At 36.5% G+C, this 72,089-nt stretch overlaps 4 protein-coding genes across 5 annotated transcripts; 3 read left to right on the top strand and 1 right to left on the bottom strand.

Moving 5' to 3' along the window:
- The first annotated feature begins 19,678 nt into the window (after positions 1 to 19,678).
- On the top strand, positions 19,679 to 23,905 carry LOC116174209 (sodium-coupled monocarboxylate transporter 2-like). Its single transcript, XM_031492092.1, has 8 exons — positions 19,679 to 21,916; positions 21,958 to 22,235; positions 22,287 to 22,509; positions 22,553 to 22,693; positions 22,740 to 22,958; positions 23,010 to 23,271; positions 23,320 to 23,468; positions 23,518 to 23,905. Exons 1-8 carry the CDS (start codon positions 21,744 to 21,746, stop codon positions 23,783 to 23,785), a joined length of 1,713 nt encoding a protein of 570 aa, XP_031347952.1. The 5' UTR covers positions 19,679 to 21,743; the 3' UTR covers positions 23,786 to 23,905.
- Positions 23,906 to 25,904: 1,999 nt separating this feature from the next.
- On the top strand, positions 25,905 to 28,606 carry LOC116175073 (sodium-coupled monocarboxylate transporter 2-like). Of its 2 annotated transcripts, none has more exons than XM_031493144.1 (7): positions 25,905 to 26,125; positions 26,167 to 26,444; positions 26,492 to 26,714; positions 26,757 to 26,897; positions 26,941 to 27,430; positions 27,477 to 27,625; positions 27,668 to 28,606. In XM_031493144.1, the coding sequence occupies exons 1-7, from the start codon at positions 25,953 to 25,955 to the stop codon at positions 27,897 to 27,899; spliced, it is 1,686 nt and encodes a 561-aa protein (XP_031349004.1). In that variant the 5' UTR covers positions 25,905 to 25,952; the 3' UTR covers positions 27,900 to 28,606. The 2 variants fall into 2 exon arrangements, with proteins under 2 accessions (XP_031349004.1, XP_031349005.1); XM_031493145.1 differs by having other exon boundaries at positions 27,681 to 27,871.
- Positions 28,607 to 41,878: 13,272 nt separating this feature from the next.
- LOC116174113 (putative sodium-dependent multivitamin transporter) lies at positions 41,879 to 44,576 on the top strand. Its single transcript, XM_031491929.1, has 7 exons — positions 41,879 to 42,113; positions 42,155 to 42,432; positions 42,633 to 42,855; positions 42,898 to 43,038; positions 43,083 to 43,572; positions 43,616 to 43,764; positions 43,807 to 44,576. The coding sequence occupies exons 1-7, from the start codon at positions 41,941 to 41,943 to the stop codon at positions 44,111 to 44,113; spliced, it is 1,761 nt and encodes a 586-aa protein (XP_031347789.1). The 5' UTR covers positions 41,879 to 41,940; the 3' UTR covers positions 44,114 to 44,576.
- Positions 44,577 to 49,044: 4,468 nt separating this feature from the next.
- LOC116174510 (carboxylesterase 5A-like) lies at positions 49,045 to 70,587 on the bottom strand. Its single transcript, XM_031492444.1, has 11 exons — positions 70,546 to 70,587; positions 55,725 to 55,868; positions 55,548 to 55,679; positions 50,645 to 50,798; positions 50,409 to 50,594; positions 50,113 to 50,309; positions 49,891 to 50,065; positions 49,666 to 49,841; positions 49,480 to 49,609; positions 49,303 to 49,429; positions 49,045 to 49,237 (listed from the first exon to the last, which is right to left on the bottom strand). The coding sequence occupies exons 1-11, from the start codon at positions 70,582 to 70,584 to the stop codon at positions 49,045 to 49,047; spliced, it is 1,653 nt and encodes a 550-aa protein (XP_031348304.1). The 5' UTR covers positions 70,585 to 70,587.
- Positions 70,588 to 72,089: the final 1,502 nt, after the last annotated feature.

Raw genomic sequence — 72,089 nt, 5'->3', positions numbered from 1 at the left:
TTTTTAAATTCTATTGATTCGTTTCGGAGATATTTGCATTTGAAATGGTTTTTTCTAAAAAAAACCAAAACAAATGCGATCTAAGTCACCTTGTATTAAAAAAGGTTTAAATTGTGCAAAAAATAACAAATAACTTTAAACAGACAACATTTATTTCAATAAATGCTCGAATTGCCTTCCGCCTGCTTCCATGCAATAATAAAGATTTGCTTCAAAACGCTGCCGTAGATGTTGCAAGATTTCAGGGGTAATCGCTCGAAATTGTTGAGTTATACCATAGTGTATTCTATTCTTACACTATGGTTATACGTGCTCGCAACCCTTGTAATGTTCCGGGCGGAGTAGTATAAACTTTATTCTTTAAATATCCCCACAAGAAGTAATCTAAAGGACTTAAATCAGGGGAAAAAAACCATTTCAAATGCGAATATCTCCGAAACCAATCAATAGAATTTAAAAAGCAAAGGAGATTAGTAATCACGATTAAATTGGCTGTCAAATAATGTGCCATTTGCCATAGGATTCCATTTAAAATTTTAGGGGTTAAGCTCCCTACGTAGAGGGGTGAAGACTTGGGTTCGTGATTTGTATTCCAAAAGTTGTCCCCCTCAAATACAAAATTGACGTGTTCGAGGATTACGAGAGGGCTTTTTTATTTGGTGATGGTTGTGGTGCGCGATTTTTGTTACCTACGCAATTATTGCGGCTATATTTCTTTGGTTGGAAAAGTTGAAGAAATTTGCTGTGGGTAGCAAAGGTACCACTCGTACACCTGTGCATGCGCATTCTGTCCAAAGGCGTTTAAATCCTTTCTTTTATGTCTAAGAATATGTGTACCAAATTTAGTTCAAATCGTTTCAGCTGTTTAGCCGGAAATGAGGGTACAGGCGGACCGACAGACAGACCAATAGCATCCAGATTTTGTTTGATTCTGATTTACAGTGCTTCAGAACGTGTATTTCCGTAAAAAAAAATAGGGGGGTCATTTTTTACTAACGTGCGGGTGGTAAAAAACACTAAAAGCGGCAAATTCAAACTATTTGCAGTCCTTTTTGCATCACCCGGTGTATTATAGGAAAATCTCAGTTTAACCCAAAAGACCTTGTGTTTCAGGGCTTCTCTAGTTTCTTTCTGTAAAGAATGACGGATGTGATATTATTAATAAGAAACGGGAGAAAAAAGTGCCTGTGCAATGAGAAGTATTCAAGGAAAAGGCTGTATTTAAAGAATTTGGAGGAATGGAAGACTTTTAATAATCGTGTGAATGTAATATTCTTTAATTCTTTAATTTGAAGAATCTAAAGAATTTAAAGAATATTAAGAGACTGACGGATGACTCCGAAGAAAATAAACGGCAAAATTTGGAAAGGAAGAATCTAAGAGATGTGAAGAATTTAAAGAGGAAGGAGATATCGAAGAAAGGGAAGGTTAAAAAAGTAATGTCAATATTATTGCTTTTAGTTAATTTGCTTTTCTCTAACACGTAAAATTCTATTGTCTATTATACTGTAGCGAACATTCCAGAAATTTCCATAGACATGGATGCGCCATGAAGGATTAGTCATCGGCGATAAAGAACGAAGGTGGATGTGACGTAATCTTTCCGAGAAGTATGACGTGTTTGTTCCATAACCTTCCAGAATAGTCAGAATAGTTCGGAAAAGAGGGGTCGTTTGCTATATAAGCGGTCGAATTTTGCGTTTCAGTTGAGTTCCAGTAATGACGCCGAAGTGGCGTGATGAATTCGTAAGTGATAAATAATATTTTACTGATATAAATCTATTCACTGATGAAGGTATCCGATGTGCCTGAAAATTCTGAAAGCGCAAAAATCTGTAGATTCAAAAATTTATTGAAAAATCCTCAAAATAAATAAATCATTTTGGAAAATCCGAAGGGTCTGAAGTTCGAATAGTCGAATGAACACAATAACTCGAATCTGAACACTCCAAAGAAATGGAATAATAAGAAGGCATTCTTATAAGGCACTCAAAAAATTTGAAGAACCCGAAGGATCTGAAAAATTCAAGGAACTTGATGAGTGGAAAAGTTTGATGGAATTAGAGAATTTGACAAATCTAAAGATTGTGAACGATCTGTTGGAAGTGAAGAATAGGAGGAAATTGATAATTCGGAGAAGCGAAAAATTAAGAAATGCCCAAAAGAGCGAGAGAATCCAAAGAACCTGAGGGATATCAAGAGCCTGAAGAATCAGAAGAAATTTAATGTTTTGAAATTTTAGAAAAAGAGGGGCCTAAATCCTATATCGAATCGACGATTTTCTACTTATACCGTGCACTATCAGGAAAATTTTGTTTACGGTCTCACGACAAAAACAGTTCCAGAAAATATTAACTTTAAGAAGAGAAACTGTCTGCATTTATACAAGGTTCCATTCCCTTACGTCGATCTATTTTCGTAGGTTTATTAAATATTATTATTATAGACCAATTACTTTGGTCTTTTAAACATGTTAATGCATGTAACCATTTCTAACACAACATCCTTGTCCACGCAACAGTAATGAACTGGATATCTCAAACTAAATATACTTTTTATCTCTGTCTATGTAAAATATTTCGCTTCCATTTTTCTGAATGCTGAAAAAAGCGTTTAACAATTCGTGTGTATCATTCTGTTTTGATTCCTCAAACCTAGAAGGATACGCACACTAATCGTATTACACCGTCTACATTTCGCCCATCAAATTTTTTATAAGGCGTCGTTTTTTAACGTGACGCTGAAGTTTTTCGTGCATATATCATCCGTTACGATCTCTAATTTCCAAGTTAAATGTACATGCATACAAAAAAAAATTATACAAGAATAAATTTGGAAACTCTAAGTAATTTACGTTGGATTTTATGGGCGTTTGTATAAAGTTTTTCATTACGTTTATATTCCGTACCGTATACGTTGAAGAAAAAAGTAATAATACCGCAACAGTTACATATGAGAAACATTAATTCCTACGGTCTGATTTCGCAGTGACCATTCCCGGTTCCGGTCCCGTAGCGACGCTGGGCGACAAGGGACGGATCCCGCCCGCAGCTGCAGCCATTTGTTTTAATTACGAAAACAGCAACAAGAATCTGCGGTATTCCTCTCCACGGCGCCCCAAAGCTATTTATCATTTTGCAATGGTTTTTTACGAGTTGCCGCCGTCTGCCGCTCGATATATGACATATTGCAACCTACAAACTATACCTAATAAATAACTCCGAAAGTACAATATGGGGAAGACTGCAGCCGTATAAATCTCGACGTCATTTCTCCTAATTAAATTTTCTTCTCATCCCCTTCGTAATTACCGAGGATAATTCGTCAGATTCCTTTTAATTCTTATAGTAAATTAGATTGCAAGATAAGCCGACCAAAAATGTTTCATTAAAGTCCTTGTTCATTATTCTGAATCTTTTGTAATACTTCTATGTTGGTGAGCGAGCAATGTTTCTTTTCCTAATTTTCTAATTGATGGAGTTGCGAGTATACTAAGCCTTCAAAATGTACATCCGTTCTGCTTGTGGTTTTAAGGTAGGTTGCAGACCCGAATACCAAGTATCGTCGAAATCGGGCCAGTTTAAGGGTGCGCTAAGCATTTTTATAAAATCGGAAACGACATACCCAATATCTTATAACCTTGGAGTTTTGAAGGTCTTATCGTTATTGTAGTGAGCATCTCACACATCGGGGCGCCAGCAGTTGCCATCGAGGCGCCACACACTGGCGATAAGAAACGAAAGCGAGAAATGCGACACGCAGATTAATTTTGACCTAATTTACCGACCACTATTAATGATCTCCTAACCGAATGAGACCGTTTTGATAACATTCGGAATGATATTGCGCGTTGTGAGCCTGTTCCGAGTGTTCATGCTGTTGGAATTGCAGAGTTGGAAGTTAAATTCCGTTACCCTCACAGATGCGTACCCGTTGCCTTGTGTCCACTATCTTACAACAACTCAGAGATGTCCGTTATTTGAATTCGCTCGATATCAAGTCTGCCTATTGGTGAGGGGAGTGTCAGAATACTCTCGTGCCTATACTGCATTTACAGTGCCCTGGCGAGGCCTATATCAATTTTGTCGAATCAGCACCTCAGCCACTTGGAAACGAATAATCGGCTACATCCTTGGAACTGTCATTTATGCCATGCCGAACTCATGTATTTGGGGTACGTAGTCGATTCCTTCGGGTGGCATCCCGATCCTTCCAAAGTCCAGGCAATTCTCGATAATACCATACTCTTCTATCGAAAATGCACACATTGTCATCACTTTTATTCTAGACATACTTTTGTGCACGTTCTCTATGAAGCAGTATGTGTAAATGTTCCCATGTTGAAAAAAATTCAAATTTGAAAATAACTTTTCAAATTCTAAAGCTGTTTCAACAAAATTTTGGTTATTTTCAATTTGTCAATAGTTTCCGAATAAATTTGGCGATTTTGATTCTACGGGTCACTGGTTTCCGGATTCCTCATGACCGGTTAATCTCCTGGGAAAGTTGCCAGCGCTAGTCTGACGGGGAGTAACAAGATCTTAATATCTAAATGGATTGAAAGTGCAGGGGAAAAGTGAAATAGGTTTTCCTAAACTCATCGTTCGTTTTTTTCACTTACCTTATCTTCCACTTACATCATAAATACCCAGAAAAGTTTCTTTAGTGGTTGCAACTTTATAACAAGGACAGAATTATTATTATATTGATCTTTTACAGAAAGGGAAAGTTTCGTTTGTTCCTTCACAAAAACAATGCGTATATTTTTGGTCTGTGGTTCAGAAATTGTGCACATTACTTGATACGCGATCTTCGTTAAATTATTTGCTTGATTATGATACGAATTTAATCAAACTTTTTTGAAAAAGGTGAAACCTTTAGTTAGATATTCAGCGTAATATTTCTTGCACTTCCACTAAACAAACACTGACATTCTTCAATATTCATGATTAACATATAATACAGGCCTAGAACATCCGTAAATTTTGGGGATTACGATTCCTGGTCGAAACCATTTAACTTTTTTGAAAAAAGATCTTAAAATGTTGATCATTTCTGACAGCACGTCAATAATCGAGTCACCCCAACGACGAAAACGTTGATGTCTCTAGAAGACCGTACTGGTTGTGTCGAAATTCAAAACGCGAATCCTCTCAAATTCTCCAAAACCAATCCCCCCCTCCCCCTTAATTACTTGGTAAAATTTTGAACGCCCCATTTCGATCACGGTATTTGCGGGATCGCCTACACGTTAACCCCGAGGAATCCCGCAAAATTTTAATTATATTGGGAAATAAGCAATTTTGTAGGGTAATCAAATGATGAATGCGTCACATCCACCTTGCCGAAAACTAATCTTTTATGGCGCCTCCATGTCTATCTGGATTTGTGGAATATTCGCTATAATATTTCCCCTCTTTATAAACAATCGAAGAATTGGGCGTATTGTCTATAAGAACGCGGTACCAGCGCACTCACTACCTAGCTGTTTAACAAACTTCAAGGCACATACAATTTATCGCGTAATTATTGCATGAACTGTACCAACAGAAAAGTGCGAAATAATCAATTTATGAAAAAACGGGAAGCCAATGCAATGCAAATACGATTTGCGTGTAAGTCTTTGCACTTCCTCGTTACACGTTTTATTAACAATTAACTCGTGTCGGGCCCGTGGTAAACTTCGTCGACAAATTCCGCAACCTCGCAAATCCAGCGGGACCCCGCTCTATTTACGTACGGGATTCGTCCCGAAAAATGCTGCGGGATCCCGGTATTTCGGGACGCAAATAGTGTTTGTTTTTTTTTCAGTGAACAACTTTCGCTATTGGATTACATAGTACCATGTGTGTAAAACTGCGAAATCAGCGAGGACCTAATTCCGAATCCACCGTTGCTGTTTTTTATATCCCGTTGGAGGTGATCCATGATTCCCTGATTGAACGAAACTAAGGGTAAGTGCTATGTAAATAAGGTATAGTCTTTCTTCTCATTATTGGGAATAATATTGCTCTGTGCGCAATGGCCCGACCAAAATTAATCATACATCTAACTAGCTCTCTTATTAAAATTCTCCCAGGACACACCCGGCACAACGAAAAATTTCAATTTCGATTTCAAATTCAATATTCTAGGACGCGGATCAAATCCTTAAATACCAAAAGGTTTACTTACACTCATTTGAAGGCATCTGAAAGAAGCTTTGGGTATGGATCAACAAAATTAATCATAATTGAGCATGAGACATTTATCTGGATAGTGAAAGGGTTCGAATAAATACTCGATTTACATTAATTGACACAAACAATATTTATTGTAAATACACTCCCACATAAGCGTTCTATTACACTTAAACAAAATAATGAAATCTTAAAACTACTTACAGTTTTGCCCATATTTGACCAGTCAGCTTGAGTACATTTATCAAATATCACATCTCGGTTGTTCTTCTTCCAACTACTAACAGATGTTTGTGTTTTTTAAAACAGGACCGCTATATGTCCGGCCAATTAAAGAATCTGAAAAAGCAGAATTCTCTCTTCCATTCGAAACAGAAAATTGTGTTATAGGCAGAGCAAGTTCTGAAGTGGATGCAAGAACAAGGGTTGGAAAGTCAGGTGGAAGTAAAATATTAGCAATGATTCATGAATAATAAAAGAAGAGCCCAGTGACATACGTCACTAACAAGAGATTGCATAAGATGACCGACAGTTTCAATTTCAGCTGAATCGCAAACAAGTTTATCCCCGCGTAATAGAATATTGTAGACTTGTAGAATATTCCGTAAAATTGCCTCTGCAGAAATTGAAATTTACGATTATGGATATTTTATAGCGACAATATTTTAAGTGAGAAAGCAATTCTGTCGTGTTTTAAATCAGTTTGATCGCAGATTTCGAAAAATATCGGCGAAATGCAACCGGCCTGGGTACCCCCGTAATTACATTCAGCTTGCATACGCCATTATTTAGGGAATATTTATTACGGCCGTGCTTGCCAAATTTGGTAATTATATTGTCTATTTAAAACGATACGCCGCCGCCACCTCCATTATAGTATATTTCCAATATATTAAAATAAAGCTCGCCCGCTCCGAGCCATAATGAAGTGCCCGAAATGATTTCAACGCGACAAGCGGTTTAAAAAACGAAATCCCGGTGAACATTAATTCCTATTAGATTGACGTTAATATAAATTACTTTTTTTTTGTTTACGCGTCGGTTGATTTTGCGTTAGGGACGATCAGATTTTTTTACTTCCCTGTCCATTAATGAAAGCTAATGGTCGCGGGGACGTAAAGAGGCGCTTTACATCGATTGAATTCGACGTAATGGCCCCAACTTATTATTTAATGACCGAAAGGAAACTAACGCAATAACGGCGGAGAAACAATCTCAGAAAGACTTGATTTAGATCTTCCAGTCCCTAGGAAACTTATTGCTTCGTATCCGGGTATCGGCGGTGAAATCTGGGAAAGCTGTATTGGCGGAGCGTGCGACAACAATGGTCTTAAATCTCGTCAACAAAATTGCGGAATGTTCGGTTTTGGGGGGTTTCTACGTCCGGCTTAAACAATAATTATTTCAGGCGAGATACAAAATGACAACCGTTCAAGCTAAATCTCAACATGGAATAAGCGTAAATAATTGGCTATTACTTTGCTGTCTGATGGAGAGGTATTCCTACGACTGTTTATTATTTTTCTCAGCAAAGTCCTTACATAATAATTCCAAGCAGTTCCTAATGTTCAGTTATAGAAAGACCGAAGCACTCACATTTAGAAAAAGAATGCAACCATTTCAAAATTTTAATTTTTCGAAATATCATCGTGAAGTTAGATAGTTTTGGAGGTTCTGGGGATTGAGTATTGAGTATCATCGAAATTGTCAGGTTGTAAATTAAAAGTTAGAGGATCGAAATTACTTCCCAGATAAATAGTGTTCTTGGTGGAATTTCGAAGAATAAATTTGTCAACCTCGGTGCAAATGTTATGCCCCTTTATTCCACATATGTATATATAGAAAAAAACTGATGAAAAATGATGCAGTATTCTCGATCTCAGTAAATTTTGCGTCTGGGCCGTGGAAACCAGTGCGCCATTCCTGTATAAAATTTGAAATAGATTAGCGTTTCTAAAAGAATAGCGTTGTTCTTAGTGCAAGATCTTTGATAAAAGTTAAACAATATTCTATTCAGGGACATCCGTCGCGACTATCATTAGCGTTTGGGACGCGAAATATAATAATGCATTTCTAGTATAGCTGTTATTGTTATTACGGGTTGAAATTTTCTCCTATTTCGTAATAAGTTTAAATAAATATTCCCCATTGTTGGTCAAACCAATTAATTTTCAAATACAAGGATCCGCCTGAAAACATCTTTTGGTATTTGTGATTTGTCGAAATTTAAACGAAGACAAATTTTCCGCCGGACAGAAAGATCACATTTCCATTTCCTAAGGGTAGCGTTCAGAGTTAGTTTTCGCTGTAAGGAAGATTGTAATATACCAATTTCTGTATCAACATGGTCAACCAGAAGCAGAAGGGGCGTAGCCTATAAGGTGCTATCCAATTTGTTTGGCTCCAATTAATATATTTTGTAATGTATATTGCAATGGCATGCGGTCACTACACCACCTATAAAACACCTGTCCAGCTAGCTCAAAATAAAACAAAATTGAAACTTATAATTTTAGTATCACTCCTCGTACACATGCGGCTATACAAAAAATGGTAATACTTACTTCAAACTTCTGAATTGGAGGGACTCGGTGGCTTCGATTAACTCCCGAAAATTCTAAAGACTCTATTACACAAATTGATTCGCACCTGAAATAAATCTTGAGCACGAATAGAAAAATCTGACAAGAAGACTCCATCTGGATCGCACAAAGGATTCGAATAAACACACAATTAATTAAGTGAGAATAACAAACATTTATTCCCAAACACATGGAACAATTAAAACAAAATTCCTGCAAGACAGAAAAGCTTACAAAGCTATTTGGACATAATACCCCGTTGGCAGACGGTCGATAAATTAAAAACAATCTTAAATTACAGTTTCGCGATTTGCAAAAACACCGCCAATCACAATTAGACTTGATAACGCTAGCTTCGAAGAAACGCGTCCCCACTTACGCCCAAATAGCGATAAAACACGTGCGTTAATTAAATTTCTCCTGACAATATAACACCTTATCGCAAATAATCGGATGTGTCCTTTTTTAAATACCACAAATTCGACAAAAATTTAAGCAAGAAAACATTACACAATTACAAACAATTCTAAAAGGAAAAATAGACACTGAGACAACAAATTCAAATAAAATAATCCAACTCCGGATGTTATTATATTCTCATGTATAGGGTGTCCCGTCGTTAATTTGGTGTTTAGACCGAAATAGCGTCTAAATTACGTTGCTAACACAGCAGTATTTAATAGGGTCGTATTTAGCTACTAGATGTGATATCAAAGTTTAATGAGTTTCAAAAAAGAATGTGACCACAACATTGATATCAATAGATCTTATAATATTTGTGTTGTAAAGTACTACTAGTTCAAAACGCAGCCTAATTTTGAACTCGAGCCCAAGACAGCCATTTAACCAATAAACATTCGTAGGAATAGTGGCGCTTCACTGACTTAATAACCGAATTGCGACCTACCCAAACATAACAACAGGAACCCTACGACCACATCTTTTTTTTTAAATTATTTAAAAATAAAGTGCATGAACTGAAAATCGAACTCGATATGGCCCTAGGAATTTTCCTTTCAATTTTAAACCAGTACCGAATTGCGTCCTTTTTCCTTTCGTATTGTCGCGCATCCTTTCTTCTTTTGTTATAATTTTTCCTGTTTTCTGTGTCAGTTAACTCCCTGATTTGCCAATCTTCTTTATACCGCATCTAGAGACCCCTACGAGCATGGAATGGCCGAGTAGCCGGCAGAATGTTCGAAACTGATAAAGGAAATTCCCATATCTGTCACAGATGAAAAATTCTTACCTCAGCTCAGGTTCGAACACCCGGAACCCTGGGAGTGCAAAGATCTGCCCTCAAAATTTCCCGGGGATACTCAGGGGTGGTGCTACGAGGGTGCAGGGGGGTGAAAAATTAACCGTTCCGAGAAATTGCTAGAGGGCAATTGACATTTTTTACTGAAAAGTCACTTCCGCCTACCCCGATCTCCTCTCCTGGGCATCCCCGGGAAATTTCGAGAGTAAATCTAGAGCGCGAAAATCCCCGAGTAACCATTTCTAAGCGATTTTTCCGGCTTTTCATATGTTGATAAAATTTGTTCAATAATGAATGCATTCTTGCATCACTTACGCAATTTTCAAAAAATGGTTTAACCAGTATTGTACCACAACCTTCCAAAACTTTTATATCTTCATACATTATTCAGATTTTTACAAACTTTTTTCATAACTTCTATCTGCACGATCCCTACGCCTGCAGAGTGCAAATTATTCGACAGAAAAAACCTTCACCAAGCTTTAACGCTATTCAGTGTTACGAATTTTCAGGAGGTAGTACATTTTTTGAACTATTTACACGTTCCAAAACGAGTCCAGGCACTAAAATTTTCAGAACGTTCCGAGCGTTAAAAAAGACCAGCGCCTCCAACGCTTCGGCACTTTTATGACACAACACTTGGGAATTTTGAAGCCATTGGAATCTTCAGAACACCAAGAACAATTAGAATTTTGATTTTCTTTAAAACTACTATACGCTGTTCATTTTAAGAAGGTAGCCGTAGAAATCATAGGGACAGTTTGACCTTCACTGTGATTGGTTACAACACGAGTCAGTATTACACTGAAAAATAAAACGCGTGACGATTTCTGTCTGTTAGAAGTTTCAATTACGAACTAAGCTGTCGAACTGTTATTAGCTGTCAATTTCAAAGATCCAAGCGTGATATCGTTTGATTTATATTTATATTTTTCAAATTTTGTGCCGTTTTATATTTTTCCTGTGTATGTCGATCTTCAAACACAGCGCCATCTACTACCTTCTTATAATGAATGCAGTATAGATCCTTTTGAACCTTGAGAATCCTGAATAAGACTCTTCAAACATTTCAGGTGGGCTATTCGGTTTCACATAATCTTTCTCTTGGGGGGAAGATCTTTCAGTGATCTTTAGCCACCTTTAAAGCCTTTTGGGAGAATACTGGGAGAATCGTAAACGAATCTCGAAAACCTAGAGAGACCTACTTTTAGGCGCATCTCGAGGTTGTCGTAAAAACGCTGCAAAACGCTTTCAAAGAATTTTAGGAGAATCTTGCGAGGAAATGCTGGGAAAAATTTAATATTGGGAAAATGATAATTTCCGAATACCTTTATGCAACTCCGCGATAAAATATTTTAATGGCAATGCATTTTGAGATCATTTTTTGAAAGAATCTAGAGGGAGTGCTGGGATCCTAAACGAATATTGGGAAAATTATGAAGGGTTGTTAAGAAATGACCTTTTGTAGAAAATATTCAGTGCATCATAGTATGCCATCTTAGATGAATCTTGAAGGAGTCCAGAGGCGATTTTGATTAGACCTCGAGAGAATTCGACAGAGACCTTAGAAGGATATTAAGGTAATATGGAGGTCACACTGGAAACATCTCGAGAAAATCTTCAAAAAACATGGTTTATAAAAGATCTTTGAGTTAAATTCAAGTGAATGAGGAGTGTTCTGGGGTTGCTTATTAAATGAGATAGAAAATCAAGTAAAACTATCAATTTTTTGCATATCTTATCTGATCAATCTTTTTGTAGTGACAAAGGACAAAAGGAATATTGGAATAATAATGGGAAATCGTTCGTCAGTTTATGATGAGAGGAAGCCAATCGAGGTAACGTATTTGACGTAATCTTGTTGTGAACGTTGGGGGAGTAAAGTTGTAGTGACAGAATGGCTGTAGTATTCATGTTTTCGTCTCCTGACATTTTTGCAAAGAAAGTTTCTAATTCCTACATAAATGAGCATTATATTTCTCTTGGATTTATTTACTTAATGGGGTGCATTCAGTAAATGACGCCAGTTTTAGTGAAGTAAGTGGTTGTTGAAACTCATTCGAAATTGGTTAATGTCGACGGAGTAACGAGATCAACTTTTTAGTGTTTGGGCAGCTTAGCGTCCTGAATTTTATTAGTTTTAGAGGCATATAAAAAAGCAATATCATAAAAGGAATCTGAAGCACACAAAAAATATTGTTCGCAGGCTATAAAATATAAAACTTACAGCGCAGCAAAAGTTAATGCTCTGTAAAGTGAAATTTGAATATGAATGTCGGACAACGGTATTTTAGGAAAGGTTTTTTTGATGCAATTTCTTTTTTGTTGTCCCTTCGTCTTGACGTTTGTTTAAAATACTAGAAATGCTCGGTGTAATTTGCGAGAGGCATTATAAATTCTGGCTGTGTAGCCGTAATCAATAAGGTGTTGGTCACGTTCTTCTTTAAGAGTTAGTTTAATGAGCATTTTGGGAGCGCTTCTTTTCTACAACCTCGGGTGCGACAAAAGGGGTTGAACGAATGATTATTTTATGTGACTACACTATCGAAGAGCGTTACTCTCGCGTGAAGCCAAGATGCATTTTTAAAGATCATTAATTCTCAAACTAATTTACGTCAAATTCCCTAAATTGAAATGTAAATTAGATTTACATATCCACAATAAACTAACGTTAATTACAATCATAACAGTATTGTTATGATTGTAATTAACTAACTAATTTCATGAGCATATGAGTATTCATATGCTCATGAAATTAGTTACGATTAGCTGAAGTTGCGGTTCTGGAAATTTAACCAACTGCAGGTTTTTGTCGGCGAGTTGTCCTACACGCCATCCCTTAGGACCGACATTTCGCTGAAATACGTCGGTACGTAATTATTTGCCATTACAACTATCTAACTTTGGTTCACATACGTTTGTGTCTTTATTTTTAAAGGATAGGTACATTTTATTTTCGAATTACGAATGTTCAACGAACTACAAAAATTCTATACATGACTGGAATGAGAAAAATTTAACGTCGGTATAAACGTTAGCGTATTTTGTTACGTGTTATATTGGAAAATGATACACAAAGCGGTCCATTTGTACAGAATGAATTCCTTTTTGGCGTTATTCTGTACAATTCGGAAACTGTAACGAGTGCAGACGGAAAAGTTTTCAATTTTAAAGACGGTCAAGGTGTCAGTAATATTCCACCACACAACTATTCATTATGTCACATTCAAGTTTTATTTAGTCGATTGGATTCCGACGAGATTTATTTGTCATGTAAGCTTAAATCAGTCAGATAAAGACACTGTCCATACTTATAATCAACGTGCTATTCAGCAAATTCCACTTTACCACGCTCTACGCAGTGCCACAAATTATGAAAAAGCTATTTTAATATCCAGTGTAAAAGTGAAATTGCGATAAAGAAAACTGTCAGCAAAGTCAAATAATATTTACGTTCATTTTCGTGCCGCCGTAGCTGTAAGAACTCCAGGTTGTCACATCCAGGAAGAATTACCGAGAAAAGGTTCGTTTTTAAAAATTTGTTTTACGATTTTATAAATTTAGATCGACGACATTAACATCCATTGAATAAAGAAAATCGAACTATTACTATTACCATTAAACTATAAATGAGAGATCATAAAGTTGTTTAAACCAAGTAAAATTATTGGTTTGTATATTTATATTTTTGTCTAAAGAAACCCCTGAATTTGTGACCAGTCTGATCAGACTTCTTAATCTTACGGAATTCAAAATCGGGTTCCATTTGAAGTTCAGAATATGGGAATCAAATTCAGCGATATTTTACACTTTATTTTGTCAAAGTAAAATAACTCTGTAATTTGGTAACAATCCTAGTTCACATTATTGAACGAATTAATATTAATCATAATCAAAGAGATAACTAATCTTACATGTTCTATAATAATTTATTGTGAGGTGAAACTTTCCATGTACCATTTGATTCTGGAAGGTTAGCATTTGATAAGTTTATCGGAAATTTCTGTGTCCAAGTATGAAATTAAATAAGCTTGAGGAAAAAAATGCTTAATAGATCAATAGGGGAAGGGGAGGGGGGGAGGTTATCCCCTTTAGGTAGGTTGAAGTAATGCCGAAAATAAGGGTATGCCTTCCTGGGTTGGTAAATAATGCGCTGAAGTAACGTAATTTTGGGTGAAAGTTACAGAAATGGTAAGCGGGACATCCTGTATTTAACATAAGCATTATGAGGTCACTCTGTAATTGGGCGCAAGCCTGTTGAGGGCACAGAACAAGAGAGGGATAAATAAATAAATAAATAAACATTATTCAAAGTTTGATCAGGAAATCTAGTTGAATTCTATTTCCAATAGGCACATAATCGATCAATTTTATTTAATTTTATTTGTGGGTTTACTTTTGCTGTAAATTTGGGTCAATAATTTAATTGCTTTTATGATTTAAGATGAAAAGTTAAGAAACATGTGGGTAAAAAATTCTTATGTCTAAATGAATTATTATTGAGCAGATGGTGATAAGGGGACTTAATTGATTTCGATAAACAACTGCGCATGTGCAAAGTTGTAGACTGGGTGACGTTGATAAGTTCTCGCATTTTGTCGGACGTTACCGATACGAAAAATTATACCAGAAGGGGTCTTCACTGCCATTTATCGGGTCTGTCTCGGTTCAATTGACTTAGTGTACGTAACAGTACGTTACGTTTAAATTTCAAATACGCATTTTTTCCGGTAGTCAGCCGGTGTGTCGCCGTTCAATTAAGAAGAAATGGTACAGGAATACTTTCCGATTGCTGTCCAAAGTCAGTGTTTACGCCATTAATTTCAGATTATAGACGAGGTGACGATTTTTCAATTTTATGTCTTGGTTAAAATTAATGTTTGTATCCGAGCTGCCAGTTTAATAATGTCAATCGTCGTGGAACCAGTGTTGGTAATTTAAAAAAGAAAGTTGTACCGTTAATCGCATCTGTACAGACGGGATCGAACAATTGGATAATTACAACAAAGTAGTGAGTACATTTGAAACTTTATTTCTTGTATTCGACCGTTTGTAGTGGGGTGAAATGTGCAATAAGGCACTGTTAGCCTTCAGATAACTTGATTTTCTTTTTAGCATTCTTTAATTCATATTTTGTATGTCATTGTGTTGCCATCATGAGTTTTAACGTTTTGTTTGTGATATGAGAAAATTCCCATAAAAGTAAAAAAATGAAAATCCAAATATAGTTCTCTTGTTTCGGGTTAACCGGTGGTCATTTCCAGAAAATGTCAAAATTCAATAGTGTTGTTTCATTTAAATTACTTTCAGTGACAATCAATCAGGCGACGGATCGTGCCCATTGAAATCTTGCCGACTGTAAACGAAGCCTCTTTGAATTTCCAGATGATGTCGAATTTCTCGGAACGCAGTCTTTTCGGGGGTATCCTTGCATTTAAAGGTTGCGAGCAAACCACACTTCTATTAATATAACTGGAGACATTTTGTTAAATTGTTACAAGTAGCAGAAATCTGTACTATGTAAAAATTTGCACTTCGATGTTTATTATTGGATTTCTTTTGTTCTTATGCGCCAATTAGAATGACTTTATTACTACTAACAAAGTCCAATCCCTTCTTCAGCTTATTTACACAGCAGTTTTAACTGGGCATGCAGGAACTCATGTTAAATTTCCCAGTTTTGAAAATGTGAAAACTTGTTTGAAGTATAAATCTTCTTTTTTCTCTTCTCCGTTGGATTTTACAGTGAAAAATGAGGGCAGTTTGTATTTACATCCCCCTACCTAAATTACAGTTACAAATCTTTTTAGAGGGTTCGGTAAGTGTTTCAAAACTTATCTAATTACACACAGTTAGAATACATAAGCTCTTACACCATGTGAACACGTTTGGTTTACCTTTCTAATTGCCAGTATCACTGATAGTCGTACTGAAAAAAATTATCTGAAACAGCCATATGTACCATTTATTCGCAATATAATATAATATGTATACAGGGTGTAGAAACGGTTTACGCACCATATGGATTTCAATGGTAACTCTTTTATATTGAAATATTTTCTCCCCTAATAATTTTGCAGCAAAGTTGTAAATAAATTTTTTGTAGATTGTAAAATTCTGCCCATTTTTAATTTTTGGTTGTGGGAAATCGGAGAAATGAAGGAAAGTGTCAATTAAAATGATTTGTGATTTTAGTAAAAATCACACTTGCCGTGAAGTTATTGAAACAAAAATTCGATTTTTAGGCAAATACTAAATTATTATTTATTTTTTCCGGTATCCCAAATTGAAAAATAATAAATGAGGACATGTGCAGATGTAGAAATTTTTAAGTTACAAGAAACCTATTTACAACTTTGCTCTAAATTAATTAGGGGAGAAAATATTTCCCTATATGGTGCGTAACCCGTTTCTACACCCTGTATAGTAATATATGTAAAAATTAATCAGAGGATGCAGGTTTATCCAATACAATAAGAATCTCATTAGTCCATAGTCCATAGTGGCCGAATAAAGAGACGACAAATGCAAGGTATAGGTAATGGAAACCTATAAATTTCGTCGTGTCTTTAAAAAAATTTGGTTTATTTCGCAATCTAAATTAGGCAACTACATAATCCGTTCAAGAATTTGATTTGTTTTGAGTATGTGGTAGCTTTTCTTGTGCCACCGGTAACAGTTGTTTGCAAGACACGGTTACTATTACGATTAATGGTAACATTAGCAATTAGCGCGGCTTGATTAATGTAAATGATTTAATTTTCAAAATCTAATGGACCAGTTGCTTTCAATCCAGTTCACTAAGTTCATTCGTTATTAATTCACACGATAAGCGAAAACCGTGCCCTTTATTTACCTTCCAGATAAAATCCCTCGTTTCCCTTGGACGAAGTGCGTATAAACCAAAAATCAAGTAGAATAGACAGCCATCAAAGAGGTATTTTCATTATAATCGAGTTACTGTGCTTTATTTACACTCGCAACAGTAAATTTGTCATTCGTAACCAATTTGCTGGTTCAATACCTTCAAAACAATCGATTCACCTCGAAATTGCGTAAACAACGTGGGACTCGTTTTCAGCAATCGGTCGCAATAATGAAATTCCTTAATTGCACCTTTTAGTAATTAGCGCCGCGCTTATTAGCAGGGACAATTCATCGAATGCATCGCGGAACTGGGGGTCGCCCGAATATCCTTTGTAGTACAGTTTAAAAGTACCCCAGGCAACGTCAAATTGAATTCAAAGATCAATAGAATAATTCTCGAAAGGTCAAAACATCGTATAAATAAAATCTGCTTTGAAATGGTTTATTGGACTAGAAGTTTTCTATTGCCTGCTGTCAAAGCGATCGCATACTCTGCAATTAGGATGAGTATATATGCATGGAAATGAAGGTAATTCATTATTCATGAGCACAGTTCTTCTTTTATTATTTATTCAAGCAACAATGTAGCTAAAATGCTAAAATTTGACGTTTAGGTGTGAAAGATGTTTCAACATTTTAGAACCCCCATTAAGTGTTTTAAGATGGAATTTCTTAGTGATCTTAGAAAAGACAGCGAAGTAGAATTTCTCAAATGTTTGAAATTTGCAAACATTCGCCTCAATTCGGGAAGTGTGTAATTTTTGAGAATTTAAAGCGTTCAGTTATTGGAATTTCGCCTTGCAAGTATCTCAAGGCCCTCATTTTCTAAAGATTTGTAAATTTTTAAAAGTTTGAGAAACAAATCTTAATTATCTTTCAAAGATTCTAAAGTATAAGAGCCGAAATAGTTCATATATTTTTGGCATTAAAACCCTTGCCTTATGAGGAATATTTGGAATGGTGGCCAACAGCTGAAAATGTCAACCTCTCACCATCCACCACTTTATGCATTTAATACAGTTTCTTTATTATTATTTAACAATTATATACGACGTTCACATCTCCTCAAATTTCCCCTCAACTGTACATAAGATTCTTCCCAAATTCCCTTCAAGTTCCTATTTAATTTGTTCTCATTTTGTATTCTTCAATTTTCCATTCCATTTGAAAAACAAAAGTTGCATCGATTTCCGGTTAAACCGGAAGTGATACCGGACGTTTCATTATGCGATCGGATAGATCGTACTGTCACATATAAGTTACATATAAGCTTATAATTGACAAATTCAGAAGATCCATTTAGTAACAGTAAACATTAAAAAGGCAATATTTTACATTGTTCGTATCTCTTCAGGATCTCTCATTTAAACTTTTACTCGTAATGATGCGATAGGTGTTACGACGGATCGTAAAAATGTCGATTGAAATTCACAAAATACCGAAATATGACTGATCTTTCTATATTCTATATTCAACTTGGAAGGTCTGGAATTCTTACGGATAACTTTTGTAGAGTGATCAAAATGGGGTAGTTATCAGGTGTTTTCAATAATGGCTTTTTGGATTGGATTTTTTGATGATTGATATAGGCTGCCTCCGGATGTTAGTTCTTCTGTTGACCACTCAATTTAACTAGGTAGTTAACACTTGATTTGAGATTTAAAAAATCTGTAGGAAATCTCTTAGGTAAACTTTTACATTGATAGTCTCTTTCTTAGCGGCACGAATAATGAACTCGAATATTATTTGATTTTTTCTAACAGTTTTCTTTGTTGTAATTTCGATTTACACATGAACGTAAATTCACCTCCCTTTTACTTTACTACACTGCCAATACGTGGTAAAGTTTTTGAGGAATTTGCTGATGAACGTGTTTGTGTATAAGGACGGGCGGTGTTCTTTACTAACTGAATCAACACGATTGGCGTAAATACTCTTTGATATCGGTTTCTAAGAATTTAATCACTCCTGAACTGGCACTCGTTTGTAAACTATTCGTCGCGATTTATGCACGTAATTTAGGCTGAGTGTTGCGAAACACGTAATTTTTTCACTGGAGCAAATGATGATTTTTCAAAAAAACCAACTGATTAAAAATTAGACACCAGAGTCACCTTGAAAACTACTTCGAACTGTTTTTTATAAGCTCGGTTATTTCCGAACGGTAATTTTACTAGAGTTTTGGCTGCAAACTCCAATAACTCCCCAAATGCGAATCTTTAACCTATAACTAGCACCACTGTCGCTAATCGAATGCCTAACTTCGTGCAAAATAATCCCCTCTCTCAATTCTTGGCGCAAGAATTATTATCGGTGGCGCATGTGAGCGCATAACGAGCGCATTACTTTATAATAATACGACCATCATCTCTTTAGGTGGGGAAGGGGGGGAGAGGCTAGGTTAACGGTTAATTTCAGTCCAGACTTACTATTATTTGTGCCAACTCTATCGATTTATGGTGGAGGTTGGTGCGCGGCTGCGATGGTAGTTCCCGCTCCTTCTGAAGCGGGTTGAATATTTAATGATCGTAGTTGTAATCGAGCATACTACAGGTAAGCGATGCCCTTCTGGCAATGTCATTTCAGGGTATACCGAGCTCTGCGCCTTGGGAGTTTTCTTTTGTTTTCAGATTTATGGGAGAATCCGGGATCTGAGCTCACATCTCTGGATGGAGTCAATTTAAAGCAAGGTAAGTGTTGCCTTTTTTATGTTTGCTTGTATTTGGCATACACGTGTGAATTGTTGCCCGAATTTAATTTCTTTGTGGAAATTGTTCTGAAGTCAGTAGTCAGTAGAAACCATCATCCTTGATTAGAGATTTGTTAAATTGATGATTCACATTGTCCATTCAAGTTATTAAGCTTTGTATGTGTAATGTATCTTATATTTTAGGAATATTTGAATATTTACCTGTTACTACACCCCCTTGGGGAGTTTATTTTTGATTTCATATTTAATTACAGTAAACTCGTCTTTATTTTCCAACTTAAATTGATTTGTACTCTTTTTCATCCCCTCGTATGTTCTCAATGTCATACGGGGAGAGGTAAGCTAGAAATTGAGGCTCTCAACCTGGGTAAGTGCAACGAAGAGTCCGAAGATTATTTTAGCCAGAACGAACAACCGCTGTTGTGTGTTTTTCAAGCTCTTATTTTGTGTTTAACCCTGAGCTAGTTAGCCGTTTATGCTACGGATTTGAGGGAACGCTGCGCCAACTCAACACCCGTTATATACTTTTAATTTTTTGTAAGTGCCAGTTTAAATTCAGGATACGCTCTTGGCGTTGACATCTATCTTTATTCCAAGGTAAGCGTGCCTTGTAGGTTTTACTTGTACTTGGTTCCTATACGTGCGAATTTTTGTCCTGAATATGAATTAATTTGCGGAATGCTCTTATATGATTCTGTAATTAGTTGTTTAGTCGGTCATTCTTGATTGGAGGTTTATTAAACTGGGGAATCTCAATTGTATATACTTGTAGTGAAGTTAATAAGATTTGTAAGTAACGTAAGTTATAATTTTGAGTATATTAGGAGGAGTATTTTGTATTTTGTGTGATACGCTATCCAATTGTGGATTTCAACCTCTTAAGTAAGAGGGCTAATCGTAGATGAAGCAGCCATTTTATTCCCGATGGAAAAATTGTGGTCCACAAATATCAGCCGAAAGATAAGAAAGAAAAACATTTGCTGTGGCAAGCACAGCTCGTAGCACCCGCATACCTGCGCATGCGCGATTCTGCCCTTTTATGTCTAAGAATATGGGTACCATGGCTTCAATCGGTTCAGCCGTTTAACAGGAAACGAGAGTACAGACGGACCGACATACCGACCGACAGACGGAAATCATCGAGATTTTGTTTGATTCGGATTCCTGGTGCTTTAAAACGTGTTTTTCGTCAAAAAAAGATGGAGGGTCACTTTTTACTCCAATGCAATACCTCCTTTACTGGATTGCGGGTTGTAAAAATGCAATTAAAATCCTCACTATTGGAGTGTATAGATAAATCTGTCCTAATTACTGCGGAATCCCCAATTTAATGAATTCAATCGCCAGAGATTAGTAAATATGGATGATGGCAATTAAAATTCCATGCATTCTAAATTACGTTGTCGGTAGTTTTATTAAATCCGGTCCATGAAAGTTGCCACCGATGACACAATTGGTGCCTGAACCTGATCTCGGCATCAGCAGCGAGCACTATGGAGTGGCAAGATCAAAGTTAACATTGCCTTTTATACTGAGACGGCGCGGCGTACAGATGAAGTGAAGAATCTTGTCGGTCTGTTGGAACTATTTAAAACGAGCTTATATACTAAGTGAGAACGGGCAGCTGGTACAGATCTTCTGTATAGAGGGAATATCGCTAAGGGTTTTCCATCAACAACAACAACTGAATTGGATGACCTTGAACTTGGCGCATTCGCATAACTCAAGGTCAAAGTGAAACCGGCCGTACTAATCTACTAATGCCATCTAAGAATATGCAATATTAAACTGTTTTAAACAATTCCTCATACGGTCTCCGAGGTTATCCATTCCTTCAGTGGTCCTCCATTGTACCACTTATAGTTTATTGTGTTTGTGTTGAACTAATGTATGGCCGAGTCTAAGCCTGATGAACTTTCCAAGGAAGACAGCATGCCTTGGAATATTTTGGAAATGTATCAATGATGCTTCCAGTTGAAGGTTAGATATCGACTTAAATCTTTGAATTTTAAGTTATCTGGGCTATTGCACTTGAGATACTAATACTAAACTATCTTATCTGAGTTACTATCAAATCATCCCATGCAATTTCGAGACACTCATACGTTTCGGAGACAATTCTGTCCAAATCCACCTTCCTTAGAATAATGGTCGACTTACGACTTACTTGGTTAGACTTCGTAATATTTGGCGGTCAACTGACGATCAGCGTATTGATCGGTGTTTATTTCGGATTTCGCAAGAAAAAAAAGGACCAGGATGATTATTTGGTGGGAGGCAAGACCAATATTTACGCCGTGGCCGCTTCTTTAGTCGCAAGGTAACTGCAAATCAAACCGCACGATTTAACTCAAATTTCAGCAACGTGGCGGGAGCTACTCTGGTAAGCATTCCATCTGACATCTACCAGTTTGGAGCAATGTATCTTTGGGCACCAGTGGCCCACGGGATTGTAATTATCTGCACACTATTCGTAACGATGCCCGTTTTTACTAATCTCGATTGCAGTAGCGTTTTTTACTATTTGGAGTTGAGGTTTAATCGAAAAGTTCGACTCATGGCGTCAGCACTCTACGTTCCGCAGCTGATCTTATTCTGCCCCACTGTTATTTATGTACCTAGCGTAATTTTAACACAGAGTAAGTTTCGGGCGCAAGTGTTCCACTAGTTTTAGTGATGGTTTATTTTAGTGACCGGTTATTCGACCACCCTCATAGCGGTCCTTGTATGTGTGATTTGTATTGGTTACACCAGCTTGGGGGGTTTCAATGCTGTCGTATGGACGGATACCCTACAAACAGTTCTGATTAATGCATGCCTAATTGTAGTTCTGATCTTCGGTTTCAACACCAGTGGTGGATTAGGCGCGGTTTGGTCCGAGGCGGTCAAAGGTGGTCGTTTGGATGTGCTACAGTAAGTGTAAATAGTTCGCCAAAGTCATACAAAAGTTTTTTAGATTTGATTTTGATTTTACTACTCGTGACTCAAGTTACATCATCCTGTTCGGGCAGACCCTAATTTACTTGGTGGCCGTCGGAGTTGGACAGCCAACACTTCAACGGTTAAAGTCTCTTCAAACAAAAGGTGAATCTCGAAGGTACCTAAGTCGCACCTCTTTACCTTCTCTCAAATATGCATTTTAGGGTTATGGCTTTGGTGTATCTTGGATTGGTCACAATAAATACGCTCGTTGTATTAATAGGTCTGGCTCTATACGCCCGTTATTCCACTTGCGACCCACTTTTAGACAACAAAATTCAAAATTACGACCAAATTGTTTCATACTTCGTCATGGATGTTGGAGGGCACATTCCAGGTTTGCCTGGATTATTTGTTGCCGGTATTTTTAGCGCAGGTCTAAGGTAATCGTCCTTACTAATCAGTAGTGCTTTTTGCAATGTTTCCATTTGTAGTAGTTTGTCAACAGGCCTAAATTCAGTTGCGGCTATAATTTATACCGATTTTCTGGAAGGCTTCGACTCAATCGCCAAGCACCGAAATGTTGCTCTGAAGTTAATTGTACTTTTATGTGGAGGTCTGTGCGTGGTGCTCACGTGTATTATTCCCTACTTCGGAGGTGTTCTTCCAGCGATCATTAGCTTTCTCGGTGTATTTGGGGGACCAATTCTCGGTATATTCATGCTAGGATTAGCGTTTCCTAAATCAAACACGACGGTATCACTTATAATTGTACCACATGATTCAAATATAGTTACATTTTAGGGCACTTTGGTGGGCGGCGGCGCAGCTTTTGTATTTGTAACGTGGCTGTCCATAGGTCACTACTACTACAAAAATAAGGGGTGGATTCGAGATATCACAAAGCCAATATCAATAGAAGAATGTGACTCCATTAGTAATCTCACTGCCAAGTAAAGGCCTTCGGGCAGACATGCGTTTGATTTACTCCCGTATTTTTAGGGTCGAGACATCATTTGTGCCGCACGAAGACGTATTTATATTATACAAAATTAGCTATTGGTATTACACGTCCATCAGCTTCCTCGCAACAGTGTGTGTAGGATTCGTCATCAGTTTACTTACTCGTAAAAAAAGTGACATGGTTTCGCCCGAATTAATTTCTCCATGGTTCAGATTTTTACTACCTGAAGACAAGAAGAATCGAAAGTCGCATCGTTACTCTACGATAATCAAATCTTCAGACATAAAACTGCAGACACTTCAATAAGTGTCAGCTACTACGATTGCGCGTCATTGAGCAACAGGTTTGCATATTGAAATACAATATTGACTTTTCAAAAATGAACTTTTTTTCCAAATGACTCACGACTATCCCTAAACATAAATATTACGGTACTGAAGAGTTCTTATTAAATTATATTTTAAGAATTTTTTCCTAAGTATAAAAAACGTTTAAATTTACATAAATAAAATAACTGAAACTTTATGTGAAAAAATGTCCTACAATGACTAGATTGATACAAAACAGGCTCTTAAAGTCACTAAATATAGAAAGTACCGCAATGAACGCATGATTTTTGCCCTAAAATGGCGAAAGTTACCAGATTCTAGTAACTTTAATGTTAGGGATTGTTCCACCTGTTTGGAGATATCTGTATACATTTTTACAAAACATGACAGTACTATGAAGTTAGGTTATAAAAAATTACAGCTATTCAGATTTTATTTGTCAATTTTTTTAAGTTGGCAGCAAATTTGCCCAAAAATGGCGGATGATTGCGGTACTTTCTACATCTAGTGACTTTAGGAGTGGTTATTCCAAGTGCGAACGAATTTTTTTGTTGCGTGAAACAACTGATCTCTACCACACCGTGGCTGCGCGATTGGTATGGAAACGAATCTATTAGAAAAATCTTTCTTTCGGATTTCAACTGCTTGCTATTATGCTAACCCATACCCGGATTAATATTGTGTCTTTGCACCCGAAAACAATTAACATCTGGGACCAGTTGCGTAACGATCTCGTAGTCCAAGAACGAATGCCTGCAAATCTCTCGGGATGATTCCTACCTCCCTTTACCTCAATAGTTAACGCCTACAAAGTGTCCTCATGAGAGTTCAACTACAGTTCTCACTTAACTTACATTTGGTTGGATAGGTTGTTGAAAAAATTATTGACATGCATATAATGAGAAACGGAAAACTTTTAGTGGACACACTGGATCCTGGTGAAAAAGTCCGAATTGTTTTGGATTCTATGCCCCAAAATTAATAAGAAAAAGTGTTTTCCCGAGAAATTTTGGTAAAAAAGGAAGGTTATACACTGCCTTAAAAATGGTCTCAGATCGACCGGGAAAAAAAATTTTCTTATAGAATGTACCCCGTAGAATCCATAATTTCAAACAGTTCGAAGATTGGGCTACTAGTTCAAAAATTATAGCCCTTTGAATTTTCTTTCGAAATTGGTTTCTAGTCTATAACTTTTGATTAAGAAGTCTAATCGAAAAAGTACGAATTGTATTGGATTCTACGCCCCAAAATTAATAAGAAAAAGTGTTTTCCCGAGAAACTTTGGTGTAGTCGATTTTTAGTAAAAAAAAGGAAGGTTATACACTGCCTTTTTTTTCGGAAGAAAAAAAAATTGTCTCAGATCGACCGGGAAAAAAATTTTTCTTATAGAATGTGCCCTGTAGAATCCATAATTTCAAACAGTTCGAAGATTGGGCTACTAGTTCAAAAGTTACAGGCCTTTGAATTTTCTTTCGAAACTGGTTTCTAGTCTATAACGTTTGATTGAGAAGTCTAATCGAAAAAGTACGAATTGTTTTGGATTCTACGCCCCAAAATTAATAAGAAAAAGTGTTTTCCCGAGAAACTTTGGTGTAGTCGATTTTTAGTACTGCCTTTTTTTGAGCCCAGAAAAAAAAATTTGTCTCAGATCGACCCGGAAAAAACATTTTCTTATCGAATGTGCCCTGTAGAATCCATAATTTCAAACAGTTCGAAGATTGGGCTACTAGTTCCAAAGTTACAGTCCTTTGAATTTTCTTTCGAAATTGGTATAACTTTTGATTGATACCGTTAAAAAACCGCAAAGGACCAGATAAAGCTTTGCTGCTGCAATGTGATCGTTAAATGAATGTGTTAGTTGCAGTGTTTCTTGGATCCTTTTTTCCCATCACACATAAGTTGTCAATCATTATGTGATAATTAAATGGTCAATGAATTTGCATTTCATTTTGGCAATGAAAAGAGATTGTGTTATCAATCAATTAGCGTGTTGTAAAATGAAAAAAAACGGTGATAAACTTAGTTCTTGTGTAATCAATTAAAAAATAATGAGCCTCGCATTTTGTTTAGACTCATTTTGGGATATTCATTATTGCTACGTATAAAACTAAACCAGCCGGCAATTATTGCTGATACAAGCAGTAATGGTCGGTTACTCCTTTACTTGGCTGGACTACGCAATTTTGTGCAGCCTGTTGGGATGTAGCTTAATGATCGGCGTATATTTTGGATTTCGTAAAAAAAGGAAGGAGCGTGATGACTACATTTTGGGCGGAAAAACGAATATTCTTGCGGTGGTCGCTTCGTTGATCGCCAGGTAAGTGAGTAGCGAAAGGGCGAAGTTAATGCAATTTTTAGCAACGTGTCTGGAGTCCTCTTGGTAGGATTTCCGTCCGACATATACCAGTTTGGAGCAATGTATATCTGGTCGCCCGTCTCTTATACCGTTGCCATTTTCTGTGCGATGTTTATAACGATGCCAGTTTTAGTCAATTTGGAAACGGCTAGTATCTTTTATTATTTGGAAGTAAGGTTCACTCGAAAAGTGCGGTTGATTGCGTCAATGCTTTGGGTCATCCGAGCAGTGTTGTTCTGCCCGATTACTTTATACGTACCCAGTATTCTACTAGAGCAAAGTAAGTAAGCAAAGATTGAGGATTTTCAAAACCAACTCTTATCTTAGTGACTGGCTTTTCCGGCAAGATCATATCAATCGTCACATGTCTGATTTGCGTTTTTTACACTACTCTGGGAGGTTTCAACGCGGTCGTGTGGACTGATGCCTTGCAGACCATTGTCATGAATGTCTGCTTAATTGTTGTGTTGATAATTGGATTCAACGCAAACGGTGGGCTAGGTACTGTGTGGTCCGAGTCGGTTAAAGGTGGACGTTTGGACATACTAAGGTAAAGCATTAAAGTTATTTTATGAGCATAACACCCTTTTAGGTTCAATTTGGACCTCACAACGCGAGAGTCTATTTATACCATTGTCTTTTCCTATTCGCTAATGCTTATGATGCCCATTACATTGGGTCAACCGACGCTACAACGATTGAAGTCACTTCGATCATACGAGGACGCGCATAAGTAAGCATATATTCTCACTTCTTGCCAGAGAGTTCTATTTTAGGGCGATGGGTTTGCTACTGCTGGGTCTTATCGCAATGACGGTTTTTGTCGTGCTAATCGGACTTACCATCTACTCCCGTTACTCTCATTGTGATCCCCTGCTGAGCTACAAAATTAAGAACTACGATCAAATCGTTGCATACTTTGTGATGGATACCGCAGGACAAGTGTTTGGATTACCGGGTTTATTTATTGCGGGAATATTTAGCGGAGCATTGAGTAGTTTATCAACATCTTTTAACTCGTTACAGGCCATACTTTACTGCGATTTTTTGGAACCGGTCCTTTCGCCACAAATGAATGAAAAACATCGAGATACAATTTTGAAAATAATTGTCCTTCTTGCTGGAGGCGTGTGCGTTATACTTACATACCTCATTCAGAATCTTGGAGGAATACTTCCAACAATGACCAGCTTCTTTGGCATCTTTGGAGGACCCGTGGTCGCACTGTACACGCTAGGATTGGTTTTTCCTAAATCAAATGCTGCGGTGATTCTTATTCCTGTGTCAAGAAGTTACTCACACTTTATTTAAGGGCGCTTTGGTAGGAAGTGCTACAGCTGTGGTGTTCGTGGTATGGTTATTCGTCGGTCACCAGTACTTCAAATATAAAGGACTCATTAAAGATCACTTAAAACCAATGTCGATAGAAAATTGTGAATCCATAATTAATTCCACGATCACGTAAGCGTTTACCCCAATGCTCAGTCTCATACTAATTTTTAGATTGCTGAAACAGGAGGAGGAGGAGGTATTTGTGCTATACCGAATCAACTATTGGTATTACACTTTAATTAGCTTCCTTATAACAATTACAGTGGGATACATAGCCAGTCTACTTACTCGTAAAGATGGTGATATACCACGATCTGAGTTGATCTCTCCGTGGTTTAGACGTTTTGTCCCTCAGGAGAACCGAATGCCCCAACGTTTAATGGACCCTGCTGCCATTGATTAAATAAAAGAAGCTCTTCCTTTATTCTGATTACTAATCAATTGAGTAGTTTTCAAACAAATTGCTCAATTTACCATCCCGGGAGGAAATATGAAATGTTTATTGCAAGTACTTTGCAATACCTTCCCCCATATAATGTTGTTATACTCCTCCTCCTGGAATCGTTATAGAATTTTTTTACAATTTTATTAGTCTTTATAATCTACTTCTAAAATTCGTAAAAATCTCCCGAAAATGTCCTGTTTGAATCGCTAGGTAGCTCGGTAGGTAGGTAGTTAGAAACTTTAAGCTTAAGGCTGGTCGTCCACTGGAAGCGAAAACAAGCGGCTTCGAGCTTACGCGATACGAGCGTCAACAAGCGGCTATAAGATAAGCGATCTTGTGCGACAGGGGTCGTCCATTGCAAGCTGTTTCACTGACAGTAGTAGCGACGCGCGACGTTGAATAGTAGTTGTTGCTTTTTGCGATTAAATATTGAAATGGATGCAGAAGACGGGTATTTTTTAGAAACTCCTTACAAAAGGCGGAAAAGAGTTCAAAAAAGAAGATTGTATTGGGTAAACCCTATACTGGAAAAGAGGGCGCGTCTCGGTGAATTCAATCATCTCCATCGCGAATTAGAAAACGACCATCCGAAGTTTTTTGATTACTACCGAATGGGTAGACGTATTTTATAAATTTTGAATTCTATAAAAACAATTATCTGGAAAGAGTCTAATTTCAGAGAAACTATTATCACCTGAAGAACGTCTCAGTGTAACACTAAGGGAAGAAAAACTCATTTTCATTATATATATTTAGGAATTTTATTATTGCAACGTAACAAAAGGGTACTGTAGTAGATCATCATGACGGTTTGAACCATCGACTTTTTCCAGGATCATTCAAATTTTGCAAAGTAAACAAAGATTGTGGTTGTTGTGGTAGGCTGCTCCGGCGGAACGATAGTGGAGTAGCATCTAATGTCTCTTCTGAATAAGAAGAAGGTCTAGTTCTCTGACCTGACATTCAAGACGAATAAGATGACGGGTAGGCGACGTTAGATGGGGATGTTCTTCTTCGTCGATCAGCACTTGTTGAATTTTGTTCCGTACACTTAGCTGTCGGTTTTCTGGAATCTTTTCCAAATGCGGTAGTACGCTTCAAAAACCCATCGCTTCATCGCTGTACTCTCGGAAAACAACTGCAATTTTTCTCTTTCTATTTCCAAGAATTCTTCATCACAATAATCAGCCTTTCCGCTCGATTTTTTATTAGATGTTATTTTTTTGCGTTTTCCGCTGGTGGCTGTAGACGAGAGAGGGCCCATTCCGACCGGTACAACAGGTGCAGTGTTCAAATAAGCTTTATCAGCTTCCTTGCTCTTCCCCTGATTTGTTTTTGAGGCATCACCATGATTCATTGCATTGTTCACCTTCTTCTCAGAAGATTTCTTCGTTTCAACCCCTTTCTTGGCACTTTCTTTTTCGGCAATTTTTTTTGCAGACAGATGCGTCAAGCGGCTACGAGCGTAAATCCCATTCTGCTCGGAATTGTAGCCCGCGCACGTTTACGCTCATAGCCGCCCGTTCAAACTTTCTTTCAGTGGACGAGGTTACATTAAAATACAATATTTAGGATCTGCCGCGCGTAGTCGCGTGTTGACGCTCGTGTCGCGTAAGCTCGAAGCCGCTTGTTTTCGCTTCCAGTGGACGACCAGCCTTAATCCTTGTAAAGTACTAGAATGCTTAAAAGACATCACAAAGCCAATATCAATTGAAGAATGTGGCTCCATTAGTAATCTCACTGGCGCGTAAAAGCCTGCTGACAGACATGCCTTTGTATTACATACTAATTTTAGGGTGGAAACATCATTTGTGCCACACGAAGACGTATTTATATTATACCGAATTAGCTACTGGTAATATACGTTCATCAGCTTCCTCGAAACACTTTGTATAGGTTTCGTCATCAGTTTACTTAGGCCCAATTCTACAATGAAGGTATATGCCGAGAATAAGCTATACTTACCTAGAATAAATGTCGACGGTTGCGTTGGTTACCATTGTGTCAACCAATGGCATACATGTTGCTATGGCAGTTATTCCAGGAATATCTTATTCTCCGTAAAAGTGTAATTGTAAAACCGGCCCTTACTCGTAAAGAAAGTGACATGGTTTCGCTCGAATTAGTTTCTCCATGGTTCAGATTTTTACTACCTGAAGACAAGAAGAATCGAAAGTCGCATCGTTACTCTACGATAACCCAATCTTCAGTGATAAAACTGCAAATACTTGAATCTTCAGTCTCAGCTCCCTACTTCGAATAAACTAATTGCGATGCCACCGGTATTTTTGAATTTCCTTTGAAATAGTTCTCTAAAAAACCGTTCTATAATGGACATTCTGAAAAAGAACTTAGGATTCAAGTGTGTTGTGTTCAACCAGACAAAATTACGCCATCTCAAAGAATATTATTAGGAGGCACTTGCAGATCACAGGGTCAGTTATACTTTTTAAAATAAAAAAAATTTGCTACAGTTTGAACCGCAACCCACTCGGCGGACCCAAGACATCCCGAGTTACGCCCCATACAAAATTGGTCATTCGCTTGGTATGAACTACAACACCATCAACCCCTTTATACACGTCTTTATAACACGCTGCACGCCAGTGAAATTCCGGGAATGTACTCAGTGCGCATGATCGGTATTCTACAGATGGCTATATCTCGTACATATGTTAGCACAGATTTAGTGGCTGTAGACTATGTCTATCTATGGAATATACTGGGATGGAAAGAAATTATTGACTTAAAATAAGCTAGAAGGAAACCCAATAAGCATTTTATGAGTGTAAGAGAAACATAACTTACAGTAGCAATTGAATGTCACTCCACACTCATTTGATGCTTTTATCTTCCTTCGACCCGGAAAACATCCACTTTCTCACCGTGGTACACAAAGTACTATTTTTATAATCGCATCAGAATTGCTGTTTAGAACACGCCTGAACATGCGAAAAAAGGTGATTAAAGCACGCCTAGCTTTAAAGGCTGCTGAGTAACGTTACTTCAAATATGACATATGAAACTATGATTTGGGACTGAAATAATAAATCTTATTAGATCACTTTTTGAGTACAAAAGATGTCTTTGATTCGTAGCCTTTGTTAGAAGCTTTCACAAACGTGGTTTGGCGAAGATATGCTGCCAAATCTGTTCCATATTTTAATCGCAGTATTGATTGTGTTTTTAATGAATTCGCCACAGGGTAGAAGATTTGACATTTCCTTCATATTATACCAGCTATAATGATTCATTTAAGACTATGTTGAAAGATGCGTCCTATTCACGCACGCTAACTGTAGCATTTCATATTCTTAATAAGACTCGTGCATTTGGATTTTGCAGATATCAACTGCTTCTGCAACAAGCCTTCTTCTTCAACCGAAACCTTCTACAAGATTTTATCAAAAAAATACCCAAAAACGAAATCTTTGTTCGCGTGTGGTTTAATAAAATGATGGTATTCTTAGGGGTTGGTTACGATTGAAAAGTGACATCGACTCACCGCTCCTACCACAAAGTCATATTCCAAGGAGGTAGATAAAGATCTGATTCCTAAATTCTATTGCTAACTGAATACGATCACAATTCTATGGCAATGGAGGTGCTATTACTAACGCCGGTGAATTTCCTTAGTACATATCATTTGGTTTGAAGGTTCTTAGAAGAAAATCTCTAAAAAACCTTTTTGGAATACACGAATATGTGAAATCCCATAGATTCTACTGTGACGAATTTTCCCAAAAGTTTTTTTGGGAGTTCCGCTAGGAAGTTGATGGAAATTCATACGAACTCTTTCCAGTATACTTCCTAGACAAGAAAGGGCCATTACTAGTAATACTAGGGGACCTTTTAAAATGATTTAGAATTCAAATCCTTGTTTCTGCGGATGAATGAATGAATTCTAAACGCCAAGTTCAATCTAAAGGAAATTAGAATTCGAATCCTTTTTTTATATGCGGGAGTTAAATGAATCTTTTTAAATCTCACGATCAGATTTAACCGTCTTAAAGGGTCGCAATTTAATGGGATTATTAAAACCTGGTTTTTAACTGACTGCCTTTTTTTCTTGTCGGCAGGAATATGAACTTGAATATTATTTGGTTTTACTAACAGTTTTCCTTGTTGTAATTTTGTTTTTTAAGGAATTACGGACGAGCGCTTTTATTTATACACACGGAACTGTGTTCTTTACTAACGGAATTACACACGAATACGAGTTGCTTTTTCTTCCACGCCGGAATGCGTAAATACCTCTTGGTTTAATTTTCTAAAAATTTAATCCCTTGTGAGTTGTGACTGGCACCTATGACTTTTCTGCATTCAAGCACGCAATTTACCCGGAGTCGCTTTCAATTCTCCAAATGAACTTGAACTTTATCACCACGTAAATTTTCCACTGGGGCCAAATAACGAGCTTTCAGGAAAACGTGTAATTCAACACTAAAATCCGACAATACAATTTAGAACAATTCACTCATTTATAAAGGTGTGAGAAAAGGACGAAAGCTCACTGTATTACAATCGACAAAATAAAAACTTGAACTTATGAGTGCTATTTGTTTGGTTGAATGTTCCTGGAATCTTGACACTTTTTGAATTTAGTAATTCTGCAATGGCATTCACCTAATGCATCTGTAGAATCCCGTTAATTTGGCAAGTAATCTAACCCAATCATATTATTACTGGATGGATGCAATAAACGAAAGACAAAAGAAACACGTCACCTTAGTATTGACTAACTCGACTCGCACTGAGTCGTCAGATCGATGTGGATCATTAACTTCCCTCGTATAACGTTATGTTTGGGACTTTTATTGTAAATTATGGCCCATTTGAATGTAGGACAAAGAAGAAAAAAAATCACGTGTTCCACGGAGACGAAACAAAACTTAATTCCTTTCATTTCTTTCGGTTTGGAATTCGGATTGCTCCTTATTTCTTTTTAGAAAATACGAACCGCGAATATTCAAATCGAATTTTAGCGGGGAAATTCGGTCCTATTGCAATACAGTCCATTTAATGTAAGTAGTGTAGGAAAAAATGGTAACAAACGACTTCGTTCCTACTTCCAACCAACTACCCCGGCTTGGTTTGCTGGATTGAACAAGGGTGGAATCCTTATTTTCAAATATTAGGCATCTTAGCAGATCACTGTGGTTTTTCAAGATTGGGTTAGCATTACAATTTATAAATTCAATGGTAATATTACCGTAAGCAGCCCTGGAATAATTGTATAGCAATACACAATGGACACAGATTAAATACAATCTGTGCTATGGGCGACGAGCAACTCATGAGTAAACGCGCGATATATTTAAGTAATCTGGTGATGTATGTGGTAGGGGGATTTCATCAACGAAATAAACCTTGTACATTGTAGTAAAGTCTCATTTCAGTCTTTAAAACAACAGTCAACCCTTCTTAGAAAAGAAATACGGAAGACATTTTTCCCATGAACCTTCCTCATGTATTATTCATGGTTCCTAAAAAATTATGGACGGTGTTTCTTGAATGAATATTAAAATATCAAACATAAGTTGTCAATCATTATGTGATAATTAAATGATCGTTGCCTTTTCGAGCCTGTTAAAACCAAAGACTTTGATAACATGATATGATTTAATAATTATTTTGGCAAGGATATTACAAGAAATGGTGTTAGTAATTAATTAGCGTGTTATTAAATGAAAAAAAATGTGATAAATTTGGTTTTTGTGTAATCAATTAAAAAATAATGAGCCTCGCATTTTGTTTAGGGTAATGTTGAGGAATTCATTATTGCTACGTATAAAACCACAGATTTAAACACTCCAGATAGCTCATGGCATAGGAAAAATAGTTGCGCGGTAAAGTATTCAAGCAGGTATTGCCACGACCCGAGTACTTAAACCGTTTTGTTTATCTGCGCTAATAAGAAAGTTACTCATTTAATCCCATCGAAATTGGACCACACTGTACATCTAACTTGCGTCTTGTTTGCCAGATGCATTTTTATCAAATCACTTGCAAAGCATGTGTAACTGTAACCAAAGAGGAAAGAGCTGTAACGTAGATGTGCAATACCAGAAGACAAAAAGATTTCGGTGAGATTGCAGCGATTGCGATAAGACTGCGGGGATTGCGGCGTGATTTCAGCAGGATTGCATCAGGGAATTCGGTCTGATTGCGGAGAATTTCGACGAGAATAAGGAAAAAAACGTACATTGAAATTGGCAGGATTGCGGGGATTTCAGCGAGATTTCGGTGAGATTTCTAGGAATTTGGGGTGACTTCCTTGAATTCGGCAGGATTGCGAGGGGCTAGATTTCGGAGGATTTCGGGGGATTGCGGTGAGATTTCTGGACATATGTATAGTAATTTCGAGAGTGGTTACCTCCCTGTAATCTATCTATACCGAACTAGTGATACGCCAAAGCGTTTTTTTTTTTAAATTATAGTGCAAACGGTGAGACGGACGATCAGACTGACGGTAATGATAAAGTAGTTGCTCCCATGAATCTGGTGCTAATTAATAATGATGGTTTCTGAGTTAATTTTGTGGTCGATGTCGCGCGGAAAAAATATTACACACATTTTTTTGTCGCAGAGGCACCTCATTTAATAACTCTTTCACCAAATTTCCTTGAGAATAAAAAGATATGCCAAACGCACTTCCGCGTTGAAGATTTTACTAAACCGGGTAAAAACCATTTGTGCCAGGGTACAGTTCCTTATTATTAAATGTGAAGTTCATTATACGACTAGGAGGGTAGGTAATAAATTCAACAAAAACCTACTCCAATGAGAACAAAGTAGAAACGTGTACTATCCAGCCATTGAATAATATCAGATTTATTATTCAATGATCCAGCCAAGCACTTCTAACGCTGGAGAAGAAGCAGACATCAGTTCAAAAGCTTCTAGGTGGTTGGCACAAATAAATGAAAACGAATACTGGATTGTATGGATACTCCAAAAGAAAAAAAATGTGCCAAATTGTTGACAGAAAAGCTTCCTAGCTCAGACCAAAAAGCGGTCTTCATCGTTTAACATCTTTGCACGCTTTTTTTTACTTTTGTTTGTGTTTATTACTAACACATTACTAATAATTATCTAAAGTCAGTAAACACAAAGTTCCTTATTCAATTCAATCGGCACGTAAGAATAAGAATGAGATTTTACAACTTATCCCTTAAGAGCGTACGACACCCTCATTAAGTTATCAACGACCTTCTCTTTTGTCGGCGGCTTGGTGTAGTGTTCTACCTTTTTTTACAGTATTAATATTAAAACAGATTTTAGTATTTAAATTTGTGATATTAATTATTCATTATATTAACTGCAGTATACTATATAGGTACATGTACACTGATATTTTAACATAGGTGTTGATAATTCATCATAAGTTCTCTGCATTAAAACCAAAAAGAATGCAACGACCGAACTTCTGCAATCGCTCATCCTAAATATTAACCGTGCACTAAGCTGCTAGATAGTTTTTAATTTGGGCATTTTTTTCTTCCCTTTTTTATAATAAAACATAGCATAATTGCGTTGTACTCAAAAAAGAAAGCCTTTCGAATATCTTGAATACAAATATTGCCTTGTTATTTGAAAAAAAAGTTGTATGAACGTCACGGCGAAAATCTCAGATATTAAAAAAAAGTTTTTGACAGTTTTACATCCTTTATAATGCCTAATGTACATTCGCAAAGTTTTAACGAAATCATAGTACCTAACCGTTTTGGCGAAAAACATTTTTTCGTTTCTTAACTTTGACATTTTTTTTCTCAATTTTTTTGTAATAAAACCTGGCACATTTCTGTACACAGAAAAATAAGGTATTTCGATTAACTTAATAAAAATGCTATTTGAAAAAAAGTAAATGTTGCTCCAAAAATTAAAAAAAAAATTGTTATGTTTTTATAAAAGTATGGCCTACCTAAAAATGGATCGTATACAAATATTTAAAAAAATTATTTAAACCCTTTAATAAATAAAAAAGTTAGCTTTACACATGCGTTAAACAAAACTTATAGCATTCCGCATGCACAATACCTACCAAAAATATTGGCACGCATGGGATCCTTGTAGCAAACCCTTTCAAATGAGTCCCATATCGCCCAAAACGGTTCAGTCGTGTAGACGTGATACGTGTAACGGACGGACGACAAGAGTCGTGTTTTTGTATTCCAAAAGAGAGCGGTTTGCATTATATTTGAACTGGATTACCGCGAGCCATATCGTCCAATATTTATCACAACCAACGCAACATAGGGATTTCAATGTAAAATTCATAACATGCGATTATTGGTTCCCCAAATTATTTTAGAGTAAAAATGTAATTTTTGTAAAAAAAAATTTTTTACGCAATTCAACCGTATTAGTTTTCAATTTTTTTCATATAAAGACGGAAAATTGGAAAAATAAAACCCGCATCTTTTTCAATAATCTGCGATGCCATGGAATTTTCTAAAACAAAAAGATATCCAGTTATCAATTAGCAGCAGTTCGAAATGGATTTTATGATCGACTTGGTTACTGTCTTGCAGTTAATGGTGACTTATTCCAACATTTTTGTAAATTGTTATATTCGGAAACCGTTTTTAGTAATTTGGTCTTTCTTTATGTTGAATTCGCTGTTCTAAATGTAGTACTTTTTGATAGAATTTGATTTGTTTTATAGCAGACATTCCATGGCATGACGGATATTGGCGTAGTTTTTGTATTATAAAATTCCATGGCATCACAGATTATTGAAAAAGATGGGGGTTTTATTTTTCCAATTTTCCATCTTTATTATGCAAAAACTTTAAAACTAATACGGTTGATTGACGTAAAAATTTTATTTGTACAAAAAACCTTAATACATTTTTGCTCTAAAATAATTTGGGGAGCCAATAATCGCATGTTATGAATTTTACATTGAAATCCCTATGATGCGTTACGCAAGTCACCACCCTGTATATGGAATGTTAGTGTTTGTTAAAAATACCTTAAAAAACCTCATCGCACAAAACATCTCTCATCAATAATTTAGTACCTACTCGTTATGGAACTAAACTAACTTACAATATAAAACAAGATACGAATAATTGCATACGATTTTCAGTAGGGAAATTTTTTGCCACTCAGCTCGTATTGGGAAACCAGACCTTTGATCCGGCTCATATTCAATAGCACTGATCCTTGAACTCGTAGAAATCGATTGGCGAAGGTTTGACATCGCTGTCTGTTTTCGTTCTCGAGTTAGATGGGGAACAGACAAACAGACGGACAGATAGACAAAACCATCACTTAAGGGAAATTTTTTTAGTTTCCAAAAATTCCCCTAAAAACGCATAATCTCGAAGTGTATAAAACAAGTTGGAAAGTACCTACTCGATGAGTCGAGCCACTTGAGCGCGTTTTTGTGTGACGGATCGAGGTTTTATTACCGCTGACATATAATCTGCCTGCAAAGAATTGTGACACAAAGCTAATTCTTCAAACCCTAGCATTCTTAAGATGGTTCCTTCGAGCAGCCGATTGACCGACGGACCGAACAGCCAAAGTGAATTTATAAGCGCCAAAAATCCAGTGTACCTATGCCGGTGCTATAATCATTGTATTTATTCGTTATAAATACATTGCTGTAATGTTGTTACAGTTCAAATTTCAATTTCTATAGCATTTTAGTACCTGGCTTTATACAAAATTTGTTAGATGTCGTTTAAGGTTTTAAAGTAAAATTTAAGGCGATAAATGATAACGCCGATCGCTATTATTTGAAAAATTGGGATTGTTGCTTCGCACTTGGTCGTTGTTGCATCCATTTTGATATTAATCGAGTGCGAAAATAAAAGTAATTTGAGTTATCCTTAGTAAAGGTAGTTAGAAGTTATCTACTTAGCATTGTCTTAGAAGACTTAGAAGATAACTCAAGAAATAATGGATATAAACAGCAACGTATATCTGCAGGCCTCCCGATATCTCAGGTATTATTTCCATTGTATTTCGCGGTTTTATCACTTATAATTGCACAAGAGGTTTGTATTTTACCGAGTAAATTTGGGTTGTTTAGGTAATGAAAATCTGTTGCCTAGCAATTAGACGAGAAAAACTGTCAACTAATAAAAATGCGACACCGCAGGTGGAGCATTTTTAGGTTGACAGTTTTTCGAGTTCAATTGCTAAAAGGAAACAGATTTGAATTGCAACAACCCAAATTTACTCGGTTTAAATACAAACCTCGAGTGTAATTCGGCAGGACAATTTAACGAACAAGAAATTCACCAAACTAGTCAATTATTGACAGACGTCAAGCTAATCATATGGGAAAGGATAATGCGATAATTGTTCCAAAATGAATAAGTGAAAAAACCACTAGTGCATTTGTCGCTGGAAAAGTTGCAGGTAACTTTTGCCGCTGTCAAAGTGACAATTACACTGCGGCTTATGCGATTTTTTATACATGAGTTGAATTGTCGTTAATAATTATTTTAGGCCTTTTATTTTTTCGTTTTCTTTTCCCATTCTGGATTTCGTCTATTTTTGATTTGGAATCGTATATAAAGGAGTTCGTCCGGAAATTAGACGTATCGCCGTTTCTACTTGAAGATAATTGCCGAGGAAGCGCCGCCCTCCAAGAAGATTACCACCTTTACCAATTTATCGAACTGGCCGCTGTCGTCCCAAAGAGAAGCTAAACTTCAGTTAAGGTCAGCTCTCTTTTATATTTATTATCATCAACTATTGGAGTCGCCGAATTTCCGTTTGCTATCGAACATCGAATAACAACTTTAACTTTCGTATATCGAAGGAAAACATTTTTATTAAGTTATTATCACTAATTAGAGTCAAATTTTGAAGTAATATTCTGTCAGGGAATCTACGAGGTCGCTCCAAAAGTTACTTAAACGCGTTATAAAGTTGCGTGTATATTTAGGGTGTTCCCTTAGGCGGTATCGTCAAACCAAGTTAGCATTATAGTTTATTAAATTTAAAGCTTGGTTTGGGGAACCGAGTTGTGAGCGCTCCCGACTCACACCCAGTGGCGTATTTACGGGAGGGGGATGAAGGGGATATCCCCCCCCAGAAGAATTGAGTTATCATCATAGCTATTAGGTATTTAGGTAATACTCCGCTATCCGCTCCGCCCACTTTAAAATAAAGGCAATAATATATAGGTATATATAGAGAGCAATTTTGGTTTTGGTTAAAGTCTAAAGTCACTAAAATCTAAATATTCTGTAGTATTCAGTATTCACTATTCAGTGAGTGATCAGTGTTGGCAGTCAACGATTTGGCTATTCGGCATCGATCGGCAATTCGCTACATTGATGCCCAAAATAACAAATAGGTATCAGGTACTTAGTACTGCTACTGAGGTGAGGTACCTGCGTCCTGCCTTTCACGAAATGACGAAAATAAGAATTTTAAAAACAGGAATTTTTTTGCCCATAACTTTTGATGGAGACGTCTAATCGAAAAAGTACGAATCGTTTTGGATTCTACGCACCCAAATTAATAAGAAAAAGTTTTTTTCCGAGAAATTTTGGTGCAGTCGATTTTTGGTAAAAAAGGGGGGTAATAACTGCCTTTTTTTTGCCCAGAAAAAAAAATTGTCTCAGATCGACCGGAAAATATTTTCTTATAGAATGTGGCCTGTAGAATCCATAATTCCAAACAGTTCCAAGATCGGGCTACTAGATCAAAAGTTACAGCCCTTTGAATTTTTTGTCGAAATTGGTTTTTTGCCCATAAATATACCTACCCACAGTATAGTTTTTTGTTTGAGAATTCGTAGATTTTCATTTGCGTCAAATTGTTAAACCAAATATTCAACTCAATTCATATACAGGGTGACAATTTGAAAACTTACCACCCCCCATATCTTATTAAATAAACGAGATATTTAAAAAAATCAAAATCCGTTTCGGTAATTCGGAGGGGGAATCACAATGACATAGTTGGCGACGCACCCCCTCCAACCCCCTGCGCCCCAGCCACCCCAACATTTAAATCTTAAATAGTGACCCCCCATGTGTGATACGTCGTTGGAAAGCTCTGAAAAAATGCTTTCCAACCATACCAAACAGCATTACATTTAGGTTAGTAATTATCGTGCAAATCAAAAAATAAACATGGAAAATCGTATTTAACTTGAACTTCCAAAGCCGACTCGACAGCAACTCATTTTTGATCGCCAGTTATAATCTATTCTCAAACTCTTGTCGAACCTTTTCAAATGTTGGTTTTGCAATATTTCGACATTCTTGAATTATTCTCTGTCTTAGTTCGTCTATGTTCGCCGGTTTTTAATACGACAGATTTCAAATGTATCATATTAGTTTATTTTTTGATTTGCACGATAATTACTAACCTAAATGTAATGCTATTTGGTATGGTTGGAAAGCATTTTTTCAGACCTTTCCAACGACGTATCACACATGGGGGGTCACTATTTAAGATTTAAAAGTTGGGGTGGCTGGGGCGCAGGGGGTTGGAGGGGGTGCGTCGCCAACTATGTCATTGTGATTCTCCCTCCGAATTACCGAAACGGATTTTGATTTTTTTAAATATCTCGTTTATTTAATAAGATATGGGGGGTGGTAAGTTTTCAAATTGTCACCCTGTATACTTAATATTTTAATTTAATTCTGTATTCGAACCGAATCGACCTTAATTTAATAGATTATAATGCTATCTTAGCACCGCGTAGTTTTTTTTTATTTATTACTAGAGATTTTAATGAACTTATCCTGGGTCAGGTAAGCAGTACTGAATTGGTGACAGTGATTAAAGACCCTGGCGCCCTTATCTCATACTTATCTATGCTAAGAACCTACGCCCTAGCGGCCGTGCATACTGTTCCAATAGAATTTGTTAGCATCCTCTGGAAATATATTATTTATTTTTTTCACTACTAGCGTCTGATGACATGATTATTAACCTTTTTTCCACTTGTAAAGTAGGCTTTCTCGGCATTTGTTCAAAGTGGTTAATAATTTTTTATTATTAACTAGTAGTCAATAATGAGAACTGTCACGCTGTCACTTTTAGAAAACACAACCTGAAATTTCGCTCAATGAACGTTTAGACAAGTTCTCTAAAACGAATAATTGCCACCATTCGCAATTTCCAGAGAAATTTACATACCTAAAATTATCACATTTTGAAAAAATTCGAACGAAATTACTCTTTGAAAAATCTCAATGACAGAACAAAATACGGCCTGTTTGACTTGTGCTTCCACGTACTTGACTGACATGTTAAATTAAGAAACAAACAATTCTGTCCAACCGTTAACTCTCTTATCAATATAATATGTTAATTTAGAGGATTTCAAGTGCTAGTAGTGAAAAAAAATAGTATATATACCACGGTAGAGAAGTCTATTATTGCCTTCGCACCTTACACCCCTCGGCGCAAACGCCTCGAGATGTAATCTTGGTGCTCAGGCAATAATAGTGGACTTCTCTACCTTGATATATAATGTACTATTAAATTGCGGTAGCAATGTACAATATTATGCTTAGTGCATACAATGAATAAAAACCACTTTATTCAATGGTGCAGATATAAAAACCATATCCGATTTATTCCCTTTAAGTAAGGCTTATTACTTAGTGGACGAATTTATGTTGCAGTACCCTAATTATAATTGTATTGTATGACTTGTCTTATACCTATGGTACCTATTTTATGATCTTTTGGACGAATTATTATTAAACGAAAAAATTGAAATTAATTCATTTAATTTGCGGTTTGGGTATGTAGGTATTAGTACATTATAAAATATGAGAAAATGAATTCCTCTTTTTGAAATCAATAGGTAGAGGGACCGTATAATAAATACATAATGGTAGAGGTTGCCCGGGTACATCACAATCGCTGATATGATACGAGCATTGTATGATACGAGTGTGATAACACGGGTACAAAATACCACAGATCTTAAAGTATGATATATCAAGGGTGTTTAAATCTGTGATAAAACTAATCCAGCCGGCAATTTTTGCTGATACAAGCAGTAATGGTCGGTTACACCTTTACTTGGTTGGACTACACAATTTTGTGCAGCCTGTTGGGATGTAGCGTAATGATCGGCCTATATTTTGGATTTCGTAAAAAACGAAAGGAGCGCGATGACTACATTTTGGGCGGAAAAACGAATATTCTTGCGGTGGTCGCTTCGTTGATCGCCAGGTAAGTGAGTAGCAAAAGGGCGAAGTTAATGCAATTTTTAGCAACGTGTCTGGAGTCATCTTGGTAGGATTTCCGTCCGACATATACCAGTTTGGAGCAATGTATCTCTGGTCGCCCGTCTCTTATATCGTTGCCATTTTCTGTGCAATGTTTATAACGATGCCAGTCTTAGTCAATTTGGAAACCGCAAGTATCTTTTATTATTTGGAAGTAAGATTCACTCGAAAAGTGCGGTTAATTGCGTCAACGCTTTGTGTCATCCAAACAGTGTTGTTCTGCCCGATTACTTTGTACGTACCCAGTATTCTACTAGAGCAAAGTAAGTAAGCAAAGACTGAGGATTTTCAAAACCAACCCTTATTGTTGAAAATAGCTGTCAGGAAGATTTAGGCTTCTGATTTTCTTAAGAATTTTATTATTAAAAATATGATTGACTGACAGACTTTTTTTATTACTTTTACTCACTTGATAATTATTAAAAAATACATAATCATGAACCATTTACAACACTTATCTTAGTGACTGGCTTTTCCGGTACGATCATATCAATCGTCACATGTCTGTTTTGCGTTTTTTACACTACTCTGGGAGGTTTCAACGCGGTCGTGTGGACTGATGTCTTGCAGACCATTGTCATGAATGTCTGCTTAATTGTTGTGTTGATAATTGGATTCAACGCAAGCGGTGGGCTGGGTACTGTGTGGTCCGAGTCGGTTAAAGGTGGACGTTTGGACATACTAAGGTAAAGCATTGAAGTTATTTTATGAGCATAACACCCTTTTAGGTTCAATTTGGACCTCACAACGCGAGAATCTATTTATACCATTGTCTTTTCCTATTCGCTAATGCTTATGATGCCCATTACATTGGGTCAACCGACGCTACAACGATTGAAGTCACTTCGATCATACGGGGAAGCGCATAAGTAAGCACATATTGCCACTTCTTGCTAAAGACGTTCCATTTTAGGGCGATGGTTTTGCTACTGCTGGGTCTTGTCGCAATGAACGTTTTTGTCGTACTAGTCGGACTTACGATCTACTCCCGTTACTCTCACTGTGATCCCCTGCTGAGCAACAAAATTAAGAACTACGATCAAATCGTTGCATACTTTGTAATGGATACCGGAGGACAAGTGTTTGGATTACCGGGTTTATTTATTACGGGAATATTTAGCGGAGGATTGAGTACTTTATCAACAGCTTTTAACTCGTTACCGGCCATACTTTACTGCGATTTTTTGGAACCAGTCCTTTCGACACAATTCAATGAAAAACATCGAGATACAATTTTGAAAATAATTGTCCTTCTTGCTGGAGGCGTGTGCGTTATACTTACATACCTCATTCAGTATCTTGGAGGAATACTTCCAACAATGACCAGCTTCTTTGGCATCTTTGGAGGACCCGTGGTCGCACTGTACACGCTAGGATTGGTTTTTCCTAAATCAAATGCTGCGGTAATACTTATTCATGTGTCAAGTTACTCACACTTTATTTCAGGGCGCTTTGGTAGGAAGTGCTACAGCTGTGGTGTTCGTGGTATGGTTATTCGTCGGTCACCAGTACTTCAAATATAAAGGACTCATTAAAGATCACTTAAAACCAATGTCGATAGAAAATTGTGAATCCATAATTAACTCCACGATCACGTAAGTGTTTACTCCAATGCTCAGTCTCATACTAATTTTTAGAGTGGAGAAACAAGAGGAGGAGGTATTTGTGCTATACCGAATCAACTATTGGTATTACACTTTGATTAGCTTCCTTATAACAATTACAGTGGGATACATAGCCAGTCTACTTACTCGTAAAGATGGTGATATACCACGATCTGAATTGATCTCTCCATGGTTTAGACGTTTTGTCCCTCAAGAGAACCCAATGCCCCAACGTTTAATGGACCCTGCTTTAGAACCATTAGAATGCTTAAAATCTTCTCAGAATATTCCTCTAGAATCCTTCGAATTGAGTCAGGATAAATGTAGGTTTGGTGCGTAGTGTACAATTCAACATCCGTGACTCTACGGAACAAACAGCAAATACAAACTGTTGGTAGAAAAAACACCAGCACTGGAACGGTACTTACTTAATGGGGCCCCTTACAGAATAATTTTAAAATTATACATACATGCAATAAAGGTTGTAACAGGAACATATTAAATGGGGTTTAATTTTTGATTCGTTACATCCATTATAGAGTTGGTCATTCCAAAATTTTAGTGTTGATTTCTGTATACGTCGTGTCCTGTTAATGAGTTTCGGAAGTTTTTGGGTCAGTATGCCCGGCACTTATAGTAGAGAATATTATCTTAATGAGGTGTACGTGATCAAAATTGCGTGACATTTAAGGTTCCTGGGAAATGCAGGATTGGAAAAGCAAAAGAGCGTGGGATGATGAAGAATGACCCTAGCGCTTGTAATCGCCTACAGTTTCTAAAAAAATTGTATTATTTTTACCTTCTACAGTTGGGTAGAATTTAAATCTGACAGTGTAACTTAAAGATTACATTTCATTGACAGTGTATGTATTAAAGTAAGTATGTAATATTATTTCAGTATAGTAAGTAAAGGATTCAGAATTATGTCGCGGCAATTACGACTCATGAAGTGGGTAGGTAATGTACAGAAAACATTACGAGCATTCACTCTCTGAAAGCGGCTACGTACGTTTATAGCGGGTTGGTCCTATAGTTAGGGGATAAGTGAATTATAAAAGTGAGTACAAGAAAATGACTTCCGTTTTGATTGCGAAATACGAGTGAGCTAAATTAACCCATCTATTTGTAGGCGAACGTTTATTAGATTTAAATTTGTTCATTTAAAATTTGTTTATTAGATTTAAATATTTATGACCAATAGGGTTTAAGTTTATTTCAATTACAATTAGGGAACCGCTTTATTAGAGTGGCTATTTCAACATTTAGTAATAAAAAATGTCCTTAAATTTTTATTATTTTTTTAGAATTATTGCTATCCTACAAAGGAATGTAAAAAGAGTTTGGTCAAAGAGAGGGCTGATTGCGAATTACATAAATTCACCAAAACATATCTAAATATGTATTTTTCCAAATTTTAAATGACAATTTATTGACCACTAGCAGTCACGGCGGACTTTGTACCGTTTTTGGGAAATCCCTATCATGATAATATTTTCTTTCGATAGATCATGGACAACTATGTTGGCATGCAAATTTTCAGAATTAAATTATCAATGAGGGCCGGAATACTTTTAGGTAATGGTTTACGTGAAACAGCCTGTATAGTATGTAGTAGTAGCCATCGATATTATAATACGAACATTCACTTGAAATGAAACAGGCACTCTTGCCCTATTCTCTAAAGCTACTTCCACTCTACTCGCTGGATAGTATTTCTTTTCTTACGCCGATTTAAATCACAGAGGGAATCTCGCTCACCGACACCTTTCGAAGTTCTGGCAAGTTTAACATTCCCCCGAGATAGCATGTTATGTTGTATGTATGCGGCGTCAGCATCCCGAAACGAGCGTTAGGATTACAATATGTTTCCGGGAGACCACTTCACCTGTCACTTGCAGAATGCGCCGATACTTTGTTACCTATTGTATTGTCACGTCCCGTATTAAGTGCCTAAATCCCACGCCGAATCCAAAGCGGTGGCGCGCGTTCCGCCATCCTTAAGATAAATTATGTGCATATTATTACATCAACGTAATGATACGACCTTAGTTCCGCACTAATGTGATTCTATCCCGCTGAAATTCAATTAGCATTACAAAACTGTACAAACTTCCAAGATGGAAACATCCATTTATCGTCCGAACTTAGAATTGCAGATATACGAGTGAATCGTTTCCAATTGGAAACTATGAGATGCGGCCTGCATGCGAAAACTTATCAAACGTCTAATTAAATGCGACTGCATGATCGTAAATTTTGCAATGGGGACCACTTTTATGGCGGTTTCCGAAGATTAGTTTTTCAATCTGGACTACAGATTTATCTATCCCCCAGTTTCGATCCAGCATCGAATCTCCATGTGCTTTTCTTGGTTTACGCGGAAAATTTTAATTCATTGATCGTTTTCGTATTTCCCATGTTTTTGGAGGTAATGGAGAGGCCGTACGATGATGTGAAAAAATATATGAGATTTTTAATGTGGGGAGTACTTTAATTTCCGAGGCAACTAACATTTTACTGACGAGTTTTGTATTAAATTTTACCCGAAATCGTGTTTTAATATAACATTTCAATTTTTATATAGAACTTTTGATTAATGTCAATCTGTCAGTGATGACAGTAGTCATTATAGACATTTAGCAATGTCACAGATGCGTCATGCGGCCGATAAAGTGACGGTGCGGCCGGTAAAGTGACAAGCGCCAGGAAAAGTAGTCTGTTCTGCCTCTGTCATAGAAACCAAAATTTCCTGACAGAAAGTTGACTTGAAAATGAAGGTTTCAGGCCTGGTTTCAGGACGATTTTGGGTAAAAAAACGTACACACAAAGGTTTTTGGCCGTTAACTGGGTACTTTTTTAAAATGGTGGCAGTTTTGTTACACTTGCGTTTATACCTACTTCCTTATTTTAAATGGGAACCCCATATTTTATTCCTCATTTAGATTCCTTTTTGAAAATTAAGGTCAGTTTATTAAACAATATCTACGAACATCTTTGACTTTTGGAGAAAAAATTTCATGGGTACTTTGACGCCTTGTATATCAATGACTATTAGACGTAAAACAATAGTATATTGAAAGACAAGTGTTACAATGCGACCTATTGTAATACGACTATCTTGTGGCACGAGTGTCCGCAAGATAGGAGTATTACAATAAAGCATTGTAACACGCGTTTTTCATACTATTTTTTCTATTTCGGTGCTTTAATTTAATTAAAAAAATCATTACAGTGGCACCACGCTCAGAAAGTCCCTGACAGGACGTGTCCGAGGGCGCTAGAAATTTAGACCGTACATTCTGATGCAAAATTTAAAAACACTTTAAGGGAATTACATACCTACCTTATCAGATCGTAGATCAAAGGTATATGAGCCTTGAAAAAGACGAGTGTGTATAAAACTGGAGACGGAAAACGTAAAATAAAGCAAATACAAGAAGCAAAGTGTAAATTAAAATAACGTGAAGCGTCAACTGTCAAAACGGAATAATTAATAATTATGGCGCGGAATGTATCGCGTCGTTTTGTAGGCTTTCTATTGGCCAGGCTGAATTATTTCAAAATTAGTTCGCATATTTTCCGGGGCTTTTCTGAGCATGGTGGCACTGTATCAGAAACTATAGGGAACATTAGAACTAACATGTTTTATGTTGGGAACACTTTTTATGCCGTTAAGTTTTAGGTTGGCAGCGTAGTAAGACTGACATTTTGAAGTTCAAACATGGAAGTACCCAACGAAGTACCTACTTGTACTAACTAGTAACTGCCAACTTAAGAGATGAGTTACCAAGAAAAAACGACTATAATCACTGTCTTTGTACAACTGTTTTCGGCCGAAAACAGTTGTACAAAATCATCATTGTGACACCGAAATAGAAAAATTAAATTTTGGGGGTACCATAAAACTGCTGGTTATTTGAATAATCATAATCATTTTTCACAATAATATACAGTTTTCACAAATTACAAAAACAATTTTGTTTCAATATTTTCAAAAAAACCTAAATTATATAAATGGATCCCCTTTTTCTGTTTTTTTTTCTATTTTCTTTTCATTGACATGACTGTTATATACCTACAATAATAAACTTGATTGTTTTCACATTTTCCTTAGTAAAGTATTTTGTTATACAAATCATGATTGCCATGAACAAAACATCTCATGACTGCCATGAAAATTTTAATGAATATCTGTCAAACCAAGCGTTAGTGTTCAATGGCGGCGTAGAGGGTAGGGCGGCCGGGGCGGTCCCACCAGGGCGCCGTCACCTCGCTATAGAATTTAAGAAGCAAAGCAGATTAGTAATCACGATTAAATTGGCTTTCAAATAATGTGCCATTTGCCATAAGATTCCATTTAAAATTTTAGGGGTTAAGCTCCCTACGAAGAGGGGTGAAGACTTGAGTTCGTGATTTGTATTCCAAAAGTTGTCCCCCGCGAATACAAAATTGACGTGTTCGAGGATTTTTCGAAATTTCTAAATTTAATACCCTAAAAGCCCTCTGTATACTTCTCGTTGGGCCACCCTGTATAATGAACTTATCCTTGACATTTATTTGAAGTCTCGTTATTGTAGCATCTACGTACGATGATTTAATAAAACGGTTTGATAACGTATGATTCACACACCGTATCACACCCGTTACAGGAACAGGGCGGTCAGTAGATATACGACCACGGACGAGCGAAGTGTGCTGCGGAATTGAATGCAGATTTAGAGAAATTATACAGTGAATACTGAAGATCAAAACAAAAAATGTGAGTAGTAATTACATTAAATTAAAAATTAGCGAATTACAAAGGGGCGTTAACTTCTCAACCGAACGGTCTAAAAGAAACGCGAACTATTCACCCAGAAACTAAGTTAAACAATGGGGAAATGATTCATTTTTATTATTATGTATGATTATATTTGCCTCGTATCTTCGTAAATTAGCGCGCTTCCAATGATACTAGACACAACTAAATCAGACGCTGTTTGATGCAACGCATGTGGTTATCTATTGGTATTTATACTTACTTAATTGGTAGAAAACCAAAATCTCACTCAGGGTGTTAAAGTGATTGCATCATTTCAATATTTCACTTATTTATGACTTCCGTGCCCTTTGTAAATGTTTTGTCATTTAATTTCTTAGTTTACCGATTTATCGATTTCATACCCAAACATAAGACCAGTGGCGGTATATCAAATAATCATTTATTTATGCAAAAAAAGAAAAATGAACAAAAAGAAACAGCTATTTACATATGCATATCCACAGTGGAGATTAATACGTGGTAAATGGACGGTTTCCAAATTTTTTAAATAAATTTGTCCAAAACAAAAACGATTTCCAATCAGGATCTCTTGAAGCGTTTAATGTCACATTAATGTTCAAATATCCCAGTCCAAATTCATTTTCGTTCGCCAAAGGCCAAGTGACATTTTCAAGCAACGTAGCGGGAGCGGGAGTGGGGTTCCTGTAAGATGGACATTAAAACATTTACCCCAATAATTTCTAATTAGTTCGAGAGTGCTTACTTACCCATACTTAGCGAAGTTAGCCCATAAAGTCACCATACGTTTTCTGGTTACTAAATCGCTGGGGTTAACTTCATTACGATTATTGGCCATTCTCCATATGTAAGGCAATTCTTCAGAATGTCCGACACCTGAAAATTTTTATTACATATACGCAGGCCTCCTAGTGCAGTATACTAACCGCGTTGTTTTCGTTTTCCCGAACCTAAAGCACCTTGGTAGGAGAACTTGTAAAGGTATACAGGGGCGCTTTGAGAACATAGCGTGGCTGTCTTCAAAATTGGTCTCACATACAGATCATCACTGATAAACTAAGCGTTCACAGTTTAGGAAACACAACGTTTCTACGTCGAAAATATGTACTTACCTGCAGAATAGACTCATCTGGTGATAAGGATATTGGCGTGTTTCCAAAGTAATGATTTTTTATTAGTAAGCTCAAGTTCAGTTTCGTTGGCGAGTCATGCACATTCATGCTTGGCGTTACTAAACGAGTTGGGTCCAGATCATATTGACTCAAAATCAAACGAAAGTTCTTAAGCACTAAACGAAATTTGTTAAATCATATTGTTAAAATGAAGGAAAAAATTACGATCAATCAACGGTAGGGCTTCAAATGAATTATATCCAATAATGTAAGGAATGTTATGGAGTAAACCATTTTGAAGTTGCTCGTAACTGTAATTAACTACAACCGCACCTGGATGTATTGGTTCGATAGTTGGACCAAATGGCATGCTAGTTAATTGGTTTTTCTTCAATATATCCTGTAAAATAGAATAGTATGTAGATACAAGAGGACTGTAGTACCAACCTGAAGAAACGCCGCACGCACTGCCTTCTGTAGGTCCGCGGCGTCCAACCTTCTCAGACCTTCTACTATTGCTTGAGAACTGCTAGTATCTATCAGCAATATATTGGCGATACGAAGCGTTATTTCCCTACCATTTGGTGCTAATGCCCAGGAACTAAGTGAGGTTCCGCTTTCCATAATCGCACTTTGGAACAGTCCTACAAAATCAAAGGAATGGTAACTTACTAGTGGTAAGTAAGTAGATTTTCATGAATGTTCTGAATGTTTGGTACTGTGTGCGTTGTTGCGTGTCTCACCTTTTGTTATTGGAGCCTGCGTCAAATAGGAAACTGAAGCTGATCCGGCACTTTCCCCAAAAAGTGTGACCTTACCACAATTACCACCAAAATATTCGATATTTTCCTGAACCCATCGCAAAGCCATTATCTGATCCTTCAACCCATAATTACCCGGCGAAACGTAATCTTCTGTCGATAGGAACCCTGCAGTATTAATACAATGGAATATAGTACCCCACGCAATTTGTGTTTACCGAAAACTCCTAAACGGTAGTTAAGGGTTACGACGATAACGTCTTGATTAATTAGGTAATCTGGACCATAAGTTGAATAGTCGCTGTTACCGTCAATAAATGAGCCACCATAAATCCATACCATTACAGGACGCAGCTCTGACGAATTTTGAAACTGCCATAATAATAACATTGAAATGTTGGGAACTTTTCAGGATAGATAAAGGACACCAAGTAGTACGTAACGGTGAAAAATAGTTATTTATTATTATTACATAAGACGATAAGGGGATCTTTTAACCATTTAGCCATTAACTTTCACGAGATGGTTAGTTTCCCTTTGTCGTCGTGTATAATCCAAAACTTTATTTTATAGCAGAAGCCATTTAAAGCATTGTTAAAGTTTCAATTCTGGATCGTTTTACCAAAAATTGATCTTCATTACCAAAAATGGAACTTTTTTTAGTTATCCCGCCAATACATTAACATGAAGTCATTATTATAATTAGCAGGTTTTTATCTTTTAAAATTGAAATGGAGAACTTGAGTAATAGGTACGTTTAGCCAAAGAGGTTTCTTATAAAAATTACAACAAACACACCAATAATGTATATTAAAATATCGAACGCGTTTCAACAGCAAGACTGTCATCAACAGCGAACAACCGTTGTTTCTAAAAATATTTCTAAGACAGCTTCTAATACCTTAGCAATATATGCTAGGTACAAATCGAGTTTAACCTGGGAGAAAGATTCCTAGCTGGAAAGAAGGTAAAATTCAAGAGGTATCCTAAAACAACTAAGAGCAAGAAGATTTTTAAAAATTTTTAAAGATCACGAAACCCAATCGAAATTGGAAATTTAATTTTTATAGTCAATTTTTGCTTGGAATTTGTTATTTGTTTGAATGCCTGTAAAATTTGTTACCTGAACTTGAATTACAAAGGGGCGTTAACTTCTCAACCGAACTGTCTAAAAGAAACGCTCGGAGACTAAGTTAAACATTTTGGAAATGATTATTATATTATTATTATTTTGTTTTAGTTGTAACTTGAAAGAAATTATAGAGCGTCTGGATGTGACAATTTTGTTTAGTTCATTTAATTAACCGGGGGGGGTTATTAATAATTTGAGACACAGGATTGCGTAAATTTCATGTTATAGTTTTGGTTCAATTTCTTAGAAGTGTTCTGTTTTTATATTATTCCTAGAATTTTTTTCGATGTAAATTTCTTTTTAAATTTTATTTGCCGTTAACGAGGTATAGCGCGAAGTAGAGATAAGGTTCTTCGCAGAATTGCCGGGCGTACGTGCCGTTTAGCAAGAAGGTGAAAAATCGACGCTTCGCGTGATTGGAGGACGGGATGTTGAAGAAAGGAGAAGGGCTTTTGGCTTAAATAGAAAATTTTGGATGAGAGCGGGGCTTTTTGGTCGTTACAAAGCCAACCGGCGCTTCTTCGGTTACGTTATTTTTTTGAATTTTGTGGAAGTTTTCCTGCGTAGTTGGATCCAGGTTTAATTAGAATTTTGTGTCTGCCGTTTTAAGAAGAATTATTGAGAAGTTTAAGAAGTTTGTCGTCGTCCTGTTTTTTTTTTATTTTGCGGAAACACGGAAGTTTTGAATTTGTGGGTACCCGAAGAGAGAAGACGTCGGTGTTTGAGTGGTTGGTTTGCGTGTTTGTGTACGGTTACCTCTTTTTATCGGAGTACGTTTTTTCGGACTAATTTTAAAAGTAAGTAGTAGTTAGTGTTTTGTTTTGTCATGTTTGTTTTTTTGTAATGTTTGAGTAATTTGTTTTTTTTTGTGTGTGTCATTTATCTGTTTAAAATTGTAACAATTTGTAAAACAGAAATTTACGCAATTTTTTGTTTGAAATTAAACCAGTCATTGCAATCCAGGTTTTGTTTATTAGAGTCAAGGAGAGGTAATTGTCGGCGTCTCTTACTTTGTTTCAAGTTGTTTAAATCTGGGGGTAAAGTTTCATATTGGAATTTAAGGATTTGGTTAAGCCACCTATTTATGTCATTGTTGGAATGCTGTAGGGTGGCAGAATCCAGCTGGACCTTGAGATGCGGATAAAAATTTTGTTTTCATTTTAATTACAACTGAGCTAGCTAGAGGTAATTCGTGGGATTCCCAGAAGTAAAGGTTAGGTCTCACAACAATATGCTAGGTACAAATCGAGTTTAACCTGGGAGAAAGATTCCTAGCTGGAAAGAAGGTAAAATTCAAGAGGTATCCTAAAACAACTAAGAGCAAGAAGATTTTTAAAAATTTTTAAAGATCACGAAACCCAATCGAAATTGGAAATCTAATTTTTATAGTCAATTTTTGCTTGGAATTTGTTATTTGTTTGAATGCCTGTAAAATTTGTTACCTGAACTTGAATTACAAAGGGGCGTTAACTTCTCAACCGTACTGTCTAAAAGAAACGCTCGGAGACTAAGTTAAACATTTTGGAAATGATTAATTTTTAACGTCGGAGACAGTGCCGCTATTTTTAACAAATTTAACGAACGTGGGTGTCGCGTTTTAACTAATTGTTACTACCTAAGGGTTTGGGTGCAGGGTGCAAAAACATTCCGTTGCGCCATATTTGGTAATGCCAAGTTACCTACAGAAGACTCATTTCTTAATCAAAGTGTTTCATCCAATTTGTTTGTAATAAGTGCAACTTTTTTACGAACAAAACGGCAACCGGTAAAAAGGTTAATGGCAATTAATGCAAGTTTAACGTACATGTATACATTGCGAAACGTCGGCAGTTGATTATTGCTATTGTTGTTATTATTGATTATCGTCCGTTAAATCAAAGTAAGCCTGAAGCACGGTTTATTCCTGATCCAACATTTGCATTTGAAGTCATTTTTATATTCCTGAAGGGATCTACGGGTTTATCATACATAAGGGTGCTCTCTCCTGTGCCTACAAATTGGTAGCAGAGCGTTTCAAATTTAAATATTCCGGTGCATTTTTATAAAATTTTGTTTTGAGATAAGGCGCGTTGTATGATTGTTGATTGAAGTTTGCTTGCTTAATTTATTGTATAAGACGATGAAGGGATATTTTAACCATTGAGTGAATTAATTTTCACGAGGTGGTTAGTTTCCCTTTGTCGTGTATAATACAAAACTTTATTTTATAGCAGAAACCATTTAAAACATTGTAAACTTTCAATTCTGAATTTAATTTCGACGTCAAAAATAGGAAGCTTAGGTTCTGTCGTCGCGGTCGTTTCCATAGATACAGGATTGTCATATGCACCAAACGTCATTTTGTATCGTACTCCGCGTGACATTTAAAATAATAATTAAAGGATTCGCGTTTTGAATTTCGAAGCGACCAGTACGGTCCTCTAGAGAGATTCGCCTTTTTTATCGTTGGGCTGACCAGATTATTGACGTGGTATCAGAAGTGACCAACATTTTAAGGTCTCTCCAAAATTTACGGATATTCGAGTGTTGATAAAAAGTCATAATTAAGAAATTAACTTAACGACGACATATTTAATCCAAATAATGAAAACTCCTAGTTCGGGTGGCGCGAAACAATAAAGAACCCAAAGTTCGTATCCTGTTAAAAATAAACGCACTACAAACATTCTTTCGTTATCGCCTATCGTGAACCATTTTCGCGCGACTGGCTTAAAGTACACACATTCATACTCTTTGTGAAGAAACATTTTCGCATTACTATGAATTTAAGTATACGGTGTAGAAACGAAACCCTTTTGTAAAATATCAATTGGATTATCTGTTCACTAGTTTTGTACTAGTTAAAAAGAATAGAGAAACTTTCCTGGTCAATAAGACCGATTATAACCCCAACGTTTCGTTATTTTCAAAATTTTCCCCGGAATCTAATTTGATGAAAATTTTAAGACAGCAATCGTTCTCAACATTCAATCCAGTCGGCATCTAATCGTTATAAGCAGTTTGTTCCATGGAGTCTTTATAAGTCCGTTCATTCCAACAAACATTAACAGAAAAAGTACTTTAACCATCTATTGTTCATTGCTTGGGTCCGTTTGGTAAAAAACAAATTAAGAGGGATACAAAATTCTCTTTCATTGTTGCAATGTAATAAATGTTACTGTTACATAGTGTAAGAAGTTGCAGTTTTCTTAGTTTCCGATTACTAGTGATTCTTCTTAGTTAAATACCCGACGCCTCATTTTTCCAAAATCGTTTTGTAAATATCAGGCAAGATGGATTAACCACTAACAAATCAGTGAGAGATTGCCATTAGCGTATTAAATCTTGCAGTTACAAAGATGGAAGCAAAACTAAAGTAAAAGGGGTAAATACAATAATTATATTTGTTTACTTAATTTTTGTACTTATTAATATTCCTGTTTTTTCCACACATGTTTTAAGGCAGTGTGGAGCCTAGGATTTAGTTTTTCGAATCATGTTTTGATGAACACTAAATGAGTAAGTCATTTAATAGTGTGGTTTTTGAACCCACGTATCTTTTTATTTATTTTAATTTAATTTCCGCTTTCATACCTTATCGTAGGTGACTGATCCTTTATCAAGTTGAAAGCAAAGTTAACTGGGTCATCTTCTAAATATTTCATCATATCATTGCAATGTTGTAAGCGCCTCTTTCTTATGTTATCTGCATCATGCATGGATCCAGCACAACGCTTCATTATAATTCAGTAAAACCAAGCACGCAAATTAGAATTAACAATCACTTAAGAAACAAAAAACGCGTGAAACAACTCGGTCCCCAAAATCAGCGTTCAAAGTTTTCCAAAGGATCTTGTTCTAAGCCCTCCCAACCAGAAGTTTAACCGATCGGCTGATCTGACTTTAGTCTGATTCAAACTATTCTTTTGACATGTAGAGAACAGAACGAAACAGACAGATGGACAACTCTGAATACTAACACAACAATAATTTATTATTCATGATCTTACTTGAGGTGTGTAGACGTTCAGGTACAGGCAGTCTTCCGAACCTCCGGGTGAACTGAACTGGATACATTTGGCAGCATCTTGAGTCGCATTAACTAATTGACCTGACAGATTTCCTGGAAAGGCAACTGGCGGCTGTAAAGACTTGCGGTGGTACATTGAAATTAACTGGTAAATAACCTTAAATCGAAGCTCCCCGATTGGTGGTAGAGCAAACGGTATCGCTCGAAATGTAAAGTAGGTTTTTTGCTCGTCAACAGTTTTATTCACTCTTCCAATTATTTTCATACCATTTTTGATTTTGACAACTGGTTGCTGATAATCCTGCAATAGTAGATGGATGTATTTGTTACATTACGTGTAAATTACAATCACTCGCGCTGTAAACTTTTCTGAAAGACGTGAACCATCTCTTTGTGGTAAACAGACGGTTACAACAGTCAAAGCACATATAGTCAGAAACAAGACTGAACATGTCACAGTCATTGTAGAAATTCTAAAAGATTGCTTATTTGTAACATGTTATAGCTTTTGTGCACAATTAAATATTTGAATAGCATCAGATAAGGTACTTCATGTGTGGGCGATAAAAACGTTAACAGTTAATATTTATCGGTATTTGTACACCTACAATTAGTAATAAGTTCACTGACAGTTACCTGTAATAGTTATTTACTATTACATAAAAGGAAAATGACACATTACTGGCGAGGGAACGTTGAAGTACAAGGGCCCGAGTACATTAATTTCCTAGTCAGTAATGACAATTTACTGACGAGTTTTGTATTAAATTTTACCCGAAATCATATTTTAATATAAAATTTCAACTTTTGATTAATGCCAATCTGTCAATGATGACAGGAGTCACTATAGACATATAGCAATGTGACAGGTGCGGCAAGAAAAGTGACAGCTGCGGTTGGTAAAGTGACAGCCGGCAGGAAAAGTAGGCTGGTCTGCCTCCCTCAAGGAATCTAACATTTCCCTGACATAAAGTAGGCATAAAAATGAAGGTTTCATGACTATTTCGGATAATAGTTATTTGTATAACTAGAGAAGAAAGTGGAGTTTTTCAATTCGAAGTTAAAGTTTTTGACACATGAGCGCAGCGAGTGTGTCAATTTGAACCAGAGTTGAAACGCACTTTCTTCTCATACGTAATTTTTTCTCAAACTCCAATCAAAATTGAAAAATTATCGTATGCAATAATGACGTTTGACACATAGCAATCTATGTACGGGTATGTTTCAAGTTTAAATGTGATTATTAAGATTATCCTAGCAATTTTTTTAAGAGAGGAAAGTTACATTTTCTTCACCCTTTTTAGAGACCAAAGTAGTTGTTTCTGGAGTAGTTTCAGAAAAAGAAGTAAACACCGCCACCATTTTTAACTTCATCGGGGAATAGGTAAGACAAATTGGTGATAACCACATCGGCATGCCACAAGCTACCGTTTTAAAGAATCAGATTTAGGAAGGGAATTTAGATTAATGCATGGGTGTTCTAGAGGGTTCTTTAGGGTTTTTTGAGATATTAAAAACGTATACAAGGTTTTGCTTATCATGGAAGCACAAACATATCCATAGTCCAGGAAATATATAATTTTAGTATGCAAAATACATGGTAGTTCTGGACTTGTTTTATGTTTGCTGTGTCTATGAATCCGAATTTTCAACTACCAACCAACAATTCCCCCGCAACCCCTCCAAATTTTGAAAAAAAATATCGCTTTTTTTTAAAACCGTCTTGTAGACAATAAATGCGACAAAAAGATCATATGATATTTTGAGATTAAAGGAGGGAGGGGGTTAAAACAAAAGATAAAGCGGGTGAAGGGAGAGCGAACACGAACGCTCCCTACGTGCTTAGTACGTAAACATTTTTTAGGATGTTTTTGGTTGCATACTATATCTACATTTCAAATTTGTAAGTATTACAAAAAACTATTTCTTAAAAAACATATTCTTTTCTTATTTTTCAAGATTTTGGGGTGTTGCGGAGGGAATTTTTGGTGGGAAGTTAAAAATTTGGATTCATCAACCCAAAAAACATAGTTAGCCTGTTTCCAGAACTACCATTAATTTTGTAAACTAAGATCCTCATATGTTCTGTATTGCCTGGACTATATAGTCAAGAATCTTCCAACAGGAACTAGTGATCCCATGGATTACTTCAATAATGCAACTTGTAGAACAACTGGCTTCAGATTTAGCGCTGAATCACAAATCGTGGTTCGAGAAGCCATACGTAAACTAACAAATTTGCTGTGGCCAGCACAGGTACCACCCTCACATATGCCCATGCGCGATTCCGCCCTTTAATATCTGGAAATAAGTGTACCAAATTTGGTTCCAAACTAGCCGGAAATAAGAGTACAGACGGACCGACAGATCTACATAATCGAGATTTTGTTTGATTCGGATTCCTTGTATTTCCATAAAAAAAGTGGGGGGGTGATTTTTTACCCCAATGCAATGTAATACCTCCTTTACTAACGTGCATGTAGTCCAGGAAACGAAACTTAAAATTGTATAAAACCTCCGGAAACTTTTCAAAATGCATCGATTTGCATGAAAATTTGGGATTAAGTTCTATATTATGCCGATGGGCGATTTTCATTTTATAGGGGTGAAAACTAGCCCTTTTTGCCGAAATCCGTAAAACAAAGTGAGTAAAATTTGCGCAGTTGATGTTTAATTAAACAGCAGAACGCGTTGAATTTTAATTGCCCCCATCCATATATGTTAATATTTGGCGATTAAATTCCGTTAATTGGGGATTCCGCGCCAATTTGTGAATGGAATTTCGCCCGTTAACTCCAGTAGGAGGATATAGTTACTCTTGTTCATTTGATTGTAAGTACGCCATTTGCATTTAATCTGTCAGCATATCTTCTTTAGGTTCCGGTTGATATTTAATACGATTTTCCATCGACGATTGTTGCAGATTCATCTATAATTGGCCCTCTTGTTTAAAGAGGTATATGTACATTTTTAAGTTTATCAACCAAGAAGGTTACCTTCGTTTTTCTTTTAGGGTTCTAATTTTATGAATTAGGCCACCTGGATCATGAACGGAACTTGATAACAGGATTGGATCCTCAACAAGGAAACAACTGCCGTAATCTTCACCGTAGCAAAGTAGCTATTTTTATCACTTTCAATTAATTTGTTACCTTCAGTACGGATTCATTACCTTTGCGAACTCTGTTAAGTTATGGTCGACTTTTGCACGCGAAATTTATGGTATCCCGCCACTTCCTTCTGGAGAGGTTGGTCGAAAAAGTATCGTACTTGTGAGCTTACTGCGAGTAAGTCGAGGCCCTTCAGGCATTGTTCAGTTCATTACATTCCGAACTCAGCAGCTTAGGAGTTTTCTTTTGTTGCAGATTTTATGGATCCGGGAATTGAGCTCACTTTTCTGGATAACATCTAATTAATCAAGGTGAGCGTTGCATTTTTATGTTTTGCCAATATACGTGCGCATTTGTGTTCGGATCAATTTCTTTGTGGAAACTTGCGTCAAGATCAAGTCATTGGAGATGACAACCTGAAGGGCGAAGATAGAGCTCACACCTATTTGAGACAAGGTTACGCCGCGCGCACGTGAATTATTCAGGATAGACATCCCACCTCGGCCCTCTCACTAGAACCCTAGGCCAATATATGAGTAACATCGATATATGTCCCTCATTTCCATGCACCTGCAGGTTGAGAGCATCCCTATAACTGTTGTTAGCAATGGGGCTTTAGATTTTTCGTATCGGGTCGACACCATGACTTATTCGACCGCGTCATGGACTCATGCTCACTAAGGATACCACCATAAAATATCGGTCCTACAGTGTGTTTAATTACCTGAAAATATATGAAAAATTATTTGAAAAAAATTCAAAACTAGAATTGGACGGACGTTTTGGTTCTTTGGTTTTGGCCCACTTGTTTCAAATTTCCAATCATCTCGGTAACGCGATCGGGATTAAACAAGTAAACAATTTTCTTTCTTTAAGAAACTAATATCTACTCGTACTACAAAAGATCAGATCAAATGTTATGTAACAAATTTCGACTAGCTGCAAGAGTAAAGCCTTCCGTATCAGAAGTGGATTCAGATGTACGCTTATAAATTTAAAACTGTAGAAGAATAGATGGAGGAAAACAGATGGTTCGCGATAGTGTCATTTTATTATGCAGCTTGACGTAGAAGAATGCTCTTAAAAATAAAAAACCGAACGTTTACTTAAAATCTAAATTTAAGTTAAGAAAAGTTTAAGAATAAAATCTTTTAGAGAAACAAGCAGAAAACGTAGCAACCGAATCGTTAGCTGTAACATCGTTGAACTTTAAAACTAATAAAAAGGCCAAATGAAGAGTAAATATGCAAACTGTTTCTCAAAAGAATAAAGAAACAGGAAAGTGTTAAAATCCCTAAAGAACTTTTTCGTGTAAACTTTTATAGTCGCAGGACTATAAATTTGATCAGACTTATTAGCATACGTTTATGAACTTTGCGATCCTTAAACGAGTTGACGGTTTCGCAAGGGCTGGTCTCGCGAAAAGGCTTCTGCATTGTACGAATGCAAAGTAACGCGCCCTCTCCCCCATCCGGCAACATAAACAAAACTCGACTCTAACTTTTCGTCACTCTTAAAACCCTTTTAAATACTTAGGGTTTACGTACAGATCTTAAATTATAATTATCGCAGAAAGACGGCTGCGGCTATTATTTTAATAATTCCCCACTTTCAAACTTTTGCAGTTTAATTGTTCTTTAAAGAGCTTCTAATATGGTACATTGAGCGGATGCGATCCTTCAAAGTGACTCTGAAAACGGTGCTTCTCTATCGAACTGCTTTTTTCGCATGTAGAGTCCGTGTCATACTACCGCAATTATTCGTAATTGGTCCACCCTTTTCTTCTTATGAGGCCTTAATTTCAAAACGAACCACTACAAATGTTAATTTTCATCAGAAAGAAATATTTGCGAGATTTACCGATGGCGGGTATAGTTTTGTATTAGGATTTACCGTCACTTCAATTGCAACCGCTATCCCCAATCGTAAAACGTCCCTCTAAGATTTACACATTATTGTATATGCAAAAAAATTTTTTACAAGGATATTTTCTCGAGGTTAATACAATGCCGAAGATGAGAGCGAGCCACCCTGTAGTGAAAAAAAAACGTAATCTCGGTTTAAGTATTGGAAATAGCAGTCGGGACATCCTGTATGTAAAATCATTCAAATTGTTGCATAGGATCTGAGTAATTTAATTCAAATAGACACAGAAATAGAAGTAAAAATAAACGAGACTGTTTTTCAGGTGGATCGTAAAGGCGTATGTCTGCGGGAAAAATTCAAAAATTTAAACCCAAACCTAAATGCTCTTGTTTACAGCATGTACGAGCATGATAATACGAAGATTTTTTAAGGAATAGTGTGTTGGTTAAACCCTTTAGAGATTCCGTTCCACGTAAGACCTTTACCAAATGTTACCCGAAAGGTTTTTACAAAATCTTCCATCAAGCAGGCTCGTGAGAATTTCTGCACATATTATTATTTTGTAGTGCTATCTGTCCGTCTGTCTGTCCGTGTGCATGACAACGTCGGATAGCTTTGAAAGTTGGTACACATGTGACATAAGAAAAGTCGCTATTATTTTTCAGCTACGTAGACTAACGGGTCAAAAATTTACAGCCCAAAAACGATCTCGAGGGTCGTTCGGTATTCAGCTGTAGCGGAATTTTTAAATATCCTTTAGCCGAATTAACTTATTAAAGGTTTTCCAAATCCTGTATTATGGTTTTAGATAATTTCACCATATACATCGGTAGGTACTCCAATTTTAGGGACGTCTTATTTTTTGTGATACTACATTGTTTTGTGCAATACAGAGGGAAATCTTATCTCCACGTGGATCCATCGAAACTATACACAGATAGTTACGTATATCTTATCAAAACATGTGTATTATTAAAGTTCGAAAAATCGATGTAAATAAACTAATTATTAAAACACTCATAATTAAATTAAAGTAAAACTGTTGCAGCTTGGGTGGGGTAGAGTGGGCACAAAATAGATATTGCCACAAAATTTTGAATTTTCCTATAAACTTTTCGATTTACTTACTGCAATTATTTACTGTGAGAGTTTTAATTTTTACAACTGTAACGGGAGCCCGCTAGAGTATTTTTTCTTGTGGCCCCTATCTCAATTTGTGACAAATTTAGAATATTTCGACCAGGGGGCGAGCGCCAACTTTGTAACCGTGTTGCGTAGGGGGTCTTGGTTTTTCGCGAGGTTTTTTGTTGTTCTTCGAGAAATGGTGAAAATCTTGCACCATAGGCGATACAGCGGTGTTTCAATACTTGAAAGGTGCAAGGTAGGTATGCATTTTCAGACCTTCAGACCGCCTAGGTTCGCGAGAATTAGTGTAACGTTAGGTCACTTCTTTCGGTGGCATCCCTAAGTACAGTATCCGATATGGGCTCTACTCACAATGCTATATACATTTTTTTCTCCTAGGAATTTTTATTAGATTTTGGTGTTTGGAACGATGCTTTACGGTGGCTTTCCCAAATTAAGAAATAAATTTCTAGCTCAGTGTTAAATATGGTGGTTCTGCAAAAAAACAATGTGAACTAGATGTGTGAAATACGAACTAATCACGAGAAAAAGCGTGAGAATTCAATTCCAATTTCTATAGTAAGAAAAAGGGCGACGCGACGGTATAAACTTAAACTCCCGCAATAAACAACTTTGTGTTTAATTAATACAGCTGGAAACCAACTCGATCATTTGGATTCCGCTAAATCGAGCATTCTCGGGAATTTTGTGAACGAATAGGTCTCCTTCCGTTACGAGCCAGGGTTAAACGACATCTATTCTTGACCCCATTCCACAAATCCTAAAATTGATGATGTCTCAGTTGCCCAAAGTTGAAATGGCCGGAGGGTAGATTTGGGCGCAATATAAATAAGGTAAATTGTTTTTTTGTATTTACGTTTTAATACGGACCGTGTCCTAAAAATTTTGAAGTTTAAACCTTAAATAGAACCATTGAAGCAGTGTATTCCCATATTTCTAAATGAAGCAGCATTTTCCAAGGAGAGGAAAAATCAATTGTAACATGACCGAAATTTATTTAATTTAGTACGCCACGTACGAGAACGCAGTACAAATTTTGGGATACTGGATGTTCCAACAAACATAAAATTGATTTTTTGGAAGGCTGTAGAGGAAGGCAATATATTGTATTTATTTGCTATCAAATGGTCGAAGTGGCGGAAGAGATCAATTTTTGAATTTTCAGGTAAAGAGCCCGTTATTTTTTTACTAATTGGATCAAGGTAATTTTAACAAAGTGGGCTAGCCGTGGAAACATTTTGGGACATAAACGTAAATGTAACCATTCTTACACACCGTATTCAAAAATTGTTGTTTCCTTCTTTGATTATACTTAAAATAGTTCTAGAAACACCATATACATAAACACAAAAGTCTTTTTTATGAAAAATTATGAATAAATACTATTTTACGTAACAGTTCTCTGGTACTAGGGTAGCAGTGCACGAAAAATGTTTTTTACATCGATTGTTTATGATTAAAGAGGTTTACTCAACCTCATGTTCATCAATATAAAAATTTAACCCCTAGCAGTTTTAAAATTATGATTTTTTTATTGAAAACTCTTACTTATACCAAATTTCTAAAATAGGGGTTGTCAGTTTGCTTTGGTTTGGTCGGTTTAAGATTTTAACAGTATTTTTGGAATTTGTATTTTTATTCAATATACCGCTTCATAGCGAACGTGAACAAGAATATGTCTAGCGATTACAACACGTACATTTTCGGTAAACGTGTGCGATAAGCGAAGAGAGATACCGGACCGTAAGGGGGTTTATCGGCAGACGAGTTTAGACTTTCAAAGAGCTAGCACGTGTTATTTAATAACTGCGATTATTTCGCAGCTAATTTCGCGAGTGGTTATTTACCATAGGTGCGCTGAAACTTTTGTTTTGGGTAAGTTTATCTACTTTAAAAATTCTAAATAAGAACGTAGCTGCGAGTTACCTGCACGTTTAGTTGTGCGCTGGAACGTTTTAGCCTAATTCGTAACAAGGTCTTTTATTTACGGGTTGTAAACATTGTTCAAAGGAACATTCTCGAGTCGCTGAAGCGCTCTTCAAACAGAAACGGGGTTTTTAAAACTCACATTAAAACTCATTGTGATAAACAAAGAAACATATTTTGGACCGCCAAATGTAACGTTAACGGTTGGTTAAAGGCAAGTTCCTCAAAGTTGAGTGTAATCATTAGACAGCGCATTTTGTGATGAATAAAAAAAATGTATCCAACGGCATACGGCAGTGAATTTGAGACAAATACCTGCAATGAAACCTAGTTAATAAATTGGAAAACATTAATACCAACACAGTGGTACATTGGGTTATTTATTCCTGTGCATAATCACATTAAAGTAGTGGTCGGTTATTTTTAGGAATTTGCATAAGGAATTTCGTTTGAAGTAGTTAGGAATCGGCCCGTGAAAATTACTTGCACGAAACAGATTTTGTATTGTACTTATTGTTAAGAAGCGGATCCAAACAAAGGATTTTGGTTATTTTGTTCATTGATTTAAAATTTTTCATTTAATTTGAGTGATACCATTCCTATGGTTGGATTAAAATTTTGTTAGCATTCAGAGGTATGTGTATATTTTGAGTAGGAGAATGTACCAGTAATTTATTATGTGTCAAAGACGACAGTTTAGACAATCATCAAATTTGTCATGGACACGTGATCACGAAATAGGCATTTTTTATATTTCTTTTTATGAAAATCAAACCAATACTTTACATCCAGGAAAAAATGGAAATCGATCGCCTTTGTTTTCATTAATATATTTAATCAACTAAGGTCATATGAGTATTTATTTAAAGGCCAAACTTCCGTGTGGTAGGTGGTATAGAAAAGATTCTTATTACTGGGCTAGCCGTGGGTAAAAATTAATTGTCATGTTATAATTGAGCGAGATCTTTGATCCTTCTAAACCGTTACATAAGATGCCTTTATCATCCCTCGTTGCAACAGAACCACCCTGAATGGCTGTTTTCATATCCTTAACACCCTCCACCCCTATCTTATATTCACAAAAGAAATCGAATCTGTTAATAAATCTCTCAATTTCTTAGACTTCCAACTCACTCCTGCAAATCAATGTCTATAGAAGACCTACCACCATGTTATCCCCTTCGATGTCCCCCATCCCCTCACACACGGGTTATCCTTGCGACGAACTCAGCAATGATGACCCCGCAAACCTTATAATGAAATGGTAAAAATAAGTTGGATCAAAAGCTAAATGTGTAATTCCCAAAATAGAATTTCATTTTAAATAACCTTTGGTAGTGGGCAGGGTCGATACGGTTGATCACGGGCCCTACCAGAAGTTGCTACTCCTTGTTCCTGGTCAAGGTCAGGGAAATGATTCGGGTCACAGATAATTCAGTTGAAGAAAGGGTCAACCCAGGGGAAGGGTACGTGTTCAAGGCGGTCGATTACTGGCTAAACACATAATTACGGCACACGGAAAATAACAATTTCTCAAAGCGAAAACGAGAGAAAAAATGCCCCTTTCTATATGTACGGATGTTTGTTGAAAATCTTCTAATTAACCACTAGTAAAAAATTCTCGGCTCACTCGTAATTATTATCTTCGTACACTTGGGCGTCCTTGCACATTTTATCCTGGTTTTCACTTATCATTGCAACATAAATTCGGCAACTAATAAATAAACGGAACTGAAATCATAAAATATGAGTTTTCTCCTAGGTTTTCTCTCATGTTCCAAATGACGAGAGCTTTCGGGTACTGCAAAAGTAATTTAAATATCCCCCGGGAACGGTTAGAAAACTGGTCAATTATACACTCGAAATAAGAGGATCGCCTCAGTATTCCTTTTATTTGGCAAGATACGAATAATTTGTTATACAATTTTTTATGTGACATATCTGATCGCATATTGAAACTTACGGCACCACTTTCGGTTGGAAATCGATGCAACTTTCGTTTTTCAAATCCTGTATCCAGATATTTAAAAGAGCAAATCAATCTGTACGACAACATAAAATATGCATATGGTTGATATACAAAACAAGTAAAAAGGTTTTTACCTTAGACAAGAAAAGAGACCTTGCCTAAGGTTTTTACCCTAAGGCGAGTAGCTTTAGAGCATTTTCCAGACATTTATCAGTACTTTCCAAACGGGTATAGCTATGTTTTTCTTTATTAAAAGCATCTATGGCTAAAATTCAATGAAATATCTCAATAAATAAGAAAGTTAACATTGCTTAGTCTACGCTTTCGCACATCTTATTTTGCAATATGTGATATGTTTGCGTTTACTAGAAGCATCTGTGGTTAAAATTTCAACGAAATATGTTCATAAATGTTCGCATTGCGCAGTCTGATTTTTGCTATATGCGATATGTTTGCCTTTACTAGAAGTATCTGTGGTTAAAATTTCAACAAAACATATTAATAAATTAATCGTCAAGATTTTTTTTGCCTCAGGTACCAGAGCTACGAGTAGGATACGAACTAAATATATTATTGAAAACCATAGGACTACACCATTTCCAACTGTAGTTCAAAAAGAATCACATTTATTTTCAAATATATCATTTGTATTTTAAAATTGTCGGATGAATATTCAAAAGCGTCATTTGTAGTTTAGAATGGTCAATCGAATATTAAAAAATATCATTTTTTGGCAACTCCATCACCATCTACACTTCCGGCCGTTCATTTTTGATGAAAGCCTTAGATTTCTAAGATTTTCGAAATCCACTCACAAACAATTTATAGAAAATCTCCAAACAATGAACGAAAATCTTAATAATTTTCTTGGATTAACTCCCTTGTTAAACTTTCAATCTTTTCTCATTTATTTTTAAGAAAATGTAATTCTTTTTGAGAGAGCTATTCCCTCCAGCAGGAACCAGGTATTTGCACTCCATCAATTTTCATTAACACTTTTTAATTCCTCAAAAAACAATAACCGGATTTGTTAGATACTACCTTCCCTAATTTCCATTATTCCACTACTTCCTCAATTTTTTTACCCAAAATCGTCCCGAAACCTTCATTTTCATGCTTACTTTCTGTCAGTACATTAATCAAAAGTTTTATATTAAAATTGAAATGTTATATTAACATACGATTTCGAGTAAAATTTAATACAAAACTCGTCAGCAAATGACATTACTTGACCCAGAGGTTAAATTACTCGGCTCCAAAGGACCTCGCACTTCAATATTTCCTCACCAGTAATGCGTCATTTTCCTGACTCTTATGTAAATAACTATTCCATGACATAGGCAGAGCGGACTACGTTTTCTGCCGCTTGCCAGTTTACTGGCCGCATCTGTGACATTGCTAAATGTTTATAATGCCTCCTGTCATCACTGACAGATTGACATTAATCAAAAGTTCTAGATACCGGGTGTTCAGAAAAGCTGGTCGACTCCATAAATAATACGGTGTAGCCAACTTCGGGTATGAAACTTCAGGGCGGGTGCTTTGTTACAAAAAGTTATCGCCACCTCCCTCGTATCACCTCCCCTGGCATCCCCGGGGAATTTCGAGACCGGATTTGGACTCTGAGACTGCGAAAACCCCCCAAGTAACCATTTCGGAGCAATTTCTCGGCACTATTAATTGGGGCGATTGAGACGTCTGCAAGGAATACATATATCCATTGGTGATGTCAAAACAAAAGCTATTTCGGTTTAAAAAACAATTTATACTTGTTTGTCAATGTCGCCTTAATTAATTTTTTTTCGAATAATTCCCCATATGCCTCACTTTTATTAAGCGTAGTGATCTTGTTTTTCGAAATTAAGCAATAATATTAATCCGAGTAACTTTGATAATGGGAATGTTTGATTTAGTAATAGGTGCAGGGTGTTTACAGTGAAGTGGTACATTTTCCTAATTTCAAGGTGCCATAACTATTTTATTAAGGATCCTCAGATCCTTTATAGTTTTGTATTGTCGTCCGTCCGTCCGTCCGTCCGTCCGTCCGTCCGTCCGTGTGCGCTCTAACTCTTTTTAAAAGTGGCCGATTGTGTTGAAATTTGGTATACGGGTACGTTGGACATTAAGAACGGACGCTTTTGATTTTCAGGAAGCTGGTTCAACAGGAACAAAAGTTATACGACTTCGAGTGAATCGGGAACAGGAAAAACTGCGAACTCAATATAATAAAAATTAACATATTTCATTCCCTAGGTCATGTATCGAGTTCGGACTTTCGCTAGATTATTCCCTATGACTCTTAGATGTGTAACAATTCAATATAACTCTTCTCTGTGGTCTCGGTCAAAAGTTTTAGAGCAAAATGTACCCAAAATTATTCTTTACACATGAATTTAGAGTTGTAAAAGCTTTCAAACGCATTATCTTGATGCTGAAAGAGTTGATAACGTGCACGTTTGATAACCGCATGTGTGTGATTCAAAAATGTTAAATTATTTTTCTGAGGCCACATGGATTTTGATCAAAATATGTCAAAATCGTTAATTATGCACCAAGATCGTTGGGAAAAAGACTACGCGCATTATCTCAATGCCCAAGACATGAATTTGATGCATTTTTGGCGACCACGTGGATTTTGATCAAAACATGTCAAAATCGTTATTTATGCACCAAGAGCGTGGGGAAAAAGACTAGGCGCATTATCTCAATGCCCAAGACATGAATTTGATGAATTTTTGGCGAAAACGTGGATTTTGATCAAAACATGTCAAAATCGTTATTTATGCACCAAGATCGTTGGGAAAAAGATCAAGAGCATTATCTCAATGATCTAAACATGAATTTGATCTATTTTTATGGACCACATGGATTTTGATCAAAACATGTCAAAATCGTTATTTATGCACCAAGATCGTTGGGAAAAAAACCAAGAGCATTATCTCAAAGCCCAAGACATGAATTTGATGCATTTTTGTTAACTATAAAATGTATTTTGTAAGATTAAAATAAATTGTCGTTAAAAGTGATTGTAATACTGAGGATCCTTCGATATTTCGTTGTATCGGTTTATTTTCAAACGGAACTATCACTATTCCAGGAGTAATTTTATAGAACGAGTGGCAGTGCCATTTACATACAGTATCAAACATAGGATGTTATCGTACGAACGCCAAAATTCTACCCCATTATCAGTTAAACTAAATAGCATACCTAAGTATGTTACGTTTAAATGAAACGATAATTATTGATAAAAAAATGCGAACCTGGTATTGCAACAGTGATTAAAAAATCTATCCCGCGCCATTTGAAATGAAGTGTAAAATTACACATTCAACACGCATGGTTTGATTTACAACTTCATGAGCCAAATAAATATAGGTTAAATAGAAACTGAGTTCGATTACCACTATCAAAAGAACCAGAATAATGAATTATATCGTGTGTGCTCTACTCCTAACATCTTCACTTTTGGTTTGTATCCAATTTTTTTTTCAGTTAGTAACATACTAAGTTTTTCGTCCTTAGGGAACCTTCGTAGGACCAGCTGTTTTAACAGGTAGGTAGGATATCGGCTAAGTGGAATTACTGCGTACTTGCATTGCTGCTTCTCACAAAATGTATTGGTTGGTTGGTAACTCTCATTCAGTTCATGGTTATACGATTTTACTCATTACAGGTTTTGGACGAAGGTTTAATGCATTTCATAAACTTCTGTTTCCAGATACGGCCATGGAAAATGCCGATGGAAAACCAGACCAGACGGAGGAAGCTGACACCTTGCCAGAGTCGCGGTTCAATGCTGCAGGTGATGGTGGTTGTGATCGCTATTCACTACCCAAACTTGGTACGTTCGGATTCCACAAACTAAACTCATGTTTCATCGATTCTTCTACAGATCAATCCGACTTAAAAGAGCCATGTAATATATCTCGTGAAATTGATGACTCCCTCCACTCCGATCTTACAAGTTAAAAACGAGTAAATAGTTGAGCAATATAAAACGGGGCTTTTTAGTTCTTAGCCATAACCTATTTCCTAAAGCAATTTGTGAAACTAGCCATTAACGGCAATCAGAGATTTTGGACGCTGTGTCCAAGACACCATGTCTATCATGGGGATCTTGGAAAAAGAGTTATTATGATGGTAAAAAAGCAACCTAAATATTCCTGTGTCCAAGACACCATGTCTATCATAAAAGAGTTATTATGATGGTAAAAAAGCAACCTAAATATTCCGAATACGAAGATTATCCAGAAAAACCGAAATGTTCTCATTTCGTGAGTATTTTTTTCTGATGTTTTTTGAACAGACACAACAAATTTTAAAAAAAAGCACTTTCTCATTGCTACTTAATACGGTGACAATTTACAATTAAATTGGTTCAAATTCCATATGAAAATGAAGAAAAAAGTCGTAAAACTGAAATTTCTTTGTTCGTGTAGCGATTTTTTTGAAATTTCAGCAGTGGCTCTTTCTATTTTAAAGCTATCGATTCCAAACATATCACTTATAGCGTGCGTTGTGCGTGTGCGCAAACCAAGTGATTGGTGAAGCACGTAGGGGCAGGTCAGAATTGTCAATATGAACTTCTCTCCGAAAAAGAGGTATCGGGATAAGAGGGTGCTCACAAAATGATATGGATTAAATTTAAACTGCAGCTGATTAGACGAACAAATTTGGCGCTCTTTCTTCTGAATGTTCCGAAAGTTCATTTATGAAGGGGTTCAAGTTTTGGTCGAGACACCCTGTGTAATAGCAAATTAAGTACCTGTGGTAGGATGGTGTCATAAGGAACTAATCGAGTTATTCGCTCGGCCACAAAAGAAATTAGGAAGAGCTCGTTGATTTTCTACAAAATTGACGTCGAAAAATTCATTCAAAGTTTTGTAGAGATACGTATCCGGGCGGCATTTCAGAAACAGTACATTATTGTAATAAATCTAAAACATCAAGTCACCTACTTGCTGGAAAGTTTTCCCCCGATTCATTTCATCTTTCATAAAATAGGAAAAGTGTATAGGTGATTTATTATGTGCTGCGAGATTAGAATGTTTCTAACACGTCTTAAGGCAAACGCTATGAATAACAATAATGTTGCAAAGTAACGCCTGTGGGTATGAGTGACTATGATAAATAACCTCGGCCGTATTATAAATTTAGGTACCGAAAAGTTTCTCGTGAGTAATAAGGGCGCACTGTCTACAAGTAGTTGCGCGCGTAATGAGTTCGCGCCCTCCTCTTGTTTATTGTGCGCGGCTGTCGACGAAGAAACAAATTGGTCGGTAAATCTGAATACCTGTAGATTAAAAACCACGTGAAAATCGCTCGCATTTCAGATAGAGTTGTATAAGTAGAAATAAGGTTGTAGCAAAAAAACAATTTCCAAAAAAAACAAAAGCTTATAAGTAACTTTTGATGTACTGATTTGATTTCATTTCATCGCACAAAATCTGCAGCCCAACCTTCAGACTGTTTGAGTTTGTGGATTCTACAGGCCAAATTCTATACGAAAATGTTTTTTTCCCGACAACGATCTTCCTGATGGTGGAGTCAAATCTTCAAACGCGAATTGCGGGTGAAAGCAACGTCGGAAGTGGGTACCGTCAAAGGGAAGGTGATAGCCCCAGACAACGATCTTCCTGAAGGTGGAGTCAGTATAGGAGCCTCTTGAGTTAAGTAGGTATTGCTGTATGATAACGAGCATTGTCTTGCTAGAAAAGTTGAATTCCAAGCTCATGAAAGAACTTAAGGAATTCCTCCTTTGCGTAGATTTCTTCCAATGTCTTTCTCATTGAACTTTTTCTTCTTTTTTATTTAATTTCCTATAATTATTTCTTTCCTATTATTTTCCCAAATCTCACCTCTAAATTCTAATCGACGTTCTCCCTTATTTCCTCGTTCAGCTCTAAACTTAAATACCATTTTCCTTAAATGACTTTGGTCTGCCTCGTGTGGTTTACTTCTTTGACACTTCCCTATTCCTGGACACTTACCCACCATACAACAATATAATTGCTTATATGTAACCGGATTTATTGTTTTAGCAGTACTGGCCACGTTGCGTGAACAAATAACCATTGCATCCATCCAAAAACGACTACACTACTTCAACCTGCTGCTAAAACCAAATGTTCTTTGAATTGACACATTATGAGAAATATGGAAAAGGTAAGAGAAATTAACATCTAATTATATTGTCTGTTTTCTAAGTGGACCGAATTTCAGCCAAAGCCTCCGTATCATCCAACCCGCTAATACAAAGAAATATTCATGCGTGGTCCTGATGTCAACCAGGGACCTTAAGTACCACAGTCGATCCTCCACTGAAATGAACCAAGGGGCGAGCACCACCCACCATAATATAGTATTCGGCATTATGGATAAACAGAAATTTTCTGGTGAGTTGTCATAAATTCGTTTTGCGTACCAATACCAAATGGAATTCATAACTTATGGCCGAAATTTTACGAGAAAAGTATATCAAGTGTCAAGCATCAAGAGAGAG

The sequence above is a fragment of the Photinus pyralis genome, unplaced genomic scaffold, assembly GCF_008802855.1.
Source record: "Photinus pyralis isolate 1611_PpyrPB1 unplaced genomic scaffold, Ppyr1.3 Ppyr1.4_LG6, whole genome shotgun sequence".
NCBI classification, from domain to species: Eukaryota; Metazoa; Arthropoda; class Insecta; order Coleoptera; family Lampyridae; genus Photinus; species Photinus pyralis.
The sequence above is the reverse complement of the archived record's forward strand: the minus strand, read 5'-3'. Positions and strand labels throughout refer to the sequence as shown.

Excerpts from the sequence above, each read along its gene's own strand:
- LOC116174209 (XM_031492092.1), top strand. The coding sequence starts at position 21,744 with ATGGTCGACTTACGACTTACTTGGTTAGACTTCGTAATATTTGGCGGT. Across the intron at positions 22,959-23,009 it reads ATTTTTAGCGCAGGTCTAAG|TAGTTTGTCAACAGGCCTAA; the intron begins GTAATCGTCCTT and ends TTCCATTTGTAG. Across the intron at positions 23,272-23,319 it reads TTCCTAAATCAAACACGACG|GGCACTTTGGTGGGCGGCGG; the intron begins GTATCACTTATA and ends GTTACATTTTAG.
- LOC116175073 (XM_031493144.1), top strand. The coding sequence starts at position 25,953 with ATGGTCGGTTACTCCTTTACTTGGCTGGACTACGCAATTTTGTGCAGC. Across the intron at positions 26,126-26,166 it reads GTCGCTTCGTTGATCGCCAG|CAACGTGTCTGGAGTCCTCT; the intron begins GTAAGTGAGTAG and ends TGCAATTTTTAG. Across the intron at positions 26,715-26,756 it reads GGACGTTTGGACATACTAAG|GTTCAATTTGGACCTCACAA; the intron begins GTAAAGCATTAA and ends ACACCCTTTTAG.
- LOC116174113 (XM_031491929.1), top strand. The coding sequence starts at position 41,941 with ATGGTCGGTTACACCTTTACTTGGTTGGACTACACAATTTTGTGCAGC. Across the intron at positions 42,433-42,632 it reads CAGTATTCTACTAGAGCAAA|TGACTGGCTTTTCCGGTACG; the intron begins GTAAGTAAGCAA and ends CACTTATCTTAG. Across the intron at positions 43,765-43,806 it reads ATAATTAACTCCACGATCAC|AGTGGAGAAACAAGAGGAGG; the intron begins GTAAGTGTTTAC and ends ACTAATTTTTAG.
- LOC116174510 (XM_031492444.1), bottom strand. The coding sequence starts at position 70,584 with ATGAAAGATGAAATGAATCGGGGGAAAACTTTCCAGCAA. Across the intron at positions 50,799-55,547 it reads TGAACGTCTACACACCTCAA|TTTCAAAATTCGTCAGAGCT; the intron begins GTAAGATCATGA and ends TTATTATGGCAG. Across the intron at positions 50,310-50,408 it reads GCAGGCTCCAATAACAAAAG|GACTGTTCCAAAGTGCGATT; the intron begins GTGAGACACGCA and ends TTGATTTTGTAG.